Source organism: Myotis daubentonii, chromosome 5, assembly GCF_963259705.1.
Source record: "Myotis daubentonii chromosome 5, mMyoDau2.1, whole genome shotgun sequence".
Lineage (NCBI taxonomy): Eukaryota > Metazoa > Chordata > Mammalia > Chiroptera > Vespertilionidae > Myotis > Myotis daubentonii.
The window spans coordinates 22328473-22398361 of record NC_081844.1 but is presented as its reverse complement, the minus strand read 5'-3'; the positions used below and the strand labels follow the sequence as shown (position 1 = coordinate 22398361).

Below are 69889 nucleotides of genomic sequence, written 5' to 3'. Positions count from 1 at the left end.
TTTTGTGATACAACTGATGGGTGGGCACTGGTCCTGGTTCTGTTCTTTGTCAACCTACAAATCATCCCCAAACATTTTTTATAAAATCCTGCTTATGCCACAACAATTGATCGCCTTTCTTCACATATTTATCCCTGAGAATATGATATCATAGCACACTTATTTCATTATACTGGGCCTTCTTTGTATAATGTGAGGTCAAATGAGCAGGGAGCTCACTGATTTTATTTATTTATGTAGTTTTATTAATGTGTGTTTTCATATGGAAAAAAGTTAAGGTATGGAATATTCATAATATAAAAATGGCAGGGAAAATAAACATAGTTAAATATTGTGTATTCAAATAATGGCATTAATAAAATTGAATAAAATTATAAAACTAATTTCAAAAAAAGCAATGTGTCCCCCCCAAAATAAAACCCCACCACATTTTAATTACATCAATATGGCGCTCCAGTTCTATATATATGTGCAGGATGTGGAAAAAAGCACACAAAAATATATTTTTAAAAGGCAGTGAATTAAGCAGTATCTACAGTTATAATTTCTGCCTATGTAAACATAAATAGATTATGCTTAGAAAATAGATAGAAAAAATCATTAATTGAATGTGGAAGAATGTGTTTGCCAAGGTGAAAAATGTAGAACTGTTTATGTTTTAAAGTAATTGGTGAAGACACAATGTGACAGACTGATAGAATTGATCTCACAAAATTAATACATTTTCATCCATTCCCCTAAATCCATTTATACACATATAAACTAATTCTATGCCGAACAGCAATGTTTTTAGGAGAAAACTAATTTAGTATACTAAATGTATTAACTGTATACTCGCCTACCTAGCAAACATATATGGTCTTCTCTCAGCTCTGAGCTGGCCTGGTTAGGCTCTCAGGTTACCTCAGGGAGAAATTCTGGGATGCACTCCTTGAATCTTCCCACAGCTTCTGCTGCACTCTCAGACTCACCTGGTTGGGAGTCTCTGAAAGAAAGGGCTCCTTATAGAAGTCTGAATTGCTCCCTGGATGGTTATGTTGGAGACTGAAGCTCTGTTCTCAGACAAAAGAGCAGGGAGGAGTCAAGCACTAGTTCCAGAGTCAGACTTAAGACCCCAAAAGAAACAAATACGTTCTGTTCCAGCCTAACGCTGCACATGTGGGGAGTCTGCTGCAGAGGAGATATTACTCCTCCCTTTTACTGCCCATTAGATGCTGTTTGCACTGTTGTTCCCACCTCTGAGCACCCGGTTTCCCTGTGGACACACTGGTCTGAACAGAATGGAAAAATTTCCTGCCCATTCCTTGTTCCCAAGGGACCAGGTGAGAAGTTAAGTGAATCCTGTTTTTGTTACTCCTTCTCCATGACCCTCTTGAGGTCTCATCTCCCAGCACCTTTCCCAACTTTGAATTACCTTTTCTCTAAAGTCCAAGACTGAGCAAGCTGGCTTGACTAGGAACTTGAATTTTCAAAGTACTGACCCGTCATGGGGCACAAGCCATGATACCTCCAGAAAATTGCTATTTCTCTCTTCAACAAGGGAGAGAACTGTGTGATTTTGATGTAAAGCTTGGGAACTACCCTCCTTGCCTTCATGGCACATTTTCCAAATCAATGAGAAATTTCATGCTTATATCAGAAGATAAGAGCTGCTACTTAGTCCCACATTATAAGACCTTTGTTAATTACGAGACATAATTATATAATTGTATGCTATCCAATCTGAGTTTAGTACCTTTTATGCATTGTTTGATTTAAATTTTATAAAGGTTCTCTCTCTGAAGTGATACAATTTTGACCTTCATTATCCATTGCAGAAGTGGGGCTTGAAGAAGTTTAGTGACCAACCCAAAATTATCATCAGAGTAAGGAATAGGTTTTGATTAGAATCTGTCATGATGCTTTCAGTTCTCAAACTGTGCAGTGGTTCCCAAAGAGGGAATATCTGAAGGTAGAATGGTAAATACTTGCAATACCCAGCACAAATAATTATGTTATATTTAGAAGGTAAAAATTCGTAGTCTAGATGAGACCTTCTCCAACTTCACAGTGCCTATTATTGACTAAAAAATACTATTGCCGCCAAAGCCGGTTTGGCTCAGTGGATAGAGTGTCGGCCTGCGTACTGAAGGGTCCCAGGTTCGATTCAGGTCAAGGGTATGTACCTGGGTTGCGGGCATATCCCCAGTGGGAGATGTGCAGAAGGCAGCTGATCGATGTTTCTCTCTCATCGATGTTTCTAGCTCTCTGTCTCTCTCCCTTCCTCTCTGTAAAAAATCAATAAAATATATTAAAAAAATACTATTGCCTAGGTGTTTCATCACCAAGAGGATTTATTCAGGAAAAAAGACAGTATTGTAACCTCCCCATGCCTCAGTCTTTAAAAATCAATAAAAACATTTAAAAACAAGTCTGAGGTCCTTAGCTTGGAGAGGAGATCTGCGAAGGCTCCGTGGAGGACAAGAATGAGTAAGAGTGTCAAGGCAGAGAAAGATGAGGAAAATGCATGGAGATTTGAAACGAGCAGACTGGCATGGCTCGACCACCTGTGATGACCGAGTGGTGAGGAGGTGGTGACCCAGGAGAGGCATTTGGGCCTGGCCAATGGGGAACCTGAAATGGCCACTTCCACCACTTCCACTGCCTGAGAACACACCAACTGGCATTCAGCGCTGACCCTCCAAGCACTGCTGTAACTTTCCATCCTTATATTAAACAAATATGACTTACCTCCAAAAAAAAAACATAGACCACCATGCATGTAGATATGACAAGACACATGCACACTCTAGCCTGTGTGCCAAGATGGAGAGGTACTTATAGAGGGGGAAGGAAGAAGGAAGGGGCAGTTAGGACCATGGGGTTTTAATAAACATAGAGTTCCTCTTGTAGGGCTCTCACAACTACATACAGTGTGAGAAATTCCATTAGTGCTATCCCCTCCTATAGACCCTCATGACTGGTTATGTTTACTTAAATTGCTGTTAGTCTTTATCAATATGAATTACCCACGATTCTAGTTCAAGTTCAAATACTGATTCAGGAGATGCTGGTGGGCCCAGGGCATCTGCATTTCTCATAAGTTCCAGGAAAATGCTGATTTTGCAGTCCTGGTCTGAGGACCACTCTTTGAGTAGCAAGTTTTGGTCCTGTTGTGGAGTAAGGGGTAGGTAGTTGTAGGTCATCTTCACCAAAAATTGTGTTTGCTTAAGATTTTGAATGAAAGATGTACAGTCATGCACTGCTTAGCAAACAGGGACATGTTCAGAGAAATGCACCCATAGGCGATGTTGTCATTGAGTGCACATCAGAAAGTGCACTTATGCAAACCTTGATGGTATAGCCTTCTATTTCCCTAAGCTATATGGTATCCAGGGGTGGGCAAACTTTTTGACTCGAGGGCCACAGTGGGTTCTTAAACTGGACCGGAGGGCTGGAACAAAAGCATGGATGGAGTATTTGTGTGAACTAATATAAATTCAAAGTAAACATCATTACATAAAAGGGTACGGTCTTTTTTTTTTTTTTTTTTTTTTTTTTTAGTTTTATTCATTTCAAAGGCCCGCGGGCCGTAGTTTGCCCACGGCTGGATAGCCTGTTGTTCTGTAGGGGCAGAGAAATAATTTAACCTATACCTTTCTGGGTTCTTGGCTTACACATTCTACATAATAAAAGGGTAATGCAAATAGACCGATATCTATGGTGCACACTGACCACCAGGGGCCGGACATGCAAAGCAGGAGCTGCCCCTGGTGGTCAGTGCACTCCCACAGGGGGAGTGCTGCTCAGCCAGAAGCCGGGCTCATGGCTGGCTAGCACAGCAGTGGTTGAAGGAGCCTCTCCCGCTTCCATGGCAGAGCTAAGGATGTCCACTGCGAGACATCCCCTCCCACACCCCCGCCAGGGTTTCCGGACTGCAAGAGGGCGCAGGCTGGCCTGAGAGACCACCCGCCCCCTCCCACTCCCGAGTGCATGAATCTTGTGCACTGGGCCTCCAGTCTTTGTAATAAAAGACAGATTGACAGGAGAAAAACAAACAAAGGTTTAATAACATGTATGCCTCCTATATATGTGGGAGAGAACTAGGAAAACTAAGTAACTCCTCAAAATACCACCTTCACCACCATCATTAACTGAAGACAGAAAAAGGTGTTGAGGGAAGGGAGTCAGATATGGGGGGAGGTTACCAGGGAAAACATAGTAAACGACGTAAGGTTGCTATACAAGTTCAAGTAATTATCTTTTGCGTTGATATGAGTTTCTAGAAATAAGATCACTACCTCCCCATTCCTAGTACAGGCTCAGACAGCACACTCCTTTGTGGGTTGTGAGCTCAGACAGGATGGCAGGGGGGCCAGGAGTGTGGGGCTTGTGCAGGCCTCTAGGCTGATGCAGATTGGAGGGGAGTGCTTGCCCCAGGAAAGATGGCATTGGTCTCGATGTAGCTTCTTCTGCAAATATTTGGTTGTGAGAATTCTGTTCAGCTGTTTTCAGTTGGTTATTTAGGTTGATTTTTGTATAATTTAGTTGTGATTCCAGTTCAGGGCTGGGAGGAAGAGAGAGCAACTTCCACCAGCTCTGCCACCATCTTCCTCAACAATTCTACTTTAAATCTTCGTGTCTAAATTTTTACTTTCTTTTAGTTTCATGTGAGTTTAATAATTTGTTCTTTTAACTTCTATTCTCTCCAATGTTTTCAAATTTTCTTTAAACATTCAAGGTGAAAATATTAATGAGTCTGTGTTGGACATATATGTCTATGTGTTTATTAGAAAGAAAATCATATAAAGTGTACATAGAAGTATGCATACATAGACTCCATACCGGTGAAAGAGTTCTTAGACTCACCAAATATTTTCTTTATTAATGAAATTGACTGAATTAGGTTTATTACCTCACATCACCAGCAGAAATAAGGAAGCAGAGGATCTGGTTGATTTCATGTACTCTTAATTTCTGTATGGCTCCTTTAATTCAGAAAAGTTTGCATTTTAAATACATTCAGTTTATTTCATTCATTCACTCCAATAAGTTATTTAAAATAAAAACAATTTGTTAGAACCAATAAATGAATTCAGCTACATTGTGGGATACAAAATGAATTTACAGAAATCTGTGGTGTCTCATAACAAACTTTTGGAGAGAGAAATTAAGAAAATAATCCCATTTACAACTGCATTAAAAAGAATAAAATACTAGGAGTAAACATAACCTAGGAAGTGAAAGACCTGTACATTGAAAACTAGAACATATTGCTTTATGTTATTGAAGAAGACACAAAAAAAGGCCCTAGCCAATTTGGCTCAGTGGCTAGAGCGTTGGCTGCAGACAGAAGGGGCCTGAGTCCAATTCTGGTCAAGGGCACATGCCTGGGTTGTGGGCTTGATCCCCTGTAGGGGATGTGCAGGAGGAAGCCGATTGATGATTCTCTCTCATCATTCATTGATGTTTCTATCTCCCTCCCTCTCTTGTCCTCTCTGAAATCAATAAAGAAATATGAAAAAAGCCCTAGTTCATTTGGCTTAGTGGATAAAGGATTGGCCTGTGGACTAAAGGGTCCCATGTTCGATTCCAGCAAGGCCACATGCCTGAGTTGTGGGCTTGATCCCTAGTAGGGGGTGTGCAGGAGGCAGCCAATTGATGATTCTCTCTCATCATTGATGTTTCTATCTCCCTCTCCCTCTCCCTTCCTCTCTGAAATCAATAAAAATATGTTTAAAAAATATGAATAAAGACATAAGAATGGAAAGGTATACTCTTCTCACTAATTGGGAAAATTAATATTGTTACACCATACCACAGGCTCAAAATGGCATCACTCATGCTAAAAGTCTAGGATGCCAAACCCAGATTTAATACTGGACCTAATGGAAGTTTCTACATCTCCCAGAAATACAATTTTAATCAACCAGGTTGGAATCTTTTGGTCAAGCACCAGTAAGGTAATCTGTCACATGGGCCCTCTCCATCCCTGTAGAAAGAAGAAGGAATCTGCATGAGAAAACCCTCCTGTTCTCATCTCCCAAAGAAAAGATGTCAAGCCCCCCGCCAAATCCTTTCCTTTCTGTTATTAATAGCCCCCTTACACTACTCTTTTTTTTTCTTCTGTAAAACCTTCTACTTTTGTACAACCCTTCAGAAATTTCTCTTAGTTGTTAGATGGGATGCTGTCTGCCTCCTGAATCATTTAATAAAGCCAATTAGATCTTCAAATTTACTAGATTGAATTAAAAAAATACCCAAAGCAATCTATAGATTCAATGCGATCTCTAGTCAGTCCTTGTTGTTGTGACCTCTAACCACTGCAGGGGGTTTCCTGCCATAAACTGTTTTCTCTTTGATCATGCCAGGAACTGGGGGCTTTGGTTTCTTTCTCTCCTGCCTCATATCCATATAGAAGCCACTGGGGCATATATACTTGATAATCAAGGTTCCCAGGTATTATTGTAGGTATTCTGGACACTGATTTGAATAAGATGATAAAACTGCTGGGGTCCAACCCCAGCAGGTCCAGGGGTCCCCAAAGATGTGGATAGAGTTGGCGAAAAAGAATGACATGGAGACAGCATTCAGTTGATCAGCAGTCTAGCCAGGATCTCCAGCCAAGTTCTGTCGCCAGGTTCTGTCCAGGTTCTCCAGCCAGGTTCTGATTTTTGTTGTCTTGTTACATCTGTATTTATACCAGTTTATTTTAATCCTGTCAATTTCTATTGCAAAGGTTAGGGCGTTTCTTATCTCCATTCCAGGGAGTAAAGATTAGGTAGCTTAAGTGTGATTGTTTGTAGTTAAAGTGATTAACTACTCGCCTGGCACTTAGTTAAGGGGTTTTATCCCCTCCTTAACTTCAGGGAAAAATCCCTACCTGGGGAAATAACCTTTCTCGGAGAGGTGACCTTGGTTAAAACACATAGCACTAAGGAGAGCAAACACATTAAAAACAGTATGCTATATACGCCAGGTCCCTTGAAATATATGCTGTGCAGATGTTTCTTTCCTGCAGCGACTGTGTCAAGCAGCAAGGATGCACTGGCTTCCGGCATAAAACGAGGAGATTAGTTATAAATCCTAGTAGCAAGATACTAGTGTAAATACCTGACATTAAAATTTGATGTATGTGGCATGTGTTTCAAAGACATCTATCTCAAAGAATCCTATTGCCAGCTTCATGACAAGGCTATTAGAGAAGTGCTCAGGTCTCCCCTCCCAACTCAACCTATTCTCTCTCTCTCTCTCTCTCTCTCTCTCTCTCTCTCTCTCTCTCTCTCTCTCTCTTGTTTTCCTCCCTCCCCCATTCTGAGACCTTCTGATGTGGCCCTTAGGATGCTGTGTATCCTCCAGGACCTGCGGGTAATAAACCTTGTGATTTCATAGATGCCTCATGATTGTTGCAATTTTAATAAGGACCACAAGCGTCCATCCAGCCACAACATTGACTGTGGTCTGAGGAACCAGTACTAGGGCCCAAGGCCAGTGCCCAGGCATTTTCAACCTATAGCATTACCATCAATAGGCCGAGACTTATAAGGAACAAGGATAAAGTTAACATTATCAGGAAGAGCAGTGAAAGTACTGGTGTATAAAGAATGAGAAACATAAAAGTTAAAATTGAGGTGTCAGATTTTCCTGGAATGAAGTTATATAAATAGTGTGAGTAACCAAGCAAAGTTTTCCCAGCGAGTAATAAAAGTTATGCTATTCTATCTATAAAATGGGAACACTTCCTTACAATGATGTATGTCATTTGAGAATAAATTAATCTTCAGAAATCCATATTGTCTATGAAATAAACTGGAATTTACATTTCTGATCAAGGTTGGAAATAACTATGTGAGTTTAGAACAAAGGAGACTCACCAAGAAGCAGAGAGAGAGGACCCAAATAAATAAAATCAGAAACGATAGAGGCGAAATAACAACAGACCCCACAGAAATACAAATGATTGTTAAAAAATACTATGGACAGCTTTACTCCAACAAACTAGACAACCTGGAGGAAATGGACAAATTCCTAGAAAAATACAACATTCCAAAACTCAATCAGGAAGAATCTAAAAATCTCAACAGGCCAATAACTATGGAAGAAATTGAAGGAGTCATCAAAAAGCTTCCATCAAACAAAAGCCCAGGACCAGATGGCTTCACAGGGGAATTTTACCAAACATTCAAGGAAGAACTAAAACCTATCCTCCTCAGACTACTACAAAAAATTCAAGAGGAAGGAACACTTCCAAGCTCATTCTATGAAGCCAGCATCACCCTAATACCAAAACCAGGTAAAGACAACACAATGAAAGAGAATTACAGGCCAATATCCCTCATGAACATAGATGCCAAAATCCTCAACAAAAATCTTAGCAAATCGGATCCAGCAGTACATCAGAAAGATCATACACCATGACCAAGTAGGATTTATCCCAGGGATGCAAGGATGGTACAATATCCACAAATCAATAAACGTGATACATCACATAAACAAATTGAAAGAAAAAAAACCACATGGTCATATCAATTGATGCAGAAAAAGCATTTGACAAAATTCAACACCCATTTTTGATAAAAACTCTCAGCAAGGTGGGAGTAGAAGGATCATACCTCAACATAATAAAAGCCATATATGACAGGCCCACAGCCAACATCATACTCAACGGACAAAAACTAACACCATTTCCCCTAAGAACAGGAACAAGACAGGGATGCCCCCTCTCACCACTCCTGTTCAACATAGTACTGGAAGTGTTAGTCATTGCAATTCGGCAAGAAGAAGAAATAAAAGGCATCCAAATTGGAAAAGAGGAAGTAAAACTGTCCTTATTTGCAGACGACATGATATTATACATACAAAACCCTAGAGATTCCATCAAAAAGCTACTAGACTTAATACATGAATTTGGCAATGTAGCAGGATACAAAATTAACCCCAAGAAATCTGAGGCATTTCTATACACCAATAGTGAACTTTCAGAAAGAGAGATTATAAAAACAATCCCGTTTACCATTGCACCAAAAAAATTAAGCTACCTAGGAATAAACTTAACTAAAGAGGTAAAAGACCTCTACTCAGAAAACTACAGGACGTTGAAAAAAGACATAGAGGAAGACATAAACAGATGGAAGAACATACCGTGCTCATGGATTGGTAGAATCAACATCATTAAAATGTCCATACTACCCAAAGCAATCTATAAATTCAATGCACTTCCCATTAAAATACCAACAGCATACTTCAGAGATCTAGAACGAACTTTCCAAAAATTCATCTGGAATAAAAGAAGACCCCGAATAGCTGCAGCAATCCTGAAAAAGAACAAAGTAGGTGGGATCTCAATACCAGATATCAAGTTGTATTACAAAGCCACTGTTCTCAAAACTGCCTGGTACTGGCACAAGAATAGGCATATAGATCAATGGAATAGAATAGAGAGCCCAGAAATCGGCCCGAACCAATATGCTCAATTAATATTTGACAAAGGAGGCAAGAACATACAATGGAGCCAAGATAGTCTCTTCAATAAATGGTGTTGGGAAAATTGGACAGATATATGCAAGAAAATGAAACTAGACCACTAACTTACACCATACACAAAAATAAACTCAAAATGGATAAAGGACTTAAATGTACGACAGGAAACCATAAAAATTCTAGAAGAATCCAAAGGCAACAAAATCTAAGACATATGCCGAAGCAATTGCTTCACTGATACAGCTCCTAGGGCACTTGAAACTAAAGAGAAAATGAACAAATGGGACTACATCAAAATAAAAAGCTTCTGCACAGCAAAAGAAACCATCAACAAAACAATGAGAAAACCCACTGTGTGGGAAAACATATTTGCCAATGACATATCTGATAAGGGCCTAATCTCCAAAATTTATAGGGAACTCATACAACTTAACAAAAGGAAGATAAACAATCCAATCAAAAAATGGGCAAAGGACCTAAATAGACACCTTTCAAAAGAGGACATTCAGAAAGCCAAGAGACATATGAAAACATGCTCAAAGTCACTAATCATCTGAGAGATGCAAATCAAAACAACAATGAGGTACCATCTCACACCTGTCAGACTGGCTATCATCAACAAATCAACAAACGACAAGTGCTGGAGAGGATGTGGAGAAAAAGGAACACTTGTGCACTGCTGGTGGGAATGCAGACTGGTGCAGCCACTATGGAAGACAGTATGGAGTTTCCTTAAAAAACTGAAAATGGAACTCCCATTTGACCCTGTGATCCCACTTCTAGGAATATATCCCAAGAAACCAGAAACACCAATCAGAAAGGATATATGCACCCCTATGTTCATAGCAGCACAATTCACCATAGCTAAGATCTGGAAACAGCCTAAGTGCCCATCAGTAGATGAATGGATTAGAAAACTGTGGTACATCTACACGATGGAATACTATGCTGCTGTAAAAAGGAAGGAACTCTTACCATTTGCAACGTCATGGATGGAACTGGAGAGCATTATGCTAAGTGAAATAAGCCAGTCAATAAAGGGAAAATACCACATGATCTCACTCATTCATGGACAATAGAGACCATTATAAACTTTTGAACAATAATGGATACAGAGGCAGAGCTGCCTCAAACAGATTGTCAAACTGCAGCGGGAAGGCCGGGGAGGGTTGGGGGGCAGGAGGTAGGGGGGTAAGAGATCAACTAAAGGACTTGTATGCATGCATATAAGCATAACCAATGGACATAAGACACTGGGTGATAGGGGAGGCTAGGGGACTGTCTAGGGCGGGGGGATAAAATGGATACATATGTAATACCCTTTGTAATACTTTAAGCAATAAAAAAAAATTAAAAAAAAAGAACAAAGGAGAAAGGGAAAGACTCTCTGTATAATAGACGTAGCCGAACGTGTAATAAAATGGTCACTTAAATTGTATAGAGAAGTTGACCTCAAACAAAAGGAAATTCCAGGAAATAAATAAAAGAAGCAAGTTGTACAAACCCAATCTGATTAAAGGATCCTAATTTCTTGTTTTCAGTCTTGAAGCCTAGAAATCAAGTGCAGGTTTTCAGACTCAGCACAGCTGTTTTTTTTTTTTTTTTTTTATGGCTGTCATCCCAAAGAATCGTTTCAGGGCCCCTTTTATGTCTTTGTTCCCGAGAGTGTAGATGAAGGTGTTCAGCATGGGTGTGACCACACTGTACAACAAACACTGAGGCTGCTGCACTTGAGTGTGAGCTGTGGGCAGCAGCAGAGCTGAGGTACAATCCTAGGCTTGTTTCATAAAATAAGGAGAGAACTGAGCGGTGAGACGCACACGTAGAAAATGCCTTATACTTCCCCTGAGCTGATGGGATTGCATGAATGGAGGACACTATTTTAGAGTAAGAGTAAATGATACCAGAGAGCGGACCACCACCCAGTAGCACAGCTGCCAATTGCATTACCATGTTATTAAGAAAGTTGTCAGGACAGGCAAGTTGAACCATCTGATTGAGTTCACAGAAAAAGGGGGATTTTCAAGTCAGTACAGAAGGTTAGTTGCAACAACAGTAAACTTTCTAACAAGGAATGCAGGGCACTTGTCATCCAGGACACCAGAACCAGCACTCCACAGAGCCGGGGGTTCATGATGACTGTGTAGTGCAGTGGGTGGCAGATGGCCACGAAGCGATCATAAGCCATCACAGTCAAGTGCAAGTCATCCAACACTGCAAAGAGTGAGAAAAAATAAATCTGGCTGATGCAGCCTTCATAGGTTATACATTTACTCTGTGTCTGGATGTTCACCAGCATCTTTGGGATGGTGGTGGAGGTGAAACAGATGTCTACCAAGGACAGGTTGGAGAGGAAGAAGTACATGGGTGTGTGGAGGTGGGAGTCTGAGCTGACGGCCAGGATGATGAGCAGGTTTCCCAACACAGTGATCAGGTACATGGAGAGGAAAAGCCCAAATATGAGGGGCTGCAGATTAAGGGAAGCGGAGGATCGAATCAGGGAGTTAGAAGACAGAGTTGAAAATGTCACTCAATTAGAGAACCAAAAAGAGAAAAACAATTAAAAAACGGGAAGAAAGCTTATGGGAGCTGTGGGACAATATGAAACCTAACAATATTAGAATAGTAGGTGTGCCAGAAGAGGAAGAAAGGGAGAAAAGAATAGAGAAGGTGTATGAAGAAATACTGGTAGAAAACTTCCCTAACCTGGTAAAGGAAAAAGTCACAAAAGTTCAGGAGACACAGAGAACCCCAAATGAGAAGAACCCAAACAGACCCACACCCAGACACAGCATAATTAAAATGCCAAAAATTAAAGACAAAGAGAGAATCTTAAAGGCAGCAAGGGAAAAGAAAGCTATTACCTACAAAGAAGTTCACATAAGGCTGACACCTTATTTCTCATCAGAAACTCCAGAAGCTAGAAGGGAATGCCATGAAGTACTCCAGGTAATGGAAAGCAAGGTTCTGAGACCAAGATTACTATATCCAGCAAGGCTATCATTCAAAACAGATGGTCAAATAAAGAGCTTCCCAGACAAAAAAAGGCTAAAGGAGTTCATCACCACCAAGCCAGCATTACAAGAAATGCTAAAGGTATTGCTATAAGGGATTGCTGAAAAAGGAAACAGAGAGAGAAACCTAGCCATACTGAATTAAAATGGCTATAAATAAGTACCTCTCAATAATAACCCTAAATGTAAATGGATTAAATGGTCCAATCAAAAGGTGTAGGGTAGCTGAATGGATACAAAAGCATGACCCAACTATATGCTGTCTATGAGAGCCCCACCTCAAAACAAAAGACACACACAGGATGAAGGTGAAAGGATGGAAAAATTTTTCCATGCAAATGAAAAAAAAAAGAGAAAAAGCTAGAGTAATAATACTCATATCCAACAAAATAGACTTTAAAAGCATCATGGTAAGTGTAATAAGTCAGTGGGAGAAAGATAAAGATCATATGATCTCACTCATTTGTGGAATATAATGAACAACATAAACTGATAAAAAAAATATAGCCAGAGGGAAAAAATATATATACTAGAATATAATAGAAGTAATCTTGTTATTTGCAGATTTTTAATATTTCCTACAACTTTTGTGATATCATACTATGTTAGTACAGTTTTGGCAATATGATTATACTTAAAGTCTTTTTATTCTTTACATATTAATGTTAATTACATGTAATATTATTATATGTGAGATCATTTTTCTTGAATAATTGGTGTTTATTGCATGTAACATTACCATATTTAAAATAGTTTTTCTTGTGGTATTAATGTTTATTGCATGTAACATGATTATATTTAAAATAGTTTTCCTTGAAATAAAAAAAGCTGAAAAAAAAATTGACTCACGCATGCACCATACATATAAAGCTCTTGTTGCCAATCGCAAGCATGTGTTTTGATCTGTCACTGTCGATCGTGAATTTGGTTGTTTTTGTTGACATTCTGAAGCTGAAAGAAAGTGGTGCATCGACAGGATATGTCTCTGAAGCAGAAAGAAGTCTGTGTCTCTGTCTGACACTGGGCTCCCATTTTAAGTAATTTGAAGACAGTTTTCCATGTTGCCAGCATTTGGGATGACTATTAATAAATCACATGGACAAACTCTAGATAGACTAGGAATATTCCTACCTGAACCTGTTTTTGGACATGGTCAGTTATATGTTGCTTTCTCTTGAGTTCGAAGAGCATGTGACGTTAAAGTTGTAAATATTCATCACAAGGGAAATTAGTCAAGCACTCTGAAAGTGTTTTTACTCTTAATGTGGTAGATAAGGAGATATTAGAATAATTTTAACCAACTTATCAGTCATTGTATTTATCAATGTTGTTTTTATATCATTTTTTTGTTGTAAAAAAATCCTAGATAATAAAGGGTAATATGCAAATCGACCAAATGGCAGAACAACCAGTCTCTATGAGGTGCACTGATCACCAGGGGGCAGACGCTCAATGCAGAAGCTGCTCCCTGGTGGACAGTGTGCTCCCACAGGGGAAGTGCTGCTCAGCCAGAATCTGGGCTGACAGCTGGCAAATGCAGCGGCGGTGGTGGGAGCCTCTCCTGCCTCTGTGGCAGAGCTAAGGATGTCTGACTGCCAGCTTAGGACCACTCTCTGGGAGTAGCGGGCCTAAGCCATCAGTCAGACATCCCCCGAGGGCTCCTGGACTGCAAAAGGGCACGGACCAGTCTGAGAGAACCCCCCCGCCTCCCCCCACACCCCCCCCGCCCAGTGCACAAATGTCTTGCATCAGGCATCTAGTAAAAAATAAATAATAAAATAAAATAAAAACAAAAATGCAATACTTTGCACAGTAACAAACTTAGCATTTAACAATTTTGCTTCCTCATATTTCAGGTCATCTCTGACATTAAACCCATATTAGATTAACTGATGAAAACTGGCCTTTCTATGTAGACTTCACTAGTAGATATATATTTGATAGTCAACTTTTGTCAGTGTTTATAAGAGTCTCATGCTCTACCGACTGAGCTAGCCGGGCGCGGTTGTCAGTGTTTATAGAAGGAATTGGGGACACTGAGCTGAAGAGCATCATAAAGCCAGGAGACCAGTTATAAAGCAGAGTAGCATGTTTGTAGTGTAATTGCCTAACACTGAACTTTTAATTTCCAACTCATTCATCTGAAAGATAGCCATGTTGAATAAACATATGGCCACCTCTGTGACACAGCTATGAGATAAGCACCCAGGCCAACTGGCCCATGAAGTTCTCCTTATGGAAAGCCCTGGATAACATAGATAACTGACCTCAGGAGTGACTCTCCTTTTCACTTTTATCACGCTAGCACCTGTTCTTGTTTTCCACAGCCTGTTTTTGTAAAGAGGCTTTATAAGTAGGGTTATGGTAGCCCCATGAAAGATATGTCTACATTCTAACCCTCATTACCTGTAAACGTGACATTTTTGGAAAAATGGCTCTTTATAGATAAAATGATCTCAAGATGAAATCGTCCTGGATTATCCAGTTGGACCCTAAAACCAATGATCAGGGTCCTTATAAGAGATACAGTGGCGAGGCACAGAGAAAAGAAGACCATATGTCTCCCAGGATAGGAGTGATGCAGCCACAAAGCCCAGGGATGCTTGGAGTCACGAAAAGCAGAATGAGGCAAGGAGCACAGCCTCCCTTAGAGCCTCTGGGGAGTGCAGCCTTTCTGACATCCTGAGAAAAGACTTCTGGCATCAAGAACTTGATGAAGTAAATTTCTGTTGTTTTAAGCCACCCCAGTTTGGGCTTAGTTGTTATAGAATCCACAGAAAATAAGTATAGCCAAGCCCATCTGTGTGGCTATTGCCTACCAGTGCTTCCACACTACAATGGCAGAGTTAAGTAGCTGCAACAGAGCACTGATGGTCCAATAATAATCTGTATCTAGTTCTTTACACATATGTTCGGCAGTGACTGCTCTAAGTCACTATCAGGTACTGGTTTTATATTCAAAGTGCTCTTTCCCATCCATCGTAAAGGAATGCACTGAATAGCCTCGCTGGTCAGAAAAAAAATATGTACCTGTGTGAGTTTAAAGATGTGAATGCATTTACCCCAGATGAAAAAAAATGAAGAATCGGATCTGGGGAACTTGTACAAAAGAAACTCTATCTCTGCAGCCAAAATAATTTACTCTCCTTCAAGTGCATCTTCAGACTCAATCTCTGGTTTTCAAAGTTGAGGTCAAGGGGAAGTTTCTGGGCGGTTCCTGTTTGGGATGGGTGTGGTCAGGGACATCACTAAATCTCTGGGTCAGACACTCCATGTGACTCACAGCAGCTCAGAAGCTCATGATGTTATCCTGTCCATGTGTCCTGCCTCAGCGCTTACATACCCTGGGGAGATGTTTATTCCAGGGGAGGTGGACCCATCCGTGGGAAGGGAATATGCATCTGGCCCCAAGGTGAACCCATGGAAACCAAACTGGCAGAAAAGTTGCCCTTTATTTATGGTCCCTTGCTTTCAAGGGAGCTGACTTGCTTAGAGAACTGAGCAACAGTAAAACAGTCCATTTAATGAGGAGCCCTGAGAATTCAGCCTCTGGACCTCCCTCTGCAGAGTCACCTGCAGCTCCTCAGCCACAGGCTAAGAGCATCCTCTCTGTGCCTCTCTAAGATGCTCATCTGCTCTGGAAAACCTGCACCTGACCTGCATTTCTTGCTCTTTCCACATCAATTGTCCAAGGAAGGAAGGACCAGTAGAGCCAAATCCAGTGAGTGATGCCACTGGGGGTGCCAGAGTGAGCGCTGTGGGAAAGTATCGTGGGGAGAAGTAACGCTTTTAATAACTGTGTCTTCTGGGGGAACAGTCAGGCTGATGAAATAGTGAAAGGGATGGACTCAAGATCCCACACATTTGATGTCCTTCCAACGTATTCCTTCTCAGCCCCTTTCTTCTCTCCATCTCAGAGCACAATTCCACAACCTCTCTCCTCCCACAGCAGGAACATACTGTCCCTTCGGTCTGCTCAGCTCTGAATTCTGCTTTATTTCAACCTTAGCATTTCCTCTTCTCTGTGAAGCATTGACAGAGTGAGCAGCCTTGTAGCGCAGAAAAACACTGAGTTAATGTCAGGGAAGTGTGAGTTCTAATTCACTCTTCTACAGCTGGTGCCTGATGGACCAGGGAACTCTTTGTACATTCTGTGGGTCTTTCTCTGATCAGCACAAGAGTGAGTAGAAGGAGATCTCAGAGAATGCTCATGGAAGAACAGGTGCCATGGGCCAAGTGCCCAGGAGCAGTGAACCTGGCTGTCTGCTGGGCTCCTCACTCTTATTATTATCCCCTCCTTAGCAGGAAATGGCCTTTTAAACTGTTCTTGCATTTATTGCTTTAAATTCCAGATTATTTTTACTGTGTCCCAAAATAGGACAGGCCTTTTACATTGTGATCAAGCAATTTTTGAATTTTTGCACACAAACACAGAAACACAGACACAGACACACACAGACACACACACACACACAAAACCTGAACAAAGGGAACCATATACCCTCACTATGTAAGATGCACTCTCATATTTCCTTTTGGGCCTTCTTGACTTTTTTCTATTTCACCATTCTGGATCCTTTTTGAGTCTTTAATACCTAAAACCAGTGTCATCTCAGGGCTTTGGCACTGCCTCTTTTCTTACATAATCCTCCTACCCCAAATAACCCCATGTCACCCCCTCTGTCTTCTTTGAGGTCTCTGTTCAATTGTCACCTTGTTGGCAGGGCTTCTTGAACTCCCAGTATAAAATAACACCCATCCACACTCTTTCATACGTACCTTTTATATCTTCACATAACACCATCTAACTTGGTATATGACATATTTGTTGTATATATTCTTTCACTATCATTATATTCTAGGAATTTTGTTTCTGAGCATCCTGTACACTTACCCTAGAGGTGGGAAATATTAATAAATATTCCTCAAGTGCATAAGAGCATTTCTCATAAAAACAGTGTAATCCACAACCACCTTGGACACAAAGTTTGAGGAAGACAGGAATTTCTAATCAGAGATGTCATGGGGGATGATACATACAAAAAATAAATATTGTTGTTTTATTCCAAAATATAATAGTAGCATTTCAAATATGCTTGTAATGGCCATTTGTGTAAAAACTAATCATGCTATTTTAACTTTCCAACTAGTCACTTCCACCCCATGGGACCTGGGAATGATACTTTGATTTCAGAATTTCTTCTTCTGGGATTTTCAGAGGAACCAGCACTGCAGCCCCTCATATTTGGGCTTTTCCTCTCCATGTACCTGATCACTGTGGTTGGAAACCTGCTCATCATCCTGGCCATCAGCTCAGACTCCCACCTCCACACGCCCATGTACTTCTTCCTCTGCAACCTGTCCCTGGTAGACATCTGTTTCACCTCCACCACCATCCCAAAGATGCTGGTGAACATCCAGACACATAGGAAAGCCATCACCTATGCAGGCTGCATCACACAGTTGTATTTTTTCATATTCTTTGCAGGACTGGATGACTTCCTTCTCGCCGTCATGGCCTATGACAGGTATGTGGCCATCTGCCACCCCCTGCACTATATGGTCATCATGAACCCCCATCTCTGTGGACTGCTGGTTCTGGTGTCCTGGATCATGGGTGCCCTGAATTCCTTGTTACAAAGTTTAATAGTGTTGCGATTGTCCTTCTGTATGGACTTGGAAATTCCTCACTTTTTTTGTGAACTCAAAGAAGTGGTCCAACTTGCCTGTTCTGACACCTTTCTTAACAACATTCTGATGTATTTTATAACTGTGCTACTGGCTGGTGGTCCCCTTGCTGGGATCCTTTACTCTTACTCTAAGATTGTGTCCTCCATACGTGCAATCCCATCAGCTCAGGGGAAGTATAAGGCATTTTCTACGTGTGCGTCTCACCTCTCAGTTGTCTCCTTATTTTATGGTACGATCCTAGGAGTGTATCTCAGCTCTGCTGCTACCCACAGCTCACACTCAAGTATAGCAGCCTCAGTGATGTACACTGTGGTCACACCCATGCTGAACCCCTTCATCTACAGTCTCAGGAACAGGGACATAAAGAGGGCCCTGAAGAGATTCTTAGGGATGGCAGGTACAAAGGGAACAATCAATCGGGGGTAAAAAGTGCCCTTAAGTTTTGAGCTACAGAACTAAAAACCAGAAATTATGATTCTTTTATCACTTTGTGTTTTTTAGACTTGCTCCTTTTGTTTTTTTAAAACACATTTTTATTGATTTCAGAGAGGAAGGGAGAGGCAGAGAGAGAAAGATCAATGAGGAGAGAATAGTATTGATTGGCTGCGTCCTGCATATCCCCTCCTGGTGACCAAATCCACTACCCGGGCATATGCCCAGACGGGAAATCCAATGGAGTTCTGGTTCATAGGTTGATGCTCAACCACTGGGAACACAGGCTGGGCCAGACTTGTTCCTTTTATACTGTCCTTCAATTTCCTTTGTTTATTTTAACTTCTCTATACAATTTAAGTAATCATTTTATTAAGCTTTCTGCTTTGTCTGTTATATGGACAATTTTTCCCTTTGTCCTTTTTTAACCTTCAGAAAGTTTTGTCCAACCTTGGTCAGAAATAGTGAGAAGTTTTCATTTACTTCACTAGAAACATTGATTTCTTAAGAATAATTTCTTCTCAAATGACATATATCAGTGTAAAAAATTTGTTCTTGTTTTGTAAGTAGAATTGTAATAAGTAGTATTACTCATGTAGGTAAACTGCACTTGGCTACATAATCCATTATATAATTTCATTTCATAAAATCTGAAACCTCAGTTTTCACCATGTGTCCCTCATTCCCTGTACATTGGTACCTTAACTGCTCTTCCTGATATCATAGATTTTTATCATTGTTCCCTATAAGTCTCAGTCTATTGATAGTGAGGCAATAGGATAGGGATGCCTGGTCACTGGCCTGGTTCCTACTACTTGTTCCTTCTGCATACCCCCTCCTGGGGATAGAGATCAGAGTCAACGTCCTGGGTGGATGGACTCTTGTGGTCCTTCTTATAATTACAACAACCATCATGGAACTATGGAAATATAGGGTTTATTACTCACAGTCCTGTATGCCCAAAAGCCACACAGGAAGCTGTGTGTATGCATGTGTGTGCAAAAGAGAGTGAAATGGACTTGGTCTGAAGGATTCTGCCTGTATTGGGGACCAAGGGCAGGAAGGCTATGGTATTATGGGTTTGCTTTTAAAAAAATGTATCTTTATTATTGAAAGTATTACAGATGTCCCCCCCCCCCATTGACCCCACTCCTCTCTCCCGTCCCCTCCTCAGGCCTTCACCCCACTATTATCTGTGTCCATGAGTTATTCATATATGCATATAGGTTCTTTGGTTAATTCCCTCTCTTTCCCTCTGAAGATCCACAGTCTGTTGCATGCTTCCATGTCTCTGGATCTATTTTGTTTGTCACTTTATTTTGTTCATGGATTTCACAATTAAGTGAGATCATGTGATACTTGTCTTTCTCTTAGTGACTTATTTCACTTAGCATAATACTTTCCAGGCCCCTCCATGCATTTCAAAGGGTAAGAGATCATTCTTTCCCACAACTGCATAGTATTCCATAATGTAAATGTACCACCATTTTTTATCCATTCTTCAATGGATGGGCACCTGAGCTGTCTCCAAATCTTAGCTATTGTAAGTAATGCTGCTATGAACATAGAGGTACATATATTCTTTCTTATTAGTGTTTCAGAATTCTTAGATTATATTCCTAGAAGTGGAATCACTGGGTTAAATGGCAGTTCCATTTTTTAATTTTTTTGAGGAAACTCCACACTGTTTTCCATAGTGGCTGTACCAGTCTGCATTCCCACCAGCAGGGTACTAGGGTTCCCTTTTCTCCACATCCTTACCAGCACTTGTTGTTAGTTGATTTATTGATAGCAGCCATTATGGCAGGTGTGAGGAGGCACCTCATTGTGTTTTAATTTGCATCTCTCTGATGATAAGTGACGTTGAGGGTTTATTCATATGACTGTTGGCCATTTGTGTGTCCTTCTTTGGAGAAGTGTCTATTTAGGTCTCCTGCCCATTTTCTGATTGGGCTGTTTGTCTTCCTTTGTCTTGTTGTATGAGTACTTTATATATTTTGGGTTTGCTTTTTATTTGAAACCTAAGAGCAGGAATTGAGGCAGAGGTAGGAAAAGCAGGGTCACTCATGTGGTCAGTTGTCTAGTTTACTCAGGGTTTTCAAAAAGGGAATTTTATAACATGTTAATTCTTGTGTCAATATCACAGAAATTCTGTGTCTCTCCCTGTGTGTAATTCCAAATGACCTTTGCTCCCTATAGGTATCCATTGTCTAATGTGAACTTTCTCCCTTTGCTTGTTCTGAAAATGCTTCTAATTAAGAATAAAATTGTATATATTAATTGTTCCAAAACGAAACAATGAAATCTATAATAATAAAAGCATAATATGGTAATTAAACCAGACATCTGAACGTCTTTCTGGACATCATTCTGGACATCCTGGACGAAGCTGTGGTGGAGGGGGCCAAGGCAGTGGCAGTTAGGGGCAATCAGGCAAGCAGACAGAGTGGTTATGGGCGATCAGGCAGACAGAGTGGTTAGGGGCGATGAGTAAGGCAGGCAGAGTGATTAGGGTGATCGGGCAGGCAGGTAGATGAGCAGTTAGGAGACCGTGGTCCGGGATTGTGAGAGGGTCCAAACCAGGCTGAGGGACCTCCTCTCCACCCCCAACCCCCGCTGCCATGCACAAATTTCATGCACCAGACCTCTAGTTTAAAATAAAACAGGAAGTTCATGGGTGAAGGAAACATGAATGCTTATGCAGTGGTTTTGTCATGCACCTAGCAAAATAGTTATTTGTGATGGATGTATTTGAAATAAAGCTTATTCAAACACACTACTGTATTTTATACCTAATTTCCAGGTTTCAATGATGTAATTAGCTGAGCATCCAGAAAAGCTACCATAGTTAATGGTCAAACTTGTTTATCAAATATCTATCTGCCAGAGGAATCTACTTGGAAATATACATGAGAGGTTCAGAGACAGCAAGAGACAGTGAGGGACCTGAGGCTTGGAGGCCCACCTGCCTCCTCCCCCTCCCAAGTGCATGAATCTGTGCACTGGGCCTCTAGTCTTTGTAATAAAAGACAGATTGACAGGAGAAAAACAAACAAAGGTTTAATAACATGTATGCCTCCTATATATGTGGGAGCAAACTAGGAAAACTAAGTAACTCCTGAAAATACCACCTTCACCACCATCATTAACTGAAGACAGAAAAAGGTATACTCTGCTCACTAATTAGAAAAATTAATATTGTTATGCCATACCACAGGCTCAAAATGGCATCACTCATGCTAAAAGTCCAGGATGCCAAACCCAGATTTAATACTGGACCTAATGAAAGTTTCTACATCTTCCAGAAATACAATTTTAAATATATATTTTACTGATTTTTTACAGAGAGGAAGGGAGAGGGATAGAGAGTTAGAAACATCTATTGTGGCCCATCCAGCCACAACATTGACTGTGGTCTGAGGAATCAGTAGCAGGGCCCAAGGCCAGTGCCCAGGCATTTTCAGCCTATAGCATTACCATCAATAGGCCGAGATGAGAGAGAAACATTGATCAGCTGCCTCCTGAACACCCCCTACTGGGGATGTGCCCGCAACCAAGGTACATGCCCTTGACCAGAATTGAACCAGTCCTCAGGCCTATGCTCTATCCACTGAGCCAAATTGGTTAGGGCCAGAAATACAATTTTAATCATCCAGGTTGGTATCTTTTGGTTAAGCACCAGTAAGGTAATCTGTCACATGGGCCCTCTCCATCACTGTAGAAAGAAGAAGGAATCTCCATGATAAAACCCCCTTTTTCTCATCTCCCAAACAAAAGATGTCAAGCCCCCCCAACCCCCCCAAATTCTTTCTTTTCCATTATTAATAGCTGCCTTATGCTACTCTTTTTTTTTTCTGCAAAAAACCTTCTACTTTTGTACAACCTTTCAGAAATTTCTTAGTCGTTAGATGGGATGCTGTCTGATTCATGAATCACTTAATAAAGCCAATTAAATCTTCAAATTTACTAGATTGAATTAAAAAAATACCCAAAGCAATCTATAGATTCAATGCGATCTCTAGTCAGTCCTTGTTGTTGTGACCTCTCACCACTGCAGGGGGTTTCCTGCCATAAACTGCTTTCTCTTTGATCATGCTCAGAAGTGGGGCTTTGGTTTCTTTCTCTCCTGCCTCATATCCATATAGAAGCCACTGGGACATATATACTTGATAATCAAGGTTCCCAGGTATTATTGTAGGTATTCTGGACACAGAATTGAATAAGATAACAAAACTAGGAGATTAGTTATAAATCCTAGTAGCATGATACTAGTGTAAATACCTGACATTAAACTTTTGATGTATGTGGCCTGTGTTTCAAAGACATCTATCTCAAATAATCCTATTGCCAGCTTTATGACATGGCTACTGGAGAAGTGGTCAGTTCTCCCCTCCCAACACAACCTATTCTCCTCTCTCTCTCTCTCTCTCTCTCTCTCTCTCTCTCTCTCTCTCTCTCTCTCTCTCTCTCTCTCATTTTCCTCCCTTCCCCATTCTGAGACCTTCTGATGTGGCCCTTAGGATGCTGTGTATCCTCCAGTACCTGTGGGTAATAAACCTTGTGATTTCATAGATGTCTCATGATTGTTGCAATTTTAATAAGGACCACAAGAGCCCATCCAGCCACAACATTGACTGTGGTCTGAGGAACCAGTAGCAGGGCCCAAGGCCAGTACCCAGGCATTTTCAGCCTATAGCATTACCATTAATAGGCCAAGACTTATAAGGAACAATGATAAAGTTAACATTATCAGGAAGAGCAGTGAAAGTACTGGTGTATAAAGAATGAGAAACATAAAAGTTAAAATTGAGGTGTCAGATTTTCCTGGAATGAAGTTATATAAATAGTGTGAGTAACCAAGCAAAGTTTTCTCAGTGAGTAATAAAAGTTATGCTATTCTATCTATAATATAGGAACATTTCCTTATAATGATGTATGTCATTTGAGAATAGATTAATCTTCAAAAATCCATATTGTCTATGAAATAAACTGGATTTTGCATTCTGATCAAGGTTGGAAAAAACTTGTGAGTTTAGAAGAAATGAGAAAGGGAAAGACTCTCTGTATAATAGACGTGGAAGAAAGTGTAATAAAATGGTTACTTAAATTGTATAGAGCAGTTGAACTCAAACAAAAGAAAATTCCAGGAAATAAATGAAAGAAGCAAGTTGTACAAACACAGTCTGATTAAAGGTTCTTAATTTCTGGTTTTCAGTCTTGAAGCCTGGAAATCAAGTGCAGGTTTTCAGACTCAGCACAGCTGTTTTTTTTTTTTTTTTTTTTTTTTTTTTATGGCTGTCATCCCAAAGAATCGTTTCAGGGCCCCTTTTATGTCTTTGTTCCTGAGACTGTAGATGAAGGGGTTCAGCATGGGTGTGACCACCGTGTACAACACTGAGGCTGCTGCACTTGAGTGTGAGCTGTGGGCAGCCGCAGAGCTGAGATACATTCCTAGGCTTGTTCCATAAAATAAGGAGACAGCTGAGAGGTGAGACGCACACGTAGAAAATGCCTTATACTTCCCCTGAGCTGATGGGATTGCACGTATGGAGGACACTATCTTAGAGTAAGAGTAAATGATACCAGCGAGGGGACCAGCACCCAGTAGCGCAGTTATAAAATACATCACCATGTTATAAAGAAAGGTGTAGGACCAGGTAAGTTGGACCACCTGTTTAAGTTCACAGAAAAAGTGGGGGATTTCCAAGTCTGCAGGGAAGGAGAGTCGCGCGATCATTAAGCTGTATATCAAGGAATCCAAAACACTGACGATCCAGGACACCAGAACCAGCAGTCCACAGAGATAGGGGTTCATGATGACTGTGTAGTTCAGGGGGTGGCAGATGGCCACATACCTGTCATAGGCCATCACAGTTAGAAGGAAGTTGTCCCAGCCTTTAAAGAGTGTGAGAAAATACATCTGTGTGATGCAGCCTGCATAGGTGATGACTTTTCTCTGTGTCTGGATGTTCACCAGCATCTTTGGGACGGTGGTGGTGGTGACACAGATGTCTACCAAGGACAATTTGGAGAGGAAGAAGTACATGGGTGTGTGGATGTGGGAGTCTCTACTGATGGCCAGGATGATGAGCAGGTTTGCCAACACAGTGATCAGGTACATGGAGAGGAAAATCCCAAATATAAGGGGCTGCACTTCTGGTTCCTCTGAAAGTCCCAGAAGAAGAAATTCTGAAATTTGTGGATCATTGCCTTGTACCATGTGGTAGTGGTCAAAACTAGGAAGAAAAATAATATGATTAATTTTACATGTATGGTTATTAACATAGTGAAATGCTAGAATTTATGTTTTTCAGTCAAGGAATTGTATACTTATATTGATTATATAGCCTTTAAGGGACTGCTGTGACACCTGTGATTAGGAATTTTTGTCCTATAGTAAGCTTTCCCCAAAGAGGTCATGTAATATACCGTCTTAATGGAAAATTCTTTTATGTATTTGAGGAATTTATATTGAGTACTGACTATCTTCTAGGGAAAGAGTATAGAATGCTGAGAAATAAAGTTTTCTACAATCCAATGATGGAGAAAGAATATAAATTACCAAGGAGCAAAAACACTGCTCTGTCAGATAGTGACAGATGCTATGAAAAAGAATAGCAGGTGTTATACAGAGTGAACGGAGGTGTTGTATTTTACTGAGAGTTCAGAAAGACCCGCAAAGTGATATTTGAAGAGTCCTAGAGGAAGACAGAGTGGGAATCGTGAAGTTATCTGGGGGAAGTGTGTGCCTGGCTGTGGGAAGAGTCAGTGCAAAGACCCAGAGAGTGGCATTTGTTTCAGATACTCAAGCCTGCAACCCAGGCATGTGACTTGACCAGGGATCCAACTATGACCTCCTGGTTCATGGGTTATTGCTTAAGCATTGAGCAATTGGCCAGACAATACCTACTTGTTTTTTTAATCTAGACTGATCAAAATGACTTCTTAGTTGCAATAGCCTTCTAATGCATTTTAGGTAGCCAATATTATCACCTGAAATTGTGATTAGTTTACTTTTACCCAAGACATGAACTTACTATTGCTTTTACTCTTTGGTTGCATTGGTTTGAAATTTCAGAACAGTGATGACATACATGGCAGTAGCAGGCATATTTGTCCTCTGTATGAACTTGAAGCAGATTCCTCAAATATTTTCTTGTCAGGTCTGTTATTAGCAGATGATCAAGGAAACTATTTTATGATAGTTAGGCAATACCTCATGTACAGTTTCTTAGAAGTGCTTTTATACAGTATCATTTGCATATCATGAGATGATTCCTGTATATTTAGATGATTTTTTCTATTAGTTTATTGTTTTTATTTTATTATTTTATTTTTTAATATATTTTTTATTGATTAAGATATTAATTATGTGTCCTTATCCCCACGTTACCCCCTACCCCCCCCTCATGCCCTCACCCCCCCATTGTCCGTGTCCATTGGCTAGGCCTATATGCCTGCACACAAGTCCTCTGGTTGATCTCTCCCGCCCCACCCCCACCCTCCCCCACCTTCCCTCCAAGGCCCGACAGTCCAATCAATGCCTCTCTGTCTCTGGATCAGTCCCTGTTCATCAGTTTATGTTGTTCATTATATTCCACAAATGAGTGAGATTATGTGGTATTTATCCGCTCTCCAGTTCCATCCATGCTGTGGCAAATGGCAAGAGTTCCTTTTTCTTCTTACTCTTCTTAAAGTATACCTTTCAGCATTTCATATAATGCTGGTTTGGTGGTGATGAACTCCTTTAGCTTTTTCTTATCTGTGAAGCTCTTTATCTGACCTTCTATTCTGAATTATAGCTTTGCTGGATAAAGCAATCTTGGTTGTAGGTTCTTGCTATTCATCACTTTGAATATTTCTTGCCACTCTCTTCTGGCTTGCATGGTTTCTGTTGAGAAAATAGCTGACAGTCGTATGGGTACTCCCTTGTAGGTAACTGACTGTCTTTCTCTTGCTGCTTTTAAGATTCTCTCTTTGTCTTTTGCTCTTGGCATTTTAATTATGATGTGTCTTGGTGTGGTCCTCTTTGGATTCCCTTTGTTTGGGGTTCTCTGCACTTCCTGGACTTGTAAGTCTATTTCTTTCACCAGGTAGGGGAAGTTTTCTGTCATTATTTCTTCAAATAGGTTTTCAATATCTTGCCCTCTCTCATCTCCTGGCACCCCTATAATTCTGATGTTGGTATGCTTGAAGCTGTCCCAGAGGCTTCTTACATTATCCTCTTATTTTTGGATTCTTTTTTCATTTTGCTTTTCTGGTTGGGTGTTTTTTGCTTCTTCGCATTTCAAATCTTTCACTTGATTCTTGCGATCCTCTGGTCTGCTGTTGGGAGTCTGTATAATATTCTTTATTTCAGTCAATGTATGCTTAATTTCTAATTGGTCCTTTATAATAACATCAAGGGTCTCACTAGATTTCTTGAGGATCTCACTACATTTATCGGCGGTTTCTAGAAAGTTCTTGAAAAACCTTAAAAGTGTGGTTTTGAACTCTATATTGAGTAGTTTGCTTTCCTCCATTTCTGTCATTTGTGTCCTGTTTCTTTGTCTCGGCATTTTTTATGCTTTGCTGTGCCGATAGAGTGGCTTTCTGTGCTAAGTGTCCTATAGGGCTCCGTGGCTCAGCCTCCCCAATTACCTGAGGTAGACACTCTTGGTGCACCCCCTTATGGGCTTTGTGCACAGTCTTGTTATAGTTAAGCCTTGATTGTTGTAGGTAACACTGGTAGGATTTGACCTCCAGGCCAATTGGCTGTGAGAATCAGCTGTGTCTCCGGTGGGAGAACTTCTGTGCTGAAGACACCCTTATGGGGCAAGACTTGCTTCAGTGGGGCTTTGGTGCTCACTGAGTCTGCCCCCTGAGTGTGTCCCTTATGGATCTGTGGAGTTGTAATCTGGATGGTCCCCCTCTGACCACTGGGTACACTGGCTCTTGGATCTGAAGAGGCGCTAATCTAGCCTCTGCCTGAGGCTACCCTGCAGAAGCCATCTGTAAAGCAATGCAAGTTGCCCTGGGGCCTTGAGCAGCTGCAGTTTGTTAAGTAATTTTCAGATTACAAAGGGCTGGGCCTTTCATATGCAAAAGCCTCTGGCTTGGGCGGGGCAGAGACCAGGGGATCAACTGGCTGGGCAGGTGGATCGAGCAGTATGGCTGCTCTCAGTCCTGTCCTCAGAGGCCCTGGCAATCACTGCATGTGCCTCTGAGAGAACACTGCCCTCGAGTTCTGACTGATGCCAGACAGTCCCGTTTCTCCCGTATGAGTCTGGGTCCCCAGAGACTCGCCCGGAACTGGAGCTCACAGCCTGAGACTCCCTCCTGATTGAAAACGACAACCACGCCCTCAGCCGCCAGCCCTCTCCGCATGCACCTCTGCACTTTTGTATTTTACTTCCGCACCGCACCTCCTCTGAATCTCGGTATGCTTTTCTCTTTCCTTCTAGTTGTTGAATTTCCACTCAGCCAGCCTTCCTGTGGTTCTGGATGATGTCCATTCCATCTTTTAGTTGTATTTTTGAAGTGGTTGTGAAAGGCAGCAATTTCTGGTGTTTACCTATGCCGCCATCTTCTACATATTTTGGATTCATTGTTGTGTGTAGTCTGCATTCATCTCTGGGTGTTTGTTGTTGCATTTTTTGGATTATTTGTTGTTTTATTGGAGTTTTATCCCCATATACATATATTTCCCCCTCTTCTTTTTTCTTCTCTTTCTTTTCTCTCTTAAAATTTTTCCTTTTCTCAATATCATTTTTTGCACTCTTTTCTATCCCCAAACTCTCTTTTCTCTGGTGATCACTTTTATTTGGAGTTAATAGTATTGCCAATACATTTGTGTTTGGTGCCCTGTGCATTGTGTCTTGTTGTGTTGTATTTTGTGCCTTTAAGTCAATGCAGGAGAGAGAGGGCTACATAACCAGACATCCAGAGAGGAGCAATCATGGAGAGACAAAGAAACAGCTCGTATATAAAAGAAAAGGAGGCATCACCAGAAAAGGAAGTAAATCAAATGGCGGAAAGCAAAATGTCAGAGAAAGAATTCAGAGAAATGGTGCTAAGGTCGCTGAAAAGGTTGGAAGAAAAATTCAACAATATGTGTAAGAACCAAGAGGAAATGAAGAAGAAACAAGAAGAAATAAAAAATGACATTGCTGCAATAAAGAACTCAATAGAAAGCATTAACAGTAGACTACAAGAAGAAGAGGACTGCATCAGTGAGCTAGAAGACAAGGTAGGAAAAAATACCCAAGCAGAACAGCATCTAGAAAATAATTAAAAAACTGAAGGAGAGTCTAAGGGAACTTTGGACAACATGAAACAAAACAACATCTGCATAATAGGGATGCCAGAAGAGAGGAAACTGAGCAAAGAATAGAAAACCTGTTTGAAGAAATAATGACAGAAAACTTCCCTGATATCAGGAAGAAAAAGCGCACACAAGTCCAAGAAGTTCACAGAGTTCCAATCAAGATGAACCCAATAGACTGACACTAAGACAAATTATAATTAAATTGGCAAACACCAATGACAAAGTAAGAATCTTAAAGGCTGCCAGAGAGAGACAGAAAGTTACCTACAGAGGATCTCCCATCAGACTAGGAACTGATTTCTCAACAGAAACACATCAGGCCAGAAGGGAATGAAATGAAATATACAAGGTCATGCAAAGGAAGGGTCTGAATCCAAGAATACTGTACCTAGCAAGGCTATCAATCAAAATTGAGGGTGAAATCAGGAGCTTCACAGACAAAAAAGGACTAAGGGAGTTTATTACCACCAAACCAGCAATGCAAGAAATGCTAAAGGGTGTGCTGTAAAAAGAAGAAATAGGAAGCAAAGAAGAAACACAGGCATAAAGATTAAAAATGGCAACAAATAAGTACCTATCAATAATAACTTTAAATGTAAATGGATTAAATGCCCCAATCAAAAGACATAGGGTAGCTGAGTGGATAAGAAAACATGACCCATATATCTGCTGTCTACAGGAAACCCACCTCATCACAAAGGCCTCACACAGACTGATGGTGAAGGGATGGAAAAAGGTTTTTCAGGCGAATGGAAATGAAAAAAAAGCTGGGGTAGCAATACTTATATCTGACAAATTAGACCTTAAAGTGAAGGCCATAACAAGAGATAGGAAGGCCACTTAATAATACTAAAGGGAGCAATTCAACAAGAAGATACAACTCTCATAAACATATATGCACCCAATACAGAAGCACCTAAATACATAAAAAAAACTTCTGGAGGATATTAAGGGAGAGATTGACACCAATACAGTCATAGTAGGCAACTTTAATACCCCACTAACACCACTGGACAAATCCTCTAAACAAAAAATCAGCAAAGATTAAGTTATTACATATGTGTCCTTATCCCCACATTACCCCCCAACCCCCCACTCATGCCTTCACCCCCCTGTTGTCTGTGTTCATTGGTTAGTCCTATATGCTTGCATATAAGTCCTTTTGTTGATATCTCCCCCTTTCCCCCACCCTCCCCTACCTTCCCTCTGAGGTTTGACAGTCTGATCGATGCTTCTCTGTCTCTGGATCTGTTTTTGTTCATCAGTTTATGTTGTTCATTATATTCCATAAATGAGTGAGATCATGTGATATTTATCTTTCTCTGACTGGCTTATTTCAAACTAGGGGCCCGGTGCATGAAATTCGTGCACTGGGTGTGTGTGTGTGTGTGTGTGTGTGGGGGGGGGGGGGAGTGTCCCTCAGCCCAGCCTGCCCCCTCTCACATACTGGGAGCCCTCAGGCGTTGACCCCCATCACCCTCCAATCGCAGGATCGGCCCCTTGCCCAGGCCTGACGCCTCTGGCCTAGGCGTCCGGCCCGGGCAGTGGGGGGTGCCGCGATTGCACGGGCTCCGCGCCTGCCCCTGCAAGACGCCTCTGGCTGAGGCGTTCGGCCTGGGCAGCGGGGACCCGCAGCTGCAGCGGCCCCGTGATTGTGGGCTCCGCTTTAGGCCCAGGCAAGGGACCCCTAGCTCCCGGGACTGCCAGCTTCGACCGTGCCCAGCTCCCATCGCTGGCTCCACCCCTACTTCCTGCTATCACTGGCCAGGGCGGCAAAGGCGCCTGATTCTCCGATCATGGCTGGGGGGCAGGGCAAAGGCGGCCCCAGGGCCGCCTTTGCCCTGCCCCCCAGCTCTTAGCTCCCCCCTGGGTTTCTGATCACTGTCAGTGGCAGGGGGCTTCTTCCCGCTTTCCCTTTCGCCTCCCTGCATTGTGCCTACATATGCAAATTAACCGCCATCTTGTTGGCAGTTAACTGCCAATCTTAGTTGGCAGTTAATTTGCATATAGCCCTGATTAGCCAATGAAAAGGGTAGCTCGTACGCCAATTACCATTTTTCTCTTTTATTAGTGTTGATGGTAACAACCCTTTCTTTTTTTTTACGGCAATGTAGTATTCCATTATATAGATGTACCATAGTTTTTAATCCACTCATCTACTGATGTGCACTTTGGCTGTTTCCAAATCTTAGCTATGGTGAAGACAAAAATAAACAAACAACAAGCAGTGCAGAAGGGTTCTCTTTTATCCACATCCTCTCCAGCACTTGTCATCTGTTGATTTGTTGATGATAGCCATTCTGACAGGTGTGAGATGGTACCATATGTAATAACTTAATCAATAAAAATATTTAAAAAAATCAGCAAAGAAACAACAATCCTAAATGACACACTAGATCAGATGGAAATAATTAACATCTTCAGAACATTTCACCCCATAGCCACAGAATATACATTCTTCTCAAGTACACATGGGTCATTCTAAAATATAGACCACATACTGGGACACAGGCAAAGTCTCTTCAAATTCAAGAAAATAGATATCATATCAAGCATCTTCTCAGATCACAATAGCATAAAACTAGAGATCAACTACAATAAAAACAATAAAAAAATCAAACACCTGGAGGCTAAATAGCATGCTATTAAACAATGATTGGGTCACCAAAGAAATCAAAGAAGAAATAAAAAGCAAGAGGGCAAGAAATGACAATGAAAACACAATAATACAAAATCGATGGGACACAGCGAAAGCAGTCTTGAGAGGGAAGTTCATAGCTTTACAGGCCTATCTCAAAAAACAAGAAACAATCATAATGAATTATCTAACCCTACAACTCAGAGAGTTAGAAAAAGAGCAACAAGAAAAGCCCAGCGTAAGCAGAAGGAAGGAAATAATAAAGATCAGAGCAGAGATAAACGACACAGAGACCAAACAAACAAACAAAGAAACAAAAAACAAAAAACTATAGGACAGATCAACAAAACCAAGAGCTGTTTCATTGAAAGAATAAATAATATTGATGAACCTCTAGCCAGGCTCACCAAGAAGCAAAGAGAGAGGACCCAAATAAACAAAATCAGAAATGAAAGAGGTGAAGTAACAACCGATCCCACAGAAATACAAATGATTATGAAAAAATATTATGAACAACTCTATTCCAACAAAATGGACAACCTAGATGAAATGGACATATTCTTAGAAAAATACAAGCTCCCAAAACTCAAACAAGAACAATCAAAAAACCTGAATAGGGGATAACTACTGAAGAAATTGAAGCAGCAATCAAAAATCTTCCGGCAAACAAAACCTCTGGTCCAGACGGTTTTACAGGGGAGTTCTACCAAGCATCAAAGAAGAACTAAAACCTATCCTCCTCAGACTATTCCAAAAAATTCAAGAGAAAGGCACACTTCCAAGCTCTTTCTATGAAGCCAGCATCACCATAATCCCAAAACTGGATAAAGACACCACAAAAAAAGAGAACTATAGGCCAATATCCTTGATGAATATAGTTGCTAAAATTCTCAACAAAATTCTAGCAAATTGGATTCAGCAATACATTAAAAAGATCATACACCATGACCAAGTGGGATTTATTCCAGGGATCTAAGGATGGAACAATATCCTCAAATCAATAAATGTGATACATCACATAAACAAACTGAGAGACAAATTATCACATAATCATATCAATCAATGCAGAAAAAGCATTTGACAATATCCAACACCCTTTCTTGATAAAAACTCTGAGCAAAGTGAGAATAGAGGGATCATACCTCAACATAATAAAAGCCTTATATGATAAACCTACAGCCAACATCATACTCAATGGGTAAAAACTAAACTCATTTCCCCTAACAACAGGAGCAAGAACATATTTGCCAATGATATTTCCGATAAGGGTTTAATCTCCAAAATTTACAGAGAACTCATACAACTTAACAAAAGGAAGATAAATGATCCAATCAAAAATGGTCAAAGGATCTAAATAGACACATTTTGAAAGAGGACATACAGAAGGCCCTGAGACATATGAAAACATGTTCAAAGTCACTAAACATCTAGAGATGCAAATCAAAACAACAATGAGCTATCCTCTCACACCTGTAAGAATGGCTATCATCAACTAATCAGCAAACAACAAGTGCTGGCGAGGATGTGGAGAAATTGGAACCCTCCTGCACTGATGGTAGGAATGCAGACTGGTGCAGCCACTGTGGAAAAATGTATGGTGTTTCCTGAAAAAGTTAAAAATTAAACTCCCATTTGATCTAGTAATCCCACTTGTAGGAGTATATCCCAAGAAAACAGAAACACCAATCAGAAAGGATATATGCACCCCTATGTTCATTGCAGCACAATTTACAATAACTAAGATTTGGAAACAGCCTAAGTGTCCATCAGTAGATGAGTGGATTAAAAAACTGGTACATCTACACAATGGAATACTACACCGCTATAAAAAAGAAGGAACTTTTACCATTTGCAACAGCATGGATGGAACTGGAGAGCATTATGCTAAGTGAAATTAGCCAGTCGGAGAAAGATAAATATCACATGATCTCACTAATATGTGGGATATAATGTTCAAAATAATTTGATGAACAAGAATAGATTGATCTAGAGACAAATTGCTGGAGTCCAGTTCCAGCAAGTACAGCAGGGTTGCTTCTGGGAATGGCTGAAGGCATTTCCCCAAATCTGAATAGGATACATTAAATTGATTCTTGGCTGCCAGACAGCTAAAAGGCATCTTAATCTACATGTTATTGCCTCCTACTGGTCAAACACCTGAACAGCCCTAGGCTAATTCCCCCATTCTGACAATGGACTCTGAACCAAACCCTGACCCTTTGAAATGTGTATCTCTGCCTCGCCTCAGGACAAATTGTGTTAATAAAAAGCATGGGGTCCTGGGGAAGGTGAGAACCTAAGACCTTAGACTTAAGATCTTGGAACTTAGCTTCTTTAGCTAAGCTCCTCTGACCCCCAAATGCCTTTCAAAATTATATCTCCTCTCCGGACTCTTTATTAGTCCCCAGATTCCTATTTTACATCTACCCACAGCCTCCTCCAGATTCCTGAACCCTTCCTGATGCTGGAACAAGAACCCTGGCAACAATTGGTAGGACAGGGTGGGGTTAGAGAACAAACAAAGGACTTGTATGCATGCATGTTAGCATAACCAATGGACACAGACACTGGGGCGGTGGAGGCTTGCCTGGGGTTTGAATGGATGGGGGAGTGGGTCAGTTGGGGGGGGGATAGGAGACATATGTAAAACTTTAGACAATAAAAAAAGAACTTGTTGCAATAAATTTTGTTTGTTTTAAGCCACCCTGTTTGGACTTAGTTGTTTCAGAATCCACAGAAAATAAATACCTACAGCCAAGCCCATCTGTGTGGATATTGCCTACCAGTGCTTCCACACTACAATGGCAGAGTTAAGTAGCTGCAACAGCGCACTGATGGTCCAATAATAATCTGTATCTAGTTCTTTACACATATGTTCGGCAGTGAGTGCCCTAAGTCACTATCAGGTACTGGTTTTATATTCAAAGTACTGTTTCCCATCCATTGTAAAGGAATGCACTGAATAGCCTCGCTGGCCAGAAAAAGAGATGTACCGATGTGAGTTTAAAGATGTGAATGCATTTACCCCCAGATGAAAAAATTGAACAATTGGATCTGAGGAACTTGTACAAAAGACACCCTACCTCTGTACCTGAAGTTTACGCCCCATCAAGTGCATATTCATAATTGAAACCTGGTTCTCACAACTGAGGTCAAGGGGAAGTTTCTGGGAGGTTCCTGTTTGGGATGGATGTGGTAAGGGACATCACTAAATCTCTGGGTCAGACACTCCATGTGACTCACAGTAGCTCAGAAGCTCATGATGTTATCCTGTCCATGTGTCCTGCATGAGCGCTTACATACCCTGGGGAGATGTTTATTCCAGGGGAGGTGGACCTATCAGTAGGAAGGGAGTATTCATCTGGCCCCCAAGGTGAACCCATGGAAACCAACACTGGCAGAAAAGTTGCCTTTTATTTATGGTCCCTTGGTTTCAAGGGAGCTGAGTTGCTTAGAGAACTGAGCAACAGTAAAACAGTCCATTTAATGAGGAGCTCTGAGAATTCAGCCTCTGGACCTCCCTCTGCAGACTCACCTGAGGCTCCGCAGCCACAGGCTAAGAGCATCCTCTCTGTGCCTCTCTAAGATGTTCAACTGCTCTGGAAAACCAGCACCTGACCTGAATTTCTTGCTCTTTCCACATCAATTGTTGAAGGAAGGAAGGACCCGTATAACCAAATCCAGTGAGTGATGCCACTGGGGGTTCCAGAGTGAGCGCTGTGGGAAAGCATCCTGGGGAGAAGCAAAGCTTTTAATAACCATGTCTTCTGGGGGAACAGTCAGGCTGATGAAATAGTGAAAGGGATGGACTCAAGATCCCGTACATTTGATGTCCTTTGTTCTGAAGTGGTTTATTGCAACTTATTCCTACTCAGCCCCTTTCTTCTCTCCATCTCAGAGCACAATTTCATGGCCTCTCTCCTCCCACAGCAGGAACAGGCCCTCCCTTCTCTCTGCTCAGCTCTCAGGATTCTGCTTTATTTCAACCTTAGCATTTCCTTTTCTGTGTGAAGCATTGACAGGGTGAGCAGCCTTGCAGAGCAGAAAAGCACTGACTGAGGGTTAGGGAGGTGTGAGTTCTAATTCACTCTTCTACAGCTGGTGCCCGATAGACCGGGGAACTCTTTCTCTACATTCTGTGGGTCTTTCTCTCATCAGCACAAGGGTGAGTATGAAGGAGATCTCAGAGAATGCTCACGGAAGAGCAGGTGCCATGGGTCTATTGGTCTATTTTTCCCTTTATCTCTGCTCTGCTTCTACCCAAAGAAACTGGCCCTTTAAACTGTTCTCACATTTATTTTATTGAATTCCATATTATTTTTACTGTGTCCCAAAATAAGACATGCCTTCACATTGTGATCCAGCAATTTTTTCACGCACGCGTGCGCGAGCGCACACACACACACCCCTCTGAACAAATCGAGCCATAAACACTCACTATGTATGTTGCACTGTAATATTTTATTTTGTGCCTTATTGACTCTATTTCACCATTCAGTGTCCTTTTTGAGCCTTGAGTACCTAAAACAAGTGTCATCTTAGGGCTTTGGCACTGCTTCTTACATAATCCTCCATCCCTAAGTAACCCTGTGTCACCCCCTCTGTCTTCCTTGAGGTCTCTGTTCAATTGCCACCTTGTTTGAAGGGCTGCCTGAACTCCCAGTATAAGATAACACCCCATCCACTCTCTTTTATACCTACCTTCTTTTTCTTCACATGACACCATCTAACTTGGTCTATGACATATTTGTTGTATATATTCTTTCACTATCATTATATTCTAGAAATTTTGTTTCTGAGTATCCTGTACCCTTTCCCTGGAGATGGGAATTGTCAATAAATATTCTTCAAGTGCATGAAAGCATTTCTCATTAAGACAGTGTAATCCATGACCACCTTGGAAAAAAAGGTTGAGGAAGACAGCAATTCCTAATCAGAGATGTAATGGGGGATGATACATCCAAAAAATAAATATTGTTGCTTTGTTACAAAATATAATTGTAGCATTTCAACCCTGCTTGTAATGGCCATTTGTGTAAAAAGTAATCATGCTATTTTTTTCTTTCCTACTAGTCACTTCTACCCCATGGGACCTGAGAATGATACTGTGATTTCAGAATTTCTTCTTCTGGGATTGTCAGAGGAACCAGCACTGCAGCCCCTCATATTTGGGCTTTTCCTCTTCATGTACCTGATCACTGTGTTGGGAAACCTGCTCATCATCCTGGCCGTCAGCTCAGATTCCCACCTCCACACACCCATGTACTTCTTCCTCTCCAACCTGTCCTTGGTAGACATCTGTTTCACCTCCAACACCGTCCCAAAGATGCTGTGGAACATCCGGACACAAAGCAAAGCCATCACCTATGAAGGGTGCATCACACAGTTGTATTTTTTCTTACTCTTTGGAGGACTGGATGACTTCCTTCTAGCTGTGATGGCCTATGACAGGTATGTGGCCATCTGCCACCCCCTGCACTACATGGTCATCATGAACCCCCGTCTCTGTGGACTGCTGGTTCTGATGTCCTGGATTATGGGTGTCCTGAATTCCTTGGCACAAAGTTTAATAGTGTTGCGATTGTCCTTCTGTACAGACTTGGAAATCCCCCACTTTTTCTGTGAACTTAAAGAGGTCGTCCAACTTGCCTGTTCTGACACCTTTCTTAATAACATGGTGATGTATTTTGTATCTGTGCTACTGGGTGGTGGTCCCCTTGCTGGTATCATTTACTCTTACTCTAAGATAGTGTCCTCCATAAGAGGAATCTCATCAGCTCAGGGGAAATATAAGGCATTTTCTATGTGTGTGTCTCACCTCTTAGTTGTCTCCTTATTTTATTGTACAAGCATTGGAGTGCATCTCAGCTCTACTGCTACCCACAGCTCACACTCAAGTGCAGCAGCCTCAGTGATGTACACTGTGGTCACCCCCATGCTGAACCCCTTCATCTACAGTCTCAGGAACAGGGACATAAAGAGGGCCCTGAAAACATTGTTTGGGATGGCAGGTACAAAGGGGACAATCAATCCGGGGTAAAAAGTGCCCTTGGTTTTGGGCTACAGAACCTAAAACCAGAAATAGTGATTCTTTAATCACATTGTGTTTTTTTAAACTTGCTCCTTTTATTTTTTTAAAAACATATTTTTATTGATTTCAGAGAGGAAGGGAGAGGGAGAGAGAGAAACATGAATGATGAGAGAATAGTATTGATCACCTGCCTCCTGCATACCCACTCCTGGTGATTGAACCCACGACCTGGGCATGTGCCCTGAGCAGAAATCCAATGGAGACCTCCTGGTTCATCGGTTAATGCTCAACCATTGAGAAATACTGGCCGGGCCAGAATTTGTCCTTTTATTCTGCCCTTGAATTTCCTTTGTTTGTTTAAGCTTCTCTATACAATTTAAGCAACCATTTTATTAAGCTTTCTGCTTTGTCTGTTATATGGTCAGTTTTTCCCTTTATCTTTTTTTAACCTTCACAAAGTTTTTTTCATCCTTGATCAGAAATTGTGAGAAGTTTCCATTTACTTCACTAGAAACATTGATGTCTTACGATTAATTCCTTCTCAAATGACATATATCATTGTAAGTAATTTGTTCTTGTTTTGTAGGTAGAATAGTAATACGTGGAGTTACTCATGTAGAAAAACTGCACTTGGCTACCTAATCCATTGTATAATTTCATTCCATAAAATCTGTAACCTCAGTTTTCACCATGTGTCCCTCATTCTCTGTACATTGGTACCTTAACTGCTCTTCCTGGTATTATAGATTTTATCATTGTTCCCTATAAGTCTCAGTCTATTGATAGCGATGCAATAGGATAGGGATGCCTGGGCACTGGCCTGGTTCCTACTACTTGTTCCTCAGACCAGAGACAATTTCCTGAGTGGATGGACTCTTGTGGTCCTTCTTATAATTACAACAACCATCATGGAACTATGAAAAGGTAAGGTTTATTACTCACAGTCCTGTACCCCTAAAGCCACACATAAAGCTGTGTGTATGCATGTGTGTGTGAAAGAGAGAGAAATGAACTTGGGCTGAAGGACTCTGCCTATATTGGGGACCAAGGGTATGATGGCTATGGTTTTGTGGGTTTGCTTTTTTAAAATGTATCTTTATTATTGAAAGTATTACTGATGTTCTTCTTTTCTCCCTCCATTGACCCCACTCTTTCCCTCACTTGTCCTCTCCCCAGGCCTTCACCCAACTATCATCTATGTACATGGGTTATTCACATATACCTATGAGTTCTTTGGTTAATTTTTCCCTCCCACCCCTTCCCTCTGAAAATCCACACTCTGTTCCATGCTTCCATGTCTCTGGATCTATTTTTGTCACTTTATTTTGTTCATGGATTTCACAATTAAGTGAGATCATGTGATACTTGTCTTTCTCTTAGTGACTTATTTCATTTAGCATAATACTTCCCAGGCCCCTCCATGCTATTTCAAAGGGTAAGAGATCATTCTTTCCCACAACTGCATAGTATTCCATTGTGTAAATGTACCACCGTTTTTTTTATCCATTCTTCAATGGATGGGCACCTGGGCTGTCTCCAGATATTATCTATTGTAAATAATGCTGCTATGAACATAGAGGTACATATATTCTTTCTGATTAGTGTTTCAGACTTCTTAGGTTATATTCCTAGAAGTGGGATGACTGGGCCAAATGGCAATTCCATTTTTATTTTTTTTGAGGAAACTCCACACTGTTTTCCACAGTGGCTGTACCAGTCTGCATTCCCACCAGCAGTGTCCTAGGGTTCTCTTTTCTCCACATCCTTACCAGCACTTGTTGTTAGTTGATTTATTGATAGCAGCCATTATGGCAGGTGTGAGGAGGCACCTCACTGTGTTTTAATTTGCATCTCTCTGATGATTAGTGACATTGAGGATTTTTTCATATGACTCTTGACTGTTTGTGTGTCCTTCTTTGGAGAAGTGTCTATTTAGGTCTCCTGCCCATTTTCTGATGGGGCTGCTTGTTTTCCTTTGGTCTAGTTGTATGAGTACTTTATGTGTTTGGGGTTTGCTTGTTATTTGAAGCCTAAGAGCAGGAATTAAGGCAGAGGAAGAAAAAGCAGGGTCATTAATGTGGTCAGTTTTCTAGGTTACTCAGGGTTTTTGAAATGGGAATTTTATAACATGTTACAGTATTTTTATCACAAAATATCACAAAATATTACAAAATATCACAGTAAATATCACAAACTTCTGTGTCTGTGCCTGTGTGTAATTCCAAATGAACTTTGCTCCCTTCACATCTAATGTGAAGTTTCTCCCTTTGCTTGTTTTGAAAATGCTTCTAATTAAAAATAAAATTGCATATATTAATTATTTCAAAACAAAATCATTAAATTTAAAATAAAAGGGGAACTTCATGGGTGAAGGCAACATGAGTGCTTATGTAGTAGCTGTGTCATGCATCTGGCAAAATGATTATTTGTGATGGAGGTATTTGAAACAAAAACATAGTCAAACACCCTACTGTATTTTATACCTAATTTCAAGTTTTCAATGTTGTATTTAGCTGAGCATCCAGAAAAGCTACCATAGTTACTGGCAAAAATAGATTATTAAATATCTCTCTTCCAGTAGAGTCTACTTGGAAACATACGTGAGAGGTTCAGGGACACAAGGAGCAGTGAGGTGGTGTATATATGACATTCTGAGCTAAAGATGAGGTAAAGCTCCTGAGGCTTCAGAAGGGAGGATGGACATTGCAGGACAATGAGAAGAGCAGATGGTCAGTAATTAGAAATTTGCCCTGCCCTCTATATAGGCCATAAATGTTATCTCTGATGATAACTCTTATTATTGGCAAGACCTAAATTTTAAATTCTTTAAGGGAGAGATAAAAGTTTCTCTTGGACTCCCAGGGTCTCAGTTGCCTTCAACTCAAAAATAACCCAAGTACATGTCTTGGTGTGACTCATTCTGAACCCTTACAACAGTGACCCAGTTTCATTCTTTTGCCCGTGGGTGTCCAGTTTTCCCAGCACAGTTTATTGGCAATATAGTCCTTTCCTCATTTAACATTCTTGGTTTCTTTTTCCTAAATTAATGACCGTATGTGCTTGTATTTATTTCTTGGCTCTCTATTCTTTTCCATTGATCTTTGTGTTTGTTTTTATTACTGTAGCTTTATAATATAGTTTGAAATCATGGAATGGATTCCCTTCAGCTTTGTTTTGCTTTCTCAGAATTGCTTTGGTTAATGGGTTTTGTGGTTTCACACAAATTTTAGGTTTGTTCTATATTTGTGAAAAAATGACTCTTGAGCTCTCAGGTGTAAGACAGTGGAATTCTACTTCTAAATGCTACTGACTTGTACATATGAAGGCCTCACATCCAGCCAGGTTGAGATCTTGTTAGTCTCATAGCTGGTCAAGGTGGCCATACTAGGGGCCAATCAGTTGCCCCAGGTTGGGATCTGCCTCTGAATATGGTTGCATAATTGGTTGAACGGTTTCTTAGAAATACTAGTAAGAACAGTTGTTCATGCACTGCTTTAGCAGCAGAAGAAGATAGAATACCGATTAGGAGAGCAGACTCTGGAGCTAAGTAGCCTGTGTTTGTGCCCCAGTTTCAGCACTTACTAGCTGTGTGACCTTGGGCAATTTTCTTAACCTTCTGCTTCCTCAATTTTCTCAATTTTACTTAATAAAGTTATTGTGTCTGTTAGTGATTTTCATGTATCAAATTTCCTCAGTACTCCATAACTTAAAGTGTGTAAGTAGGGATGACTGGGTAGATCTGGCATCTCTTACGCTCTGGTCAGGGAAGTGGCTCTGCTGACCTCGGATGAGTCTCTCACACAAATTTTGGATTGACTGGTGGTAGGCTTGTCTAGTGACATCAGCTGGAACACTGGGGCTGGAGGCTTATTCCAGATGATCTGGGCTTGTTTACACAGCCATGGCAGAGTTCCAAGAGACAGATGTGTGCAAGGTTCAGAATTAGCCCAACATCACTTCTACCACATTATTCTGGTCAACGAAACCCATAAGATTCAAGTGGTTGGCAAACAGACTCAATCCTTTACAGGGTGAGAGTCATATTGGAAAATGAGAGGATACAAGGAGTCCATTGATAGGGGTGATTGATGCAATCAGTCCCCATCATTGTTAATCTATTCTATTGGCTTTCTTTTGTAAGGACATTTGTGTTGAAATTTCACATTAAGAAGAAGAAGAAAAAAATAAAGTCAATTTGATGATTCTGCTCCATTAACAGATCTAGTGAATCCCCAATTTCATAAAATTGAAGCCAAGCCAGAATCCCTTCTCAACCAAACCCCTACCCCCAATGTCTCCCTTGCAAGGAAACAGACCTGAGTACCTTTTCCTTATATTCACCTATGTAACTTTTTCAGACATTAATCAGGGTCTTGTGACACTAGTCCCCCCTCTGGAATCTTGATAACATAGTGAGACATATCTTGAGTTGGTTTTATAAGAACTAAAATGTTCTACCAGATAAAAAACCACTGACTCTCATGGGCCACAATCACATAAACCCCAGGCTAGCTGACATTGGATGACTGATGATCACAACTCCTAAAAGAGCTCATTGTAACATGCGCTCCAACCAATCAGAATATACACATGAGCTGATCACCCATTGAAGACCCCTTGCCCCAATTTCACCCTTTAAAACCAACTGCCAGTAAAGGAACCAGGAGTTCAAGTTTTGAGCACTACCTTTCCCATTCTCCTTGCACGGTGCTACCAAAAAAGTGAGTCTAATCTCTCCACTACAAATCTCATGTTCAGTGTGTGTGACTCACTTGGTGCCTGGTGGACAAACCCTTCAGTTACAGAAGTAAATGTGGTTCTGACTTTGAGGTCTTTGTGTGTTTATATAGAAAATGTAATTCATTACTAAAATTAAGGTCAACCTTCTATGTTACATCATTGTATTTAAATTATTTTAGTTTTATATTAATTTAATCATTCATTCTTTAATTTCTATTGTCACCAAATTTTTTTTTCAACATTAAAGGTGAGAATATTAGTGTGTGTTATGTCTTTGTGTGTTGTGTTTATTTGAAAGATAATCCCATACAAATGTACATACATTTATATGTACATACACTTTCTACCTATGGAAGAGTTATTAGACATACTCTATGTTTAAAAAAACATTTTATTTATTTCTACCAATATCTACTGGAATTAGGTTTACTATTCCACATCACCAACAGAAATAAGGAAACAGAGGATCAGGCTAATTACATTTTTTACCATTATATAACAAAGATATTAAAGCTTTTGTGTGTTTTTATGAGTCATGTAAATGAACCTATGCAGTATGTACTCTTAATTTTTGCATAGCTCCTTTAATTCAGAAATATTGCTTTTTACTATGTTCATTTTATTTTGTTATATTTCAATAAATTATTTTAAAAATTTCTTTGAAACAATAAACAGGTTCAATAATGATACAAAATAAATATATAATTGTTTGCATGTATATGAACAGTTAGAAGAGAAATTAAGAGAAAAATTCCATTTCTAATTGCATAAAAGAGAATTAAATACTTAGATATAAAGTATAAAACATGGCTAAAAATATTGAAAAAGGCACAAATAAATGGAAAGATATTCTGTGTTTCATATTGTTAATGTCCATACTATTGTTAAAGAGAAAACCACAGGCCCAAAATGGCATCACTCCAGCTTAAAACCCATGATGCTAAATTTAGATTTCATACTGGCTTTAATGGAAGTTTACACCTCTCCCAGAAGCTTAATTTTATTTTTTATTTACTTTTATTTTTTAAAAAAATATATTTTATTGATTTTTTTTTTTTTTTTTTTTTTTTTACAGAGAGGAAGGGAGAGGGATAGAGAGTTAGAAACATCGATGAGAGAGAAACATTGATCAGCTGCCTCCTGCACACTCCCCACTGGGGTTGTGCCCGCTACAGGTATGTGCCCATAACCAAGGTACATGCCCTTGGCCAGAATCGAACCTGGGATCCTTGAGTCCGAAGGCCGATGCTCTATCCACTGAGCCAAACCAGTTAGGGTGCAGAAGCTTAATTTTAGTCAACCAGCCTTGAATTTCTGGTCAAGCACCAGTAAGGTAATCTGTCACGTGGGCCCTCCCCATTCCCCATAGAAAGAAGAGGGAATCTGTCTGATAGAAATCCTTTCTCTCTTCCCCCAAAGAAAAGATGTCATGGCCCCAAATAATCTTTTATTAAATCTGTTTTTAATAGCTCCTTTGTCCCTCCCTCTTTCCTATAAAAACCTTCTATTTTGTACACCCCTCTGAGCTCCCCTTTAGTTTCCAGATAGGAAATTTTACCTCTCCCTTAAAGCATTTAAATTTTGAGTCTTGCCAACAATAAGAGGTATCATCAGAGATAACATTTTGTGACCTATATGGAGGGCAGGGCAAATTTCTAATTACTGAGAATCTTTTCTTCTTATTGTCCTACAATGTTCTTCCCCCCTTCTGTAGCTCCAGGTGCTTTACCTCATCTTTAGCTCAGAATGTCATATAAAGGGTACCTTGCTGTCTCTTTTTGTCTCTGAACCTCTCATGTTTGCCTCCAAGTAGATTCTACTGGGAGAGAGAGATATTGGATAATCAAGTTTTGCCAGTAACTATGGTAGTTATGATTGTTCCCTATAAATCTCAGTCTATTGATAATGATGCAATAGGACAGGAATGCCTGGGCACTGGCTTAGGTCTTACTTCTTTCTCCTGAGACCAATCCCTATGTGACTGGATGGACCCTTGCGGTCCTTATTAAAATTGCAACAATTGGACAGACTGGACAACCAAGATGGCGGCATAGGTTAACGCCAGAGTTTGCTGCTTTGAACAACTACTTCAAAAGTGAAACCAAAAAACGGAAGGGACATCACCCAGAACCACAGGAACGCTGGCTGAGTGGAAGTCCTACAACTAGGAGGAAAGAGAAACGCACACGGACACTCAGAGGAGGCGCAGTGGTGAAGTCAAATTCTGAGGTGCGGAGTGCGCGGAGCGGGCTGGCGGCGGAGGGCGCGGTTGTTGTTTTCAATCGGGAGGGAGTCGCAGACTCTGAGCTCCAGATCCGGGCGAGTCTTTAGGAATTCAGACTCAAACGGGAGAAGCGGGACTGTCTGGCTTCGGTCAGAGCGAGTGCAGCTTTCTCTCCGAGCTTTGCAGCGGGTGCTGGGACTCAGAGAGGCAGAGCCCCTTGGGACAGGACTGAGAGCCGCCATAACTGCTCTCTCCGGCCCACGCTGTTGATCCTGTGCGACCCGCCCCGCCCAAGCCCAGCGCAGAACCATTTGCCGGATAGCCTCAGGCAAAGGCTAGATTAGCACCTCCCTAGAGGACAGAAGTTCTCTCACTGCTGACACAGCTGATTCTCATAGCCACTTGGCCTGGAGGTCAAACCCTCCCTGGAATTAGCTACAACAATCAAGATTTAACTATAAGACTGCGAACAAAGACCACTAGGGGGTGCACCAAGGAAGCATAACAAAATGCGGAGACAAAGAAACAGGACAAAATTGTCAATGGAAGAAATAGAGTTCAGAACCACACTTTTAAGGTCTCTCAAGAACTGTTTAGAAGCTGCCGATAAACTTAATGAGATCTACATGAAAACTAATAAGACCCTCGATCTTATATTGGGGAACCAACTAGAAATTAAGCATACACGGACTGAAATAACGAATATTATACAGACGCCCGACAGCAGACCAGAGGAGCGCAAGAATCAAGTCAATGATTTGAAATGCGAGGAAGCAAAAAACATCCAACCGGAAAAGCAAAATGAAAAAAGAATCCAAAAATGCGAGGATAGTGTAAGGAGCCTCTGGGACAGCTTCAAGCGTACCAACATCAGAATTATAGGGGTGCCAGAAGATGAGAGAGAGCAAGATATTGAAAACCTATTTGAAGAAATAATGATAGAAAACTTCCCCCACCTGGTGAAAGAAATGGACTTACAGGTCCAAGAAGCGCGGAGAACCCCAAACAAAGGGAATCCAAAGAGGACCACACCAAGACACATCATAATTAAAATGCCAAGAGCAAAAGATAAAGAGAGAATCTTAAAAACAGCAAGAGAAAGAAACTCAGTTACCTACAAGGGAATACCCATACGACTGTCAGCTGATTTCTCAACAGAAACTTTGCAGGCCAGAAGGGAGTGGCAAGAAATATTCAAAGTGATGAATACCAAGAACCTACAACCAAGATTACTTTATCCAGCAAAGCTATCATTCAGAGTTGAAGGTCAGATAAAGAGCTTCACAGATAAGGAAAAGCTAAAGGAGTTCATCACCACCAAACCAGGATTATATGAAATGCTGAAAGGTACCCTTTAAGAAGAGGAAGAGGAAGAAAAAAGGTAAAGATACAAATTATGAACAACAAATATGCATCTATCAACAAGTGAATCTAAGAATCAAGTGAATAAATAATCTGATGAACAGAATGAACTGTTGATTATAATAGAATCAGGGACATAGAAAGGGAATGGACGGACTATTCTTGGGGGGGAAAGGGGCGTGGGAGATGTGGGAAGAGACTGGACAAAAATTGTGCACCTATGGATGAGGACAGTGGGTGGGGAGTGAGGGCGGAGGGTGGGGCGGGAACTGGGAGGAGGGCAGTTATGGGGGCGGGAAAAAAGAGGAACAAATGTAATAATCTGAACAATAAAGATTTAATTAAAAAAAAATAAAATTGCAACAATTGGACCCTCAGTTAAATAAGACAATAAAATCTGGAAATTATGTATGAAATACAGTAGCATGTTTGTAGCACAAGTACCTGACTAAGCTTTTTTTCACAGACATCCATCTCAGATAATCATGTTGCCAGATGTATGACACTGCTACTACAGAAGCACTCATGATGCCACCACCCACGAAGTTCCCCTTTTATTTTTAATTTGATTTGGAACTTGAAATATATGCAATGTTATTTTTAATTAGAAGCAATTTCAATACAAGTAAAGGAAGGAAGTTCACATTAAACAGTGTATATATCTAAGGAGCAAAGTTTATTTGGAATTAAACACAAAATTTTTGTGATTTTTACACAAGATTAATGTATTATACAATTTCCCTTGTAGAAAACCCTGAGTAACCTAGATAACTGACCACAGGGGTGACTCTGCTTTTCCTTCCCCTGCCCTAATTCCACTCTTGTTTTAAAGAAAAAGTGAACCCATAGAACCCTAGCCATCCTTTCTTGGACCCCAATACAGGCAAAGTCCTTCAGTCAAAGTCCATTTCATATCTCTCTGTCTGCTAGTCTGTCTCTCTCTTTCACACAACACACACACACACACACACACACACACACACACACACACACACACACACATTCCTGTGTGGCATTTGGACTGTGAGTAATAAAACTTAAATTTTCATAGTTCCATGATGGTTATTGAAATCATAAGGACCATAATGATCCATCTAGTTATAACAATGGCTCTGGTCTGAGGAACAAGTTGTAGGACCCAGGCCAATGCCCAGGCATTCCTATCCTATTCCATCACTATTAACAGACTGAGACTTATAGGGAACAGCCATAAAATCTACAGTATCAAGAAGATCAGTTAAGGTACCGATGTAAAAAGAATGAGAGACACATGGTGGATGAACACAGAACAAATTACTTACAATGATATATGTCATTTGAGAAGAAATTATTGTAAAGACATCAATGTTGCCAGTGATTTAAATGAATACTTCCAAATATTTCTGATCAAGGTTGGAAAAAACTTTGTGAAGGTACAAAAAAAGACAAAGGGAACAACTGTCTATATAACAGACAAAGCAGAAAGCTTAATAAAATGGTTACTTAAATTGTTTAAAAGAGTTGAAACGAACAAAGGAAATTCAAGGACAGAATAAAAGGAACAAGTCTGAAAACTACAATCTGATGAAAGAATCTCAATTTCTGGGTTTTGGAGCACTTTTCCTACCTCAGGCTGATATTCTGTTTTGTACCTGCCATCCCACAGAAGCTTTTCAGGGTCCTCTTTATGTCTTTGTTTCTCAGACTGTAGATGAAGGGGTTCAGCATGGGTGTGACCACAGCATATATCACCGAGGCTGCTGCACTTCAGTGTGAGCTCTATGGTACTCCTAGGACTGTACCATAAAATAAGGAGACAGCTGGGAGGTGAGACGCACAGGTAGAAAATGCTTTATACTTCCCCTGAGCTGATGGGATTCCACATATGGAGGACACTAGCTTAGAGTAAGAGTAAATGATACCAACGAGGGGACCAGCACCCAGTAGTACAGTTATAAAATACATCACCACGTTATTAAGAAAGGTGTCAGAACAGGCAAGTTTGATCCTCTGCTTAGTTTCACAGAAACAGTGGGGGATATCTAATTCTGCAGGGAAGGACAGTCTTGATATCAGTAAGCTATATAACAAGGAATTCAGGACACTTATGATCCAGGACACCAGAACCAGCAGTCCACAGAGCCGGGGATTCATGATGACTGTGTCTTGCTGTGGGTGGCAGATGGCCACATACCTGTCATAGGCCATCACAATTAGAAGGAAGTTGTACCAACCTCCAAAGAGTGTGAGAAAATACATCTGTGTGATGCAGCCTACATAGGTGATGACTTTGCTCTGTGTCTGGATGTTCACCAGCATCTTTGGGATGGTGGTGGAGGTGAAACAGATGTCTACCAAGGACAGGTTGGAGAGGAAGAAGTACATGGGCATGTGGAGGTGGGAGTCTGAGCTGACGGCCAGGATAAAGAGCAGGTTTCCAAACACAGTGATCAGGTACATGGAAAGGAAAAGCTCAACTATGAGGGGCTGCAGTGCTGGTTCCTCTGAAAGTCCCAGAAGTAGAAATTCTGAAATTCATGTATCATTGCCTTGCACCATGGGGCAGTGGTCAAAACTAGGAAGAAAAATAATACCATTAATTTTACACATGTGGGTATTAACATAGTGAAATGCTAGAATTTATGTTTTTCAGTCAAGGAATTGTATACTTATATTGATTATGTCGCCTTTAAGGGGTCTGCTGTGACACCTGTGATTAGGAATTTTTGTCCTGCACTCAGCTTTCCCCCAAAAGTCATGTAATATACAGTGTTAATGAAAAATTCTTTTATGCATTTGAGGAATTTATGTTGAGTACTGACTATCTTCTAGGGTATGAGTATAGAATGCTGAGAAATAAAGTTTTCTACAATCCAATGATGGAGAAAGAATATAAATTACCAAGGAGAAAAAACACTGCTCTGTCAGATAGTGACAGATGCTATGAAAAAGAAAAGCAGGTGTATACAGAGTGAATGGAGGTGTTGTATTTTACTGAGAGTTCAGAAAGTCCCGCAAGGTGACATTTCAACAGAGTCCTGGAGGAAGACAGAGTGGGAGTTGTGAAGTTATCTGGGGGAAGTGTGTGCCTGGCTGTGGGAAGAGTCAGTGCAAAGACCCAGAGAGTGGCATTTGTTTCAGATACTCAAGCCTGCAACCCAGGCATGTGCCTTGACCAGGGATCCATTCATGACCTTCTGGTTCATGGGTTGAGGCTCAAGCATTGAGCAGCACCAGCCAAGCAATACATGCTTGTTTTTTAAATCAAGACTGATCCAGATGACTTCTTAGTTGCAATAGCCTTCTAATGCATTTTAGGTAGCCAATATTATCATCTGTAAATGTGATTAGTTTACTTTTACCCAAGACATGAACCTACTATTGCTTTTACTCTTTGGTTGCATTGGTTTGAAATTTCAGAACAGTGAAGGCATACATGATAGTAGCAGGTATATTTGTCCTCTGTATGACCTTCAACACATTCCTCAAATATTTTGTTGTCATGTCTGATATTAGCTGATGATCAAGGAAACTATTTTATGATAGTTAAGAAATACCTTATGTACAGTTTCTCAGAAGTGCTGTTATACAGTATCATTTGCATATCTTAAGATGATTCTAGTATTATTGGATGATTTTTTTCTATTAATCTATTCTAAGACAATAAAGTTAATAAATTCTCAATATCAGAGGCTTGTGGCTCTCATGGTGGACTGCTTCTGTCCATAATTGAAATCAGGTAGTCTGTACTCCATACATTATTCCATAGAATTGAAAGATGCCTCAGTAAGAGAATAGCTTGCCAGGTTACTGGAACCATCAGCAAAAAACAAGGACAGCTCCTGGTTGAGCCTCCTAGAGGTACTTCTGCTTGACTTAAATGGACACTGGCATAGGGAGAGTTATATTGGGAAGAAAGTCAGGATGGTGGACAGGTCTGACAGTTACATCAGCCAGGGTCTGGGGAGACTGAGCAGAGCCTGTGTGCTATAGATTTCCTGGACCTTCCCACTAGCAGAAAAGAGGCCAGATTTAACTCTTCTTTTAATTTTACAATTTTGTATCTGAGTAACTTACTGCCCATGTCTGAATATACACACTTAAATCATGGGTCAGCAAAGGACTCCCCAAAGAGCAAAATCCCACCCACAGCCTGTTTTTGTAAAGAGGCTTTATCAGTAGGGTGATGGTAGCCCCGTAAAAGATATGTCTACATTACCTGTAATTATGACATTACTGGGAAAAAAAGGTTCTTTATAGATATAATTAAGGATCTCAAGATGAAATCATCCTGGAATATCCAGTTGGACCCTAAAACCAATGATCAGGGTCCTTATAAGACATACAGTGGAGAGGCACAGAGAAAAGAAGACCATATGTCTCCTGAGATTGGAGTGATGCAGCCACAAAGCCCAGGGATGCTTGGAGTCACGAAAAGCAGAATGAGGCAAGGAGCACAGCCTCCCATAGAGCCCCTGGGGAGTGCAGCCTTTCTGACATTCTGAGAAAAGACTTCTCGCATCAAGAACCTGATGTAATAAATTCCTGTTGTTTAAAGCCACCCCAGCTTGGGCTTAGTTGTTACAGAATCCACAGAAAATAAATACCTACAGCCGAGCCCATCTGTGTGGCTATTGCCTACAAGTGCTTCCACACTACAATGGCAGAGTTAAGTAGCTGCAACAGTGCACTGATGGTCCAATAATAATCTGTATCTAGTTCTTTACACATATGTTCGGCAGTGACTGCTCTAAGTCACTATCAGGTACTGGTTTTATATTCACAGTATTGTTTCCCATCCATCGTAAAGGAATGCACTGAATAACCTGCTGGGCAGAAAAAAAATGTACTTATGTGAGTTTAAAGATGTGAATGCATTTACCCCAGATGAAAAAATTGAATAATTGGATCTGGAGCACTTATACAAAGGACACCCTAACTCTACAGCCAAAGTTTACCCCCATCAAGTGCATATTCAGAACTGATCTCTTGTTTGTAAAACTGAGATCAAGAGGAAGTTTCTGGGAGGTTCCTGTTTGGGATGGGTGTGGTCAGGGGACATCACTAAATCTCTGGGTCAGACACTCCATGTGACTCACAGCAGCTCAGAAGCTCATGATGTTATCCTGTCCATGTGTCCTGCATGAGCACTTACATACCCTGGGGAGATGTTTATTCCAGGGGAGGTGGACCCATCAGTGGGAAGGGGATATGCATCTGGCCCCCAAGGTGATCCCATGGAGACCAAACCGGCAGAAAAGTTGTCTTTTATTTATGGCCCCTTGGTTCCGAAGGGACTGAGTTGCTTAGAGAACTGAGCAACAGTAAAACAGTCCATTTAATGAGGAGCCCTGAGAATTCAGCCTCTGGACCTCCCTCTGCAGACTCACCTGAGGCTCCTCAGCCACAGGCTAAGAGCAACCTCTCTGTGCCTCTCTAAGATGTTCAACTGCTCTGGAAATCCGGCACCTCACCTCCATTTCTTGCTCTTTCCACATCAATTGCCAAGGAGGAAAGACCAGTAGAGCCAAATCCAGTGAGTGACGCCATTGTGGGTGCCAGAGTGAGCGCTGTGGGAAAGCATCCTGGGGAGAAGTAAAGCTTTTAATTACCGTGTCTTCTGGGGGATCAGTCAGGCTGATGAAATAGTGAAAGGGATGGACTCAAGATCCCGTACATTTGGTGTCCTTAGGTCTGAAGGGCTTTCTTGCAACTTATTCCTCCTCAGCCGCTTTCTTCTCTCCATCTCAGAGCACAACTCCACAGCCTCTCTCCTCCCACAGCAGGAACAGACCCTCCCTTCTATCTGCTCACCTCTCAGGATTCTGCTTTATTTCAACCGTAGCATTTCCTTTTCTCTGTGAAGCATTGACAGAGCGAGCCAGCCTTGCAGAGAAGAAAAGCACTGACTAAGGGTTAGGGAGGTGTGAGTTCTAATTCACTCTTCTACAGCTGGTGCCTGAGGGACCTGGAACTTTTCTTACATTCTGTGCATCTTTCTCTCCTCAGCACAAGAGTGAGTAGAAGGAGATCTCAGGGAATGCTCATGGAAGAACGGGTTCCATGGGTCAAGTGCCCAGGAGCAGTGCAACTGGCTCTCTGCTGGGCTCTTCACTCATTATGTTTTCCTCATTAGCAGGAACTGGCCTTTTAAACTGTTCTCCCATTTATTGCATTGAATTCCACATTAGTTTTACTGTGTCCCAAATTAAGACATGCTTTTTACATTGTGATCCAGCAATTATTGCGCGCGCGCAGACACACACACACACACACACACACACACACACACACACACACACACACCTGAACAAAGGGAACCATGAAACCGTTATGTATGTATCCTCACTATGTATAATGCACTCTAATATTTTCTTTTGTGCCTTCTTGACTCTATTCTATTTCACCATTCTGGATCCTTTTTGAACCTTTAATACCTAAAACAAGTGTCATCTCAGGGCTCTGGCACTGCCTCTTTTCCTACATAACCCCCATCCCAAACAACCTCATGTCACCCCCTGTCTTGCTTGAGGTCTCTGTCCAATTGTCACCTTGTTTGCAGACCTTCCTGAACTCCGAGTATAAAATAACACCCAATCCACTCTTTTTTTTTAAAATTTGCTAATGTTTAATTGAGAAGTTTTACATCAATATGTACATGAAATATTGGTCTCTGGTTTTCTTGTAGTTTTTGTGTCTGATTTAGGTATCAGGATTGCTGGGGTCTGCCCCAGCAGGTCCAGGGGTCCCTAAAGGTGTGGACAGAGTTGGCAAAGAAGGAATGACATGGAGGCAGTGTTCAGTTCATCAGCATAGTTGGGTTCTCTCCCCTGGTTCTATCCAGGATCTCCAGCCAGGTTCTGTCTGGGTTCTCTTGCCATGTTCTCTCGCTAGATTCTCCAGCCATGTTCTCCAGGTTCTCCAGCCAGGTTCGGTCGCCAGGTTCTGTGACCAGGTTCTATCCAGCTTCTCCCGCCATGTTCTGTCTAGGTTCTGTCCCAATCCACTCTTTTATACCTACTTTCTTTTTCTTCCCATGACACCATCTAACTTGTTATATGACATATACGTTGTATGTGTTCTTTAACTATCATTATTCTAAGAATTTTGTTTCTGAGCATCCTGTACCCTTTCCCTGGAGGTGGGAATTGTCAATAAATATTCCTCAAGTGCATGAAAGCATTTCTCATGAAAACAGTTTAGTCCATGAGCACCTTGGAAACAAAGTTTGAGGAGGACTGGGATTCCTAATCAGAGATGTTATGGGGGATGAGATGTTCAAAAAATAGATATTTTAATAGATATTGTTGCTGTATTGCAAAATATAATTGTAGCATTTCAACTATGCTTGTAATGGCCATTATTTTAAAAACTAATCATGCTATTTTTTCTTTCCTACTAGTCACCTCCACCGCATGGGACCTGAGAATGATACTCTGATTTCAGAATTTCTTCTCCTGGGATTTTCAGAGGAACCAGCACTGAAGCCCCTCATATTTGGGCTTTTCCTCTCCATGTACCTGATCACTGTGTTGGGAAACCTGCTCATCATCTTGGCCATCAGCTCAGACTCCCACCTGCACACACCCATGTACTTCTTCCTCTCCAACCTGTCCTTGTTAGACATCAGTGTCACCTCCACCACCGTCCCAAAGATGCTGTGGAACATCCAGACACAGAGCAGAGTCATCACCTATGCAGGCTGCATCACACAGATGTATTTTTTCATATTCTTTGGAGGACTGGATGACTTTCTGCTGGCCGTGATGGCCTATGACAGGTATGTGGCCATCTGTCACCCTCTGCACTATATGGTCATCATGAACCCCCGGCTCTGTGGACTGCTGGTTCTGGTGTCCTGGATAATGAGTGCCCTGAATTCCTTGGTAGAAACCTTAATAATGTTGCAACTGTCCTTCTGTACGGACTTGGAAATCCCCCACTTTTTCTGTGAAATCAAACAGATAGTCCAACTTGCCTGTTCTGACACCTTTCTTAATAACATGGTGATGTATTTTGGAGTTGTGTTGCTGGGTGGTGGTCCTCTTGTTGGTATCCTTTACTCTTACTCTAAGATAGTGTCCTCCATAAGAGGAATCTCATCAGCTCAGGGGAAGTATAAAGCATTTTCTACCTGTGCATCTCACCTCTGGGTTGTCTCCTTATTTTATGGTACTAGCCTAGGAGTGTATCTCAGCTCTGCTGCTACCCAAAGCTCACACTCAAGTGCAGCAGCCTCAGTGATGTACACAGTGGTCACACCCATGCTGAACCCCTTCATCTACAGTCTCAGGAACAAAGACATAAAGAGGTCCCTGAAAAGATTCTTTGTGATGGCAGGTACAAAGGGGACAAGCATCCTGAGGTAGAAAAAGTGCCCTTGATTTCAGGGCTCCAGAACTCAAAACCAGAAATTGTGATTCTTTAATAAGATTCAGTAATACTCCTTTTATGTCTGTCCTTGAAGTCCCTTTGTTTGTTTCATCTTCTCTGTACAATTTAAGCAACCATTTTATTAAGCTTTCTGCTTTGTCTGTTATATGGGCAGGTTTTTTCTTTGTCCTTTTTTTTTTCTTTTTCGTTCACAAAGTTTTTTCGAACCCTGATGAGAAATATTGGGAGGTTTTCATTTACTTCACTGGAAATACTGATGTCTAAAGAATAATTTCTTCTGATATGATGTACATCATTGTATGTAATTTGTTCTTGTTTTTTAAATATAATAGTACTAAGTGGTATTACTCATGTAGGAAAAACTTCACTTGGCTTCTTAAGACATTATAATCTTTTATTCCATAAAAATGTGAAACCTCAGTTTTCACCATGTGTCCCTCATTGTTTGTACATCGGTACCTTAACTGCTTTTCCTGATACTGTAGATTTTAGTATTCTTCCTTATAGGTCTCTGTCTATTGATAGTGATGAAACAGGATAGGAATGGCTGGGCACTGGCCTGGGTCCTACTACTTGTTGCTCAGGCCAAAGTCAGTGTTGTGGGTAGATGGACCTTTGTTGTCTTTATTATAATTTCATCAACCATCATGGAACTATGAAAACGTTAGATTATTACTTATAATCCAGCATGCCTGAAAGCCACACAGGAGGGTGTGTGTGTGTGTGTGTGTGTGTGTGTGTGTGTGTGTGAAATATAGATAGATAGATAGATAGATAGATAGATAGATAGATAGAGAAAATGGACTTGGTTGAAGGGCTCTGCCTGTTATTGGGATCCAAAGGCAGGAAGGCTATGATTTTGTGGGTTTGCTTTTTAAAGAATTCACCTTTATTGTTGAAACTATTAAAGTATTACAGATACCCGCCTTTGTTCCTCCATTGAACCCCTCTGCTCCTCTTCTGTTTTCCCCCCAGGCCTTCACTATTATCTGTGTCCATGTGTTATTCCTATCTATAATAATAAAAGCGTAATATGCTAATTAGACTCGACATCATTCTGGACGTCTTTCTGGACGAAGCCAGGGCTGGAGGGAAGCCCAGGTTCTGGATGTCTGCAGGTGGCTGAAGCAAAGCCGGGTCCTGGGTGCCAGAGGGAAGTCGGTGCTGGCACCCGAGGGAAGGAAGGCCTACTCTTGCACGAATTTTGTGCAGTGGGCCTCTAGTTAAGAATAAAATTGCATATATTTCAAGTTCCAAAACAAAATAATTAAATTAAATTAAAAATAAAAGGGGAACTTCATGGGTGAGGGCAAAATGAGTGCATACATTTGTGATGGATGTATTTGAAACAAAAGCTTAGTCAAACATGCGACTGTATTTTATACCTAATTTCCAGGTTTCATTGTCTTATTTAGCTGAGCATCCAAGAAAGCTACCATAGTTACTGGCAAAAATGGATTATTAAATATCTATCGCCAGTGGAGTCTACTTGGAAACATACATGAGAGGTTCAAGACAGGAGGAGCAGTGGGATAGTGTATATATGACATTCTGAGCTAAACATGAGGTAAAGCTCCTGAGGCTTCAGAAGGGAGGAAGGACATTGCAGGACAATGAGAAGAGCAGATGCTCAGTAATTAGAAATTTGCCCTGCCCTATAGATAGGTCATAAATGTTATCTCTGATGATAACGCTTGTTATGGGAAAGACCCCAAATTTAAACTCTTTAAGGGAAAGGTAAAAGTTTCTCTTGGACTCCTAAGGTCTCACTTGCTTTCAGCTAAAAAATGATGTAAGTACACGTTTTCAGGTGACTCATTCTGAACCCTTACAATAGTGACCCAGTTTCATTCTTTTGCCTGTGGTTGTCCAGTTTTCCCAGCACAGTTTATTGGAGATACTGTCCTTTCCTCATTTAGCATTCTTGGTTCTTTCTTCTAAATTAATGACCTTATGTGTGTGGGCTTATTTCTATTCTTTTCCATTGATCTTTGTGTCTGTTTGTATGCCAGTACCATACTGCTTTAATTACTATAATATTGTTTAAATCAGGGAATGTGTTACCTCCAGCTTTTTTTTCTTTCTCAGAATTTCTCTGCTTATTGAGGTTCTTATGTGGTTCCACACAAATTTTAGGTTCGTTCTATTTTTGTGAAAAAATGTCATTGGAATTTTGATAGTGATTGAATTAAATGTGTTTAGCACTTTGGGTATGGTAAAAAACAAAATTCCACCATGTAAATTTGAAGGCCTAATTGGCTTTATTAAGTCATTCATGAATTAGGTAGCCTCCTATCTGGCAACTAAAAGGGAGCTAAGAGGGGATGTACAACATAGAACATTTTATAGGAAAGAGGGAGGGATAAAGAGCTATTAACAACAGGGAAAAAAAGGGTTATTTGGGGGCCGTGACATCTTTTCTTTGGGGGAAGAGGATGGGAAGGATTTCTATCATACAGATTCCCTCTTCTTTCTGTGAGGGATGGGGAGGGCCCACATGACAATTACCCTACTGGTATTTGACCAGAAAATTCAAGGCTGGTTGATTAAAATTAAGCTTCTGGGAGAGGTAGGAACTTCCATTAAGTCCAGTATAAAATCTAGATTTAGCATCATGGGTTTTTAGTTCGAGTGTTGCCACTTTGGGCTTGTGGTTTTCTCTTTAACAGAAAAGTATGGGCATTAACATCATTAATTTTTCCAATCTATGAGCACAAAATATCTTTCCATTTATCTGTTGTCTTTATCAATATATTTTATCAATGTTTTATAGTTTAGTTTCAGGTATTTTATTGTTTTTGATGCTATTGGAAATGAAATTGTTTTCTTAATTTTTCTTCTGACAGTTTATTATTTAGTGTATTGATTCAACAGATATTTATCTATTGATTTTGTATCTTACATCTTTACTCAACTTTTTCATTAATTCTAACAGATTTTTTAAAATAATTTATTGGAGTCCATCTGGCATGGCTCAGTAGTTGAACATTGACCAATGAACCAAGAGGTCATGGTTTTTAATTTTAAAATAATTTATTTAATTTTTTAAAAAGAGAATTGTTCATTGTGCTCAGCAATACAAGGATCGTTTATGACAATTCCATGATGTAACAGAAGTCCAGTTAGATGAAAATGAACAACCATTCCAAAATCTATACTATACAAAGAATAATATGCTAATTAGACCAGGAGACCTTCTGGAGACCTTCCAGACATCCTTCTTGACAAAGCCGGGGGCTTGGCTGGCCTTCTAACCGACTCCAAACGGCCCTCAGCCCCTCTCCCAGTCCGGCCATGCCCTCCAGCGGGGACCTCACCCTGGAGGGAATGTGGTCATCCTGCAAATGGCCATCAGCCCCTCGCTCAGGCCAGCCACTCTGCCCAGAGAGGACCCTCACCCTGAAGGGGGTGTGGCCAGCCTGAAAATGGCCCTCAGCCCCTTGCCCAGGCCAGCCACGCCCCCCAGCAGGGACCCTCCACCCCAATGAGGGCATGGCCAGCCTGCAAACAGCCATCAGGCCCTTGCCCAGGTGGGCCATGCCTCCCAGTGGGGACCCTCACCCCGATGGGGGAGTGACTGGCCTGAAAATGGCCCTCAGCCCCTCACCCAGGCCAGCACCACCCCCAGTGGGGACCCCCACCGTGATCTGAGACTCCCTTCAGGGCAGACGAGCCAGCCCCCACCCATGCACCAGGCCTCTATCTATACTAATAAAAGGGTAATATGCTAATTAGACTAGGAGACCTTCTGGGAGACCTTCTGGACATCCTTCTGGAAAAAGCCATGGTGGTGGGGCTGAGGCAGAGGTGGTTAGGGACAATCAGGCCAGGAGAGGAGGAGAGTTGGGGGCGAGCAGGCCAGCAGGGGGTCAGTTGGGGGATGAGTATGCCAGCAGTGGGGGGCAGTTGGGGGCGATCAGGCTGGCAAGGGGAGGGTAGTTGGGGGCAAGAAGGCCAGCGGGGAGGGCAGTTGGGGCAAGCAGGCCAGTAGACAGAGTGGTTAGGGGCGATCAGGCAGGCAGGCAGGTGAACGGTTAGGAGCCAGTGGTCCCAGATTGCGAGAGGGGTGTCTGACTGCCTATTTAGGCCTGATCCCATAGAGATTGGGCCTAAACCAGCAGTCAGACATCTCCCGAGGGGTCCCAGATTTGAGAGGGTGCAGGCCGGGCTAAGGACACCCCCGTCCCCCCGCCCCATGCGTGAATTTCGTGCACCGGGCAACTAGTAGTATTATATAATTGTTCACATGAAATCTATATAATTTTATTAAGCAGCTAGAGGCCTGGTGCACAAAATTCATGCACCGGGGGTGGTTTCCTCAGCCTGGCCTGCTCCCTTTTGCAGTCCAAGACCTCTCACTCCTTACCACTCACATGCTCACTGCTCCTTAGCGCTGCTGTGGAGGTGGGAGAGGCTCCTGCCACTGCTGCTGTGCTAGCCAGCTGTGAGTTTGGCTTCAGGCTGAGTGGCGCTCCCCCTGTGGGAGCACACTGACCAACAGGGGGCAGCTCCTGCACTGAGTGTCTGCCACCTGCTGGTCAGGGCACATCATAGTTATCTGTCATTCCTCCGGTCATTTTGCCATTTGGTCAATTTGCATATTAGGGTTTTATTATATAGGATGTCACCCCAATGAATTAAATGAAAAAGAAGAAAGAGGGAGTTTGGGAAACTGGTGATGGTTAGAGCTTTAGAACTTTTTGGCATTGAATAAAATGCTCCTTATTAGACACACACACACACACACACACACACACACACACACACACACACACAGAGAGAGAGAGAAAAGAAAAAAAAAAGAAAGAAAACCACTGAAATATTTCGGCTTGTTCTCTTTTGATGATTTTGGATACTAGTCTATCTTTCCACACACTCAAGATATGTGGCCCATTCATACCTGTTATTTGAAACATGTGAGTGAAGACATCTGGGACAAAACAGCCCCTAGCAGACACAGCTTCTGACTATAGAAGCATGAGCAAGCCAACTGAGGTAGTAGAAAAACTTCTTAGCTGAATCCAGCCCAAATTACCAACCCATAGAATCATGAGAGTAATTGGTGGTTTTAGGCAAAGCAAAGCAAAGCAAAGCAAAGCAAAGCAAAGCAAAGCAAAGCAAAGCAAAGAAGAATTAGACATATAAAGTTCCTCCAGTAAAATCAGAACGTACACAGGGGGTTTTACAGTTCATAGGAGTAGGAAAACAGCACTAGATGTGGAGGAATGAGCAGCAAGGGAATTTTTTTTTTTTAGAAAAATGGGGTTTATTTGGTCTGGCTTGTGTTGCTCAGTGGTTAAGCATCGACCTATGAAGCAGGAGGTCATAGTTCAATTCCTGGTGAGGGCACATGCCTGGTTTTTGGGCTCAATACCCAATAGGGGGAGTGCAGGAGGCAGCCAATCAATGATTTTCTCTCATCATTGAAGTTTCTATCTCTCTCTCCCTTTCCCTTCCTCACTGAAATCAATAAAAAATATATTTTTAAAATGGTGTTTATTTGAGGATGTTTTGTATTTATTAAAAAGATTGAGATCTATGGCAGCAGATACTACCTTGCCATATCTATTCTTGAGAGAAATATTTCACAGTGTCATCTCATCGACTATTCACATAAAATATAATTTAATGTCTAAAATAGAATATTAAAGAGATTTACTTTGCAATTATTACTGGCGTAACTGCATGCATTTAGGGTTATATACCTTTTACTTCACTATAAATTGAGGGAGTCTTTACACAGTTTATAGACTGAGAGCTGAGTACTTGTGGTTTTGGATTTCATACTCAAGGATCTTAATGAGAGCTTCAAGGGGCTTAGAAAATTACAAGAATCTTAGTGAGAATTTCAAAGATATGAAAAAGGAACAGTCAGAAATTAAGCATACACTAACTGAAATAAAGAAGAATTTACAGGGATTCAACAGTAGAGTAGAGGATTCCAAGAATAAAATCAATGATTTGGGATATGAGGAAGCAAAAAAAAAAAAAATACCCAATCAGAAGAGCAAAAAGAAAAAAGAATCCAAAACCAAGAAGATAGTGTAAAGAGTCTCTGGGACAACTTTGAGTGTACCAACATTCGCATTATGGGGGTGTCAGAAGAAGAGGAGAGAGAGCAAGATATTGAAATCCAAGGAGAGAGAAAAAATGGTGGCTGAAAAGGCAGATATGTACTGAGCCTCATCCCAGAGCAGATAGAGGGAGCATCTAAATAGAATAACATCCATTTGGAATTGGCAAATTAGAAACAGCTGGTGAGATAGTTCGCAGCTGGGAAGGGCAGAGGATGCCCGGAGAATGGTAGGATCGGGGATCTGGGCTGGAGATAGACATGCGACCACTGCGCGGAGAGGGAAAGAAGGAAGCTGCACGGCACCAAGTCCACGTCCCTTGGGGACAGGTACAGCATCTGATTGTGGACGGGAGGTCCACAGGGCTTCTGGTGGTAGGGGATTCGAGATCTAAGTCCACAGCCGCAAGAGACTGGGCCCAGAAAGGCGGCCTGAAGAACTGCCTGAGCCTTGTGGTGCCAGGAGGAGAGAAACTTGCGGACGCGTGGTTTTTTGCCTCTGTTTTGTCTTTGCTTTTATTCACTAAACCCAGTTCATAAGACCTTTCAAGTACAAACACTCACCTGTGGCTGTGGTGCAGATTTGTGGAGTCTGGGGAGAGGCTGTGGAGGAGAGTGGGTTGGGGAAATGTGACCAGGAATCCAGCACTGAGTCATTCCTGACTCTGCAAACCTCAGCAGCCATTTCTCTCCTGAGGAGCCAGCCCCTTCCAGCAGCCTCAAGATAGCTAATACAGCCACATCAGCCTATATTGGGAGCTGTACAAAGGAAACAGACTCTGAATAGCCCTAAAGAGCCCTCAAAGACTGGGTTAAAAAGGGGTGCTCAGTCCCTGAAAGTGATACAGCACCTTAACCCTGTGAAAAACAGACGCTTGAGAGAATAAGATTGACAGAAGGCAGACGGGTAAAACAGGCAGATTGGTCCCACCTGCTTGCAGCCAAGGCTGTGGAGAAAGACACAGAGGAGCAGTGGATTGCTTGGAACTTCAACACAGTGCTAACTAAGAGGAAACTGAAAAGTGGCAGACAAAACAGAAGAGTGGGGTCTTAAATCAGCCCCTAGGGCCTATGGGGTATTAAAACTTGGCTGAAGCGAATGACACATGAAAAATTTTTTTCTTTATTTTTTGTTTATTTGTTTTCTTGTATTTTTTCCTCATTGTATTTTATTGGTATTTTATTTTATTTTTTTCTTATCCCCCCCCCACCCTTTTCTTCCTCACTTCTCCCTCTTTTATCCTTTTTACCTTCTCCTGTCCCCACTTTAGTTTTTCTCTTTCCTTTCTTTTACCCCTTGTTAGAAATTGGTCTTCTTTATCTCCTTTATTGGCGTGCTATTTTTATTGTAATCTCTGTTGGCTTACTCATTTATTTAATTTCCTCTCCCCTGCTCCAAGTCCATGCACCCTTCTCCTTTCTCTTTCTTTGCTTGTCAATTTTTTTACATTTGTTTTAACTCTCCTCTTGTTCTCTTCTTCTCCTAATTGTTTAATTAGTTTCACTCAATAAACTCAAGCTTACATGCTCTCTCCTCTATTCTCCTTTTCCAAAAATGTATGAATGAATAAATGAATGAATAGATGAATTTAAAAAATATATTTGTTGTATCTTATTTATTTATTTATTTATTTATTTATTTATTTATCTTTCTCTTTCTTCTCTTCTTATCCACTCATTCTCTTTCTACCTCTTCTATACTTGACCATGATCCTTCCCCTATTCATTCAATTCCTTAAACTTACTTTCTGTATATCAGCTCTGCCTCTACAGATTCTGTTCTCCCCATTTTCTGGGTGTTGTTTGCATTTTTTTTTGGTTTATCTGTTTGTTTTGTGGTGTTTTATCCTCTTAATTTTTTCTTTCTTTTTTTCTTTTCTCTCTTACCCCTTTTTCCTTTCTTGATATCATTCTTGCTCTTTTTTCTCCCTCCCAATTCTCTTTTCTCTGGTGGTCACTTTTTTTGGGTTGCTGGAGTTGTGAGTGCATTCATGTTTTCTTCTCTTTGTGTTGTGTCTTGTTGAGTTGTATTTTGTGCTGTTCAGTCAACATGGTACAGAGCGAGCCACAGAGCCAGACACCCTGAGTGGAGACTCCATCCACGAATGGGACAATAAAACTGAAGACCCAACTACACCAGGAGAGCCCAAATATCCCAAGTAGGGGGTATTCCTAGTATACCAAGCCCAGAAGATCTGAGAGATTGCACCACTGGGTTCCATAAAACACTACTATATAAGACAAACTCAAAAAATCTAGGTGGCATAGCAGTTTGATCTAATAAATAGAAATAATAACAAAGGAACAGCAAGAATGAGATGACAAAGAAACAACCCCCATAGGAAAGAAAAGGAGGAATCACCAGAAAAAGAAATAAATGAAATTTGTCAGAGAAAAAATTCTGAGCAATGGTTATAAGGATGCTGAAAAGGGTGGAAGACAAATTCAACAACATGGGTAAGAATCAAGAAAAAATAAAGAAGAACCAAGAGAAAATGAAGAATGACATAGCTACAATAAAGAACACAATGGAAATTTTCAACAGTAAACTAGAAGATGTTAAAGACTGCATCAGCGAGTTAGAATACAAGGTAGAAAAAAACACCTAAGCAGTGCAGCAACTGGAAAAAAAACTTAAAAAGCAGGAGAGGAGCCTAAGGGATCTTGGGACAACATGAAACGAAAAAACATCTGCATAATAGGGGTGCCAGAAGGAGAGGAAGTTGAGCAAGGAACAGAAAACCTGTTTGAAGAAATAATAACTTAAAACTTCCCTGATTTTGGGAAGAAAAAAGTCACACAAGTCCAAGAAGCACACAGAGTCCTAATCAAGATGAACCCAAAAAGACTGATACCAATACACATCATAATTAAACTGGAAAACATCAACAGCAAAGTAAGAATCATAAAGGCTGCCATAGTGAGACAGAAAGTTACCCACAAGGGATCTCCCATTAGACTATCAACTGATTGGTCAACAGAAACACATCAGGCCAGAAGGGAATGGAATGAAATATACAAAGTGATGCAAAACAAGGGACTGAGTCCAAAAATACTATACCCAGCAAGGCTATTATTCAAAATGAAGGTGAAATCAGGAGCTTCACAGACAAAAAAAGGCTAAGGGAGTTTATTACCACCAAGTCAGCAATGCAAGAAATGCTAAAGGAACTGCTGTAAAAAAAAATAGGAAGGGAAGAAGGAACATAGGCATAAAGAATAAAAATGGCGACAAACAAGTACCTATCAATAATAACCTTAAACATAAATAGATTAAGTGCTTCAATCAAAAGATATAGTGTATCTAAATGAATAAAAAAACATGACCCATATATCTGCTGTCTACAGGAGACCCACCTCAGAACAAAGGACTCACATAGATTGATAGTGAAGGGATGGAAAAATTTTATTAAGGCAAATGGAAATGAAAAAAAAAAAGCTGGGGTAGCAATAGTTATATATGACAAAATAGACCTCAAAGTGAAGGCCATAAGAAGAGATATGGAGGGCCACTTCATAATACTAAAGGGAGTAATTCAACAAGAGGATATAACTCTGGTAAACATATATGCATCTAATAGGGGAACATCCAAGTACATAAATATACTCTTGGAAGATATCATGGATGAGATTGACAGCAATACAATCATAGCAGGCGACTTCATTTTATTTATTTATTTTTCTTTCTTTATTGATAGTAGGGGACTTTAATACCCCATTAACACCACTGGATAAATCCTTGAAACAAAAACTCAGCAAAGAAATAGCAATCCTAAATGACTCACTAGATCAAATGGCCTTAATTGACATCTTCAGAACATTTTACCCCAAAGGTACAGAATATACATTCTTCTCAAATGCACATGGCACATTTTCAAAGATAGACCACATATTGGGACACAGGCAAAGTCTCTTCAAATTCAAGAAGATATAAATCATATCAAGCATCTTCTCAAATCACAATGGCATAAGATTAGAAATCAACTACAATTAAAAAATGAAAAAAAAATCAAACACTTGGAGGCTAAATAGCATGTTATTAAACAATGATTTGGTTACCAAAGCGATCAAAGAAGAAATAAAAAGCATCATGTTAACAAATGACAATGAAAACACAACAATCCAAAATCTATGGGACACAGTGAAAGCAGTCCTGAGAGGAAAGTTCATAGCTCTACAGGCCTACTTAAAAAAAACAAGCAAAAATGGTAATAAATTTTGTAAACCTACAACTTAAAGGATTGGAAAGAGAGCAACAAGAAAAGCCCAGAGTAGGCAGAAGGAAGGAAATAATAAAGATTAGAGCAGAAATAAACAATATAGAGATTAAACACACACACACACACACACACACACACACACACACAGCAAACAATACAAAAGATCAATGAAACCAAGAACTTGTTCTTTGAAGGAATAAACAAGATTGATGAACCTCTAGCCAGGCTCACCAAGAAACAGAGAGAGGACCCAAATAAAATCAGAAATGAAAGAGGCGAAGTGACAACTGACCCCACAAACATACAAAGCAGTGGTTCTCAACCTTGGCTGCACATTAGAATCACCTGGGAATATTTTTAAAATCCTGATTTAAAATCCTCATCCTACAGAAATCGTTTCTTTGTTACTAATGTTGTGGCCCCACCCCATAACAAAGAAACAGAATTTCTGGAGGATGAGGCCCAGAAATCAGGATTTTAAAAAGATTCCCAGGTGATCCTAATGTGTAGCCAAGGTTGAGAACCACTGATACAAAGGATTATAAAAAAAATACTACAAACAACTCTATTCCAACAAACTGGATAACCTAGATGAAATGGATATATTCCTAGAAAAATACAATCTTCCAAAACTCAATCAAGAAGTATAAAAAAAACTGAATAGGCTGATAACTACTGATGGATTTGAAGCAGTAATAAAAAAAACTTCCAGCAAACAAAAGCCCTGGTCCAGATGGCTTCACAGGGGAGTTTTACCAAGCATTTAAAGAAGAACTAACGTCTTTCCTTCTCAGACCATCCCAAAAAATTCAAAAGGAAGGCACACTTCCAAGCTCTTTCTATGAAGCCAGCATTACCCTAATCATAAGACCAGATAAAGACACTACAAAAAAAGAGAATTACAGACCAATATTCCTGATGAACATAGATGCTAAAATCCTCAACAAAATTTAGGAAATCATATTCAGCATTATATAAGAAAGATTATACACCATGACTAGGTGGAATTTATTGCAGGGATGCAAGGATGGTACAATATCCACAAATCAATAAACGTTATGTGTCAGATAAACTAATTGAGAAACAAAAATCATATAATCATATCAATTGATGCAGAAAAAGCATTTGACAAAATCCAACACCCTTTCTTGATAAAAACTCTCAGGAAAATGGGAATAGAGGGGCCATACCTTAAATTAACAAAAGCCTTATATGACAAACCTACAGCCAACATCATACTCAATGGGCAAAAACTAAAATCATTTCCCCTAAGAACAGGAAGAAGACAAGGATGCCCACTTTCACAACTCCTGTCTGACATAGTATTGGAAGTGCTAGCCATAGCAAGCATACAAGAAGAAGAAATAAAAGGCATCCAATTGGAAAAGAAGTAAAACTTTCATTATTCACAGATGACATAATATTGTACATAGAAAACCCTAAAGATTCCATAAAAAGTGCTTACAGCTCTTTTTGAATTTGTCCAGCAGGTCTTCCAGCTTGTCCCGGAAGGCCCCCGCCCACACCCCAAAAAAAGATTCCATAAAAAAAATACTAAACTTAATAAATGAATTTTGCAATGTAGCAGGATACAAAATTAACACCCAGAAATCTATGGCTTTTTTATACACCAATAATGAACTCACAGAAATTGAAATTAAAAAAAGCTATAATCCCATTTACCATTGCAACAAAAAATTCAGATACCTAGGAATGAACTTAATTAAGGAGGTAAAAGACCTGTACTCAGAAAACTATAGGACATTATAAAAAGAGATGGAGGAAGAATAAGCAAATGGAAGAATATACCATGTTCATGGATTGGCAGAATCAATATCAGTAACATGCCCATACTACTCAAAGCAATCCCCATTAAAATACCAATGGCATATTTCACAGACCTAGAACAAACTCTCCAAAATTGATATGGAGTAAAAAAAGGACCCCAAGTAGCCACAGCAATCCTGAGAAACAAGAAAAAGATGGAGGGATCACAATACCAGATTTCAAGCTATATTACAAAGCCACTGTTCTCAAAACTGCCTGGTACTGGTACAAGAACAGACCTATAGACCAATGGAACAGAACAGAGAACCCAGAAATCAACCCAATCCATATGTTCAATTAATATTTGACAAAGGAGGCAAGAACATACAATGGACTGAAGATGGTCTCTTCAATAAATGGTGTTGGGAAAATTGAACAGACGCATGCAAATAAATGAAACTAGACCACCAACTTACACTATACACAAAAATAAACTCAAAATGGATAAAGGACTTAAACATAAGATGGGAAAACCATAAAAATCTTAGAAGAATCTATAGGCAACAAATGAGCCAGTCAGAGAAAGATAAATATCACATGATCTCACTCATTTGTGGAATATAATGAATAACATAAACTGATGAACAAAAATAGAGCCAGGGTCATTGAACAGACTGTCCAACCTAAGAGGGAAGGCAGGGGAGTGTGTGTGGGGGGAACGATAAGAGATCAATCAAATGACTTATATGCATATATTTGAGCAAAACTAATGGTCACAGACAGCGGGGGGCGGGGGGGGGGTGAGGATTTGTGGTGGGGAGTGTGAGTGACCAGGGAGAGGTCAATGGGGGAAAAAGGAGACTTGTGTAATACTTTCCTGAGGGGTCCTGGATTGGAGAGGGTGCAGGCCAGGCTGAGGGACCCCACCACCCACCTGTGCATGAATTTTTTGCACCGGGCCTCTACTCAATCGATAAATAAGATAAAATTACATATAACTATGTATGTAATCAGAGAAGAAATTATTCACTTTTTAAAGTTTTTCTTTATTAAGGTATTACATATGTTTCTTGATCTCCCCTTTACCCCCCTTCTGCCTCCCCAACTCATCCCCTCACCCCCCTGATGTCTGTGTCCATTGTTTATGCTTATATGCATTCATGCAAGTCCTTTGGTTGATCTCTCCCCCTTATTCACACTCTCCCCTACATTCCCTCTGAGGTTTGACAGTCTGATTGATGCTTCTCTGTCTCTGGATCTGTTTTTGTTCATCAGCTTATGTTGTTCATTATATTCCACAAATGAGAGATCATATAATATTTATCTTTCTCTGACTGACTTATTTTGTTTAGCATAATGCTCTCCAGGTCCATCCACGCTGTTGCAAATGGTAGGAGTCCCTTCCTTTTTATAGCAGCACAGTATTCCATTGTGGAGATGTACCAATTATCCACTTTTTAAACTAAATTTATTGGGGTGACATTGGTTAACAAGACCATATAGATTTTAAGTGTATATTTCTATGATACATGATCTGTATATTGCATAGTGTATCCACCACCCATAGTTAAATCATCTTTGTCACCATATATTTGGTCCCCGCTACCTTCTAGTACCTCCTACCTCCTACCTTCTGGTAAATATAATTCTATTGTCTGTGTCTAAAGAAATCTCTGTTGCCCATAAAATAAACTGAAATATCTAAGTATTTCTGAGTAAGGTTGGAAAAACTGTGTCTTTCCTCAAAGACACAGAGGAAAATAGTTCATGAACAGAGCAGAAAGCTTAATAAAGTGGTTACTTATGCCCAGCTGATGTGGCTCGGTGGTTGATCATTGACCCATGGAACAAAATGTCACCAGTGATTCCTGGTTCAGGGTTGTGGGGTCGACCTATAGTAGGGAGCATGCAGGAGACAGCCAATCAATATTTCACTCTTATCAGTTTTTCTGTCTCTCTATTCCTCTCCCTTCCTTTCTCTCTAAAATCAATAAAAACATATTTAAAGCGCTTACTTAAATTGTATAGAGAAGTTGAAAATAACAAATAGAAATTCCAGGCAAAAAATGAAAAAGCAAGTTCTACAACCACATGCTAATGAAAAAATAGCAATTTCTGACTCTAAGATTTTGATTCCTGTAATCATGGCCACTTCCTCATCCCTAAGACAACTGGACCTTTTATGCTTGTCATCCCAACAAATCTTTTCAGAGCCTCCTTTATGTCTTTGTTCTTCAGACTGTAAATGAAAGGGTTGAGCATGGGTGTGACCACGGCATACATCACTGAGGCTGTTGCACTTGAGTGTGAGCTTTGGGTAGCAGCAGAGCTGAGATACACTCCTAGGCTTGCACAATAAAATAGGGAGACAACTGAGAGGTGAGATGCACACGTAGAAAATGCTTTATACTTCCCCTGAGCTGATGAGATTCCTCGTATGGAGGACACTATCTTAGAGTAAGAGTAAAGGATCCCAGCAAGAGCACCACCACCTAGCAACACAACTCCAAAATACATCACCATGTTATTAAGAAAGGTGTCAGAACAGGCAAGTTGGACCATCTGATTGAGTTCACAGAAAAAGTGAGGGATTTCCAAGTATGCACAGAAGGACAATCCCGACACTATTAAGCTTTGTAACAAGGCATAGAGGGCACTCATGATCCAGGACACCAGAACCAGCAGTCCACAGAGCCGGGGGTTCATGATGACTGTGTAGTGCAGGGGGTGGCAGATGGCCACATACCTGTCATAGGCCATCACGGTCAAGAGGAAGTTGTCCAGTCCGGCAAATAATAAGAAAAAATACATCTGTGTGATGCAGCCTTCATAGGTGATGGCTTTGCTCTGTGTCTGGATGTTCCACAACATCTTTGGGATGGTGGTGGAGGTGAAACAGATGTCTACCAAGGACAGGTTGGAGAGGAAGAAGTACATGGGCGTGTGGAGGTGGGAATCTGAGCTGAAGGCCAGGATGATGGGCAGGTTTCCCAGTACAGTGGCCAGGTACATGGAGAGGAAAAGCCCAAATATGAGGGGCTGCAGTTCTGGTTCTTCTGAAACTCCCAGGAGAATAAATTCTGAAATTGAGGTATCATTGCCTTGTACCATGTGGTGGAGTTGATGACTAAGAACAAAAATATTACATGATTAATTTTTACACAAAGCCGTATTAGTAACACTGAAATACTACCATATGTATTTTGTCATCATGAATTAATATACCTTTTTAAAAAATCATTTGAGGATATTTTTCCATTCATTATTTTAGAGAGAGTGGAAGGGAGGGAGGTGGGGGAGAGAGACAGAGAGAAACATTGATGTGACAGAGACACATTCATTGATGCCTCCCCTACAATGCCCGACTAGGGCCAGGCATCCAGCCTGCAACCCAGGTGTGTGCTATTGACTGGAATCAAACTCAAGACCCTAAATTGGGCTGATGCTTTAACCACTGGGAAAAACTGGCCAGGGCAACAATCAATATATGCATTTTGAATGGATCTGGTCATCTTTATGGATCTCTGCTGACATCATTCATTAGGAGTTTCTATCCCAC

At 40.8% G+C, this 69889-nt stretch overlaps 5 protein-coding genes, 1 non-coding gene and 2 pseudogenes across 7 annotated transcripts; 4 read left to right on the top strand and 4 right to left on the bottom strand.

Annotated features, from left to right (window-relative positions):
* Nucleotides 1-11036: 11036 nt before the first annotated feature.
* Nucleotides 11037-11830, bottom strand: LOC132234395 (olfactory receptor 1571-like; annotated as a pseudogene).
* Nucleotides 11831-17735: 5905 nt separating this feature from the next.
* LOC132234393 (olfactory receptor 7A10-like) lies at nucleotides 17736-18590 on the top strand. The gene is made up of 2 exons (XM_059695390.1): nucleotides 17736-18090; nucleotides 18376-18590. Exons 1-2 carry the CDS (start codon nucleotides 17736-17738, stop codon nucleotides 18588-18590), a joined length of 570 nt encoding a protein of 189 aa, XP_059551373.1.
* A 5257-nt stretch (nucleotides 18591-23847) lies between these two features.
* Nucleotides 23848-34412, bottom strand: LOC132234392 (olfactory receptor 1571-like). The gene is made up of 2 exons (XM_059695389.1): nucleotides 34324-34412; nucleotides 23848-24667 (listed from the first exon to the last, which is right to left on the bottom strand). The coding sequence occupies exons 1-2, from the start codon at nucleotides 34410-34412 to the stop codon at nucleotides 23848-23850; spliced, it is 909 nt and encodes a 302-aa protein (XP_059551372.1).
* A 2214-nt stretch (nucleotides 34413-36626) lies between these two features.
* Nucleotides 36627-37518, top strand: LOC132234138 (olfactory receptor 7A17-like; annotated as a pseudogene).
* Nucleotides 37519-47655: 10137 nt separating this feature from the next.
* On the bottom strand, nucleotides 47656-48267 carry LOC132234137 (olfactory receptor 7A10-like). The gene has a single exon (XM_059695187.1). The coding sequence runs from the start codon at nucleotides 48265-48267 to the stop codon at nucleotides 47656-47658; it is 612 nt and encodes a 203-aa protein (XP_059551170.1).
* Nucleotides 48268-50318: 2051 nt separating this feature from the next.
* On the top strand, nucleotides 50319-54245 carry LOC132234136 (olfactory receptor 7A17-like). 2 transcript variants are annotated; one of them, XM_059695186.1, is made up of 2 exons: nucleotides 50319-50330; nucleotides 53304-54245. In XM_059695186.1, the coding sequence occupies exons 1-2, from the start codon at nucleotides 50319-50321 to the stop codon at nucleotides 54243-54245; spliced, it is 954 nt and encodes a 317-aa protein (XP_059551169.1). The 2 variants fall into 2 exon arrangements, with proteins under 2 accessions (XP_059551169.1, XP_059551168.1); XM_059695185.1 differs by lacking the exon at nucleotides 50319-50330 and having other exon boundaries at nucleotides 53292-54245.
* An 11773-nt stretch (nucleotides 54246-66018) lies between these two features.
* LOC132236277 (U7 small nuclear RNA) lies at nucleotides 66019-66081 on the top strand. Its single transcript, XR_009453227.1, has one exon. It is a non-coding gene; the product is annotated as a U7 small nuclear RNA (small nuclear RNA).
* Nucleotides 66082-68472: 2391 nt separating this feature from the next.
* LOC132234134 (olfactory receptor-like protein OLF4) lies at nucleotides 68473-69447 on the bottom strand. Its single transcript, XM_059695184.1, has one exon. It carries the CDS (start codon nucleotides 69439-69441, stop codon nucleotides 68473-68475), a length of 969 nt encoding a protein of 322 aa, XP_059551167.1. The 5' UTR covers nucleotides 69442-69447.
* Nucleotides 69448-69889: the final 442 nt, after the last annotated feature.

What these genes read in the sequence shown, in the direction of transcription:
- LOC132234134 (XM_059695184.1), bottom strand. Translation starts at nt 69,441, where the DNA reads ATGGTACAAGGCAATGATACCTCAATTTCAGAATTTATTCTCCTGGGA.
- LOC132234392 (XM_059695389.1), bottom strand. Translation starts at nt 34,412, where the DNA reads ATGTGTAAAGAACTAGATACAGATTATTATTGGACCATCAGTGCGCTG. An exon ending in ATTGTAGTGTGGAAGCACTG is followed by an intron (nt 24,668 to 34,323) that starts GTAGGCAATATC and finishes CCTGGCCATCAG; the next exon opens with TAGAGACTCCCACATCCACA.
- LOC132234137 (XM_059695187.1), bottom strand. Translation starts at nt 48,267, where the DNA reads ATGCCCATGTACTTCTTCCTCTCCAACCTGTCCTTGGTAGACATCTGT.
- LOC132234393 (XM_059695390.1), top strand. Translation starts at nt 17,736, where the DNA reads ATGTACCTGATCACTGTGGTTGGAAACCTGCTCATCATCCTGGCCATC. An exon ending in TCTGGTGTCCTGGATCATGG is followed by an intron (nt 18,091 to 18,375) that starts GTGCCCTGAATT and finishes CTCACCTCTCAG; the next exon opens with TTGTCTCCTTATTTTATGGT.